The sequence below is a fragment of the Vipera berus genome (genome assembly GCF_964194415.1).
Source record: "Vipera berus genome assembly, chromosome: 4".
NCBI lineage: Eukaryota > Metazoa > Chordata > Lepidosauria > Squamata > Viperidae > Vipera > Vipera berus.
In genome coordinates this window covers 26061179-26122126 of record NC_138206.1, presented here as the reverse complement: position 1 = coordinate 26122126, position 60948 = coordinate 26061179, and the positions used below count along the sequence as shown (strand labels likewise).

At 37.7% G+C, this 60948-nt stretch overlaps 1 long non-coding RNA gene across 1 annotated transcript; it reads right to left on the bottom strand.

Annotated features, from left to right (window-relative positions):
• Positions 1–14496: 14496 nt before the first annotated feature.
• On the bottom strand, positions 14497–38946 carry LOC308667791. The gene is made up of 3 exons (XR_014026375.1): positions 38876–38946; positions 36818–36867; positions 14497–14758 (listed from the first exon to the last, which is right to left on the bottom strand). It is a non-coding gene; the product is annotated as an uncharacterized lncRNA (long non-coding RNA).
• Between the last annotated feature and the right edge of the window lie 22002 nt (positions 38947–60948).

Below are 60948 nucleotides of genomic sequence, written 5' to 3'. Positions count from 1 at the left end.
TTCCCAGCATTAGGCTTTTCTCCAGTGAGTCCTTCCTTCTCATTAGGTGGCCAAAGTATTTGAGTTTTAGCTTCAGGATCTGGCCTTCTAAAGATCAGTCAGGGTTGATCTCCTCTAGGACTGACCGGTTTGATCGCTTTGCAGTCCAAGGGACTCGCAGGAGTATTCTCCAGCACCATAGTTCAAAGGCCTCAATTCTTTGGCGCTCAGCCTTTTTTATGGTCCAGCTTTCACTGCCATACATTGCAGCTGGGAAGACCATATCCTTGACTATACACACTTTTGTTGACAGGGTGATGTCTCTGCTTTTTAGTGTGCTGTTTAGATTTGCCATGGCTTTCCTCCCGAGGAGCAAGCGTCTTTTAATTTCTTGGCTACAGTCCCCATCTGCAGTGACCTTGGAGCCCAGGAAAATAAAATCTGTCACTACCTCCATTTCTTCCCCATCTATTTGCCAGGAATTGAGAGGGTCCGGATGCCATGATCTTGGTTTTCTTAATGTTAAGTTTCAACCCAACTTTTGCACTCTCCTTCTTCACCCGCAACAAGAGGCTCTTTAGTTCCTCTTCACTTTCTGCCATTAGAGTGGTATCATCTGCATATCTTAGGTTGTTGATATTTCTTCCAGCAATCTTAATTCCAATTTTTGATTCATCTAGCCCTGCCTTTCTCATGATGTGCTCTGCATATAAGTTAAATAGGCAAGGCGACAGTATACAGCCTTGCCGGACTCCTTTCCCAATTTTGAACCAATCACTGGTTCCGTGTCCAGTTCTCACTGTTGCTTCTTGGCCCGCATATAGGTTTCTCAAGAGACAAATAAGATGTTCTGGTACTCCCATCTCCTTAAGAACTTGCCACAGTTTGTTATGATCCACACAATCAAAGGCTTTAGCATAGTCAATGAAGCAGAAGTAGATGTTTTTCTGGAACTCTCTAGCTTTCTCCATGATCCAGCGTATGTTGGCAATTTGATCTCTAGTTCCTCTGCCTCTTTGAAATCCTGCCTGTACTTTGGGTAGTTCTTGATCCACATACTGCTGGACTCTAGCTTGTAGGATTTTAAGCATAACTTTACTAGCATGAGAAATGAGTGCAATGGTGCGATAGTTTGAACATTCTTTGGCACTGCCTTTCTTTGGAATTGGAATGTAAACTGATCTTTTCCAATCCTGTGGCCACTGTTGAGTTTTCCAAATTTGCTGGCAAATTGAATGTAGCACTTTTACTGCATCGTCTTTTAAGATTTTGAATAGCTCAGCTGGAATACTGTCACCTCCACTAGCTTTGTTGTTGCTCAGCTTTTCTAAGGCCCACTTCACTTCACATTCTAGGATGTCTGGCTCGAGGTCAGTGACCACCTCATTGTGATTATCAGGGACGTTAAGCTCATTCTTGTATAGTTCTTCTGTGTAATTTTGCCACCTCTTCTTAATCTCTTCTGCCTCTGTTAGGTCCCTGCCATTTTGGTCCTTTATCATGCCCATTTTTGCATTAAACATTCCCTTCATCTCTCCAATTTTCTTGAAAAGATCTCTGGTCCTCCCTATTCTATTGTTTTCTTCTATTTCTTTGCACTGTTCATTTAAGAAGGCATTCTTATCTCTTCTAGCTATTCTCTGGAATTCTGCATTCAATTGGGCATATCTTTCTTTCTCTCCCTTGCCTTTCACTTCCCTCCTTTCCTCAGCTATTTGCAAAGCTTCCTCAGACAACCATTTTGCTTTCTTGCATTTCTTTTTCTTTGTGATGGTTTTGGTTGCTACCTGTTGTACAATGTTACGAACCTCTGTCCATAGTTCTTCAGGCACTCTGTCTATCAGATCGAATTCCTTAAATCTATTTGTCACCTCTACTGTATATTCAACAGGGATATGATTTAATTCATACCTGACTGGCCTAGTGCTTTTCCCTACTTTCTTCAGTTTAAGCCTAAACTTTGCAACGAGAAGTTGACTAAGCCCTCAATAGTCAATCTGATTTCTGTGTTGACCATCTGGTGATGTCCATGTGTAGAGCCGTCTCTTGGGTTGTTGGAAAAGAGTGTTTGCTATGACCATTGTATTCTCTTGACAAAATTCTATCAGCCTGTGCCCTGCTTCATTTTGTACTCCAAGGCCAAACTTGCCTGTTATTCCGGTTATCTTTTGGCTTCTTGCTTTAGCATTCCAATCCCCCATGATGATAAGGACATCATTTTTTGGTGTTAGTTCTATAAGGTGCTGTAGGGCTTCATAGAACCAATCAATTTCATCCTCTTCAGCACTGGTGGTTCGGGCATAGAATTGGACTACTGTGATATTGAATGGTTTGCCTTGGATTCGAACTGAGATCATTCTGTCTAAATAAATAAATAAATAAATAAATAAATAAATAAATAAATAAATAAATAAATAAATAAATAAACCTTTATTGTCAAAGTATAACATGTGTACATTGAGATTAGCTGAGCCTCATTTTGAGGATTGTGTCCCAGTATTGCTTTTCCTACTCTTTTATTGACTATGAAGGCTACTCCATTTCTTCTGAGGGATTCTTGCCCGCAGTTGTATACCTGATGGTCATCTGAATTAAATTCTCCCATTCCTGTCCATTTTAGTTCGCTGATACCTAAGATGTCGATGTTCAGTCTTGTCATCTCTTGTTTGACCACGTCCAGCTTGCCTTGATTCATGGATCTTACATTCCAGGTTCCTATGGAGAAAAAATCTTTACATCATCGGACTTTCCTTTCACCACCAGACACATCCACAGCTGAGCGTCCTTTCGCCTTTGGCCCAGTCGCTTCATTTTTTCTGGCGCTACTAGTAATAGCCCTCTGCTCTTCCCCAGTAGCATATTGGACGCCTTCCGACCTGAGGGGCTCATCTTCCAGCATCATATCATTTTGCCTTTTGGTACTGTCCATAGGGTTTTCATGGCAAAGATACTGGAGTGGGTTGCCATTTCCTTCTCCAGTGGATCACGTTTTGTCAGAACTCTCTGCTATGACCTTTCCGTCTTGGGTGGCCCTGCACGGCATAGCTCATAGCTTCATTGAATTACGCAAGCCCCTTCACAGCTGAGGAGAAATTTATTTTAATTGGGGGTTTTAATAGTACAGGGTTGATTTAATTCTTTTTAAATTGGTTTTTAACTTTTGTATGGTTGTTTTTTAACTCCCTGTAAACCGCCCTGAGTCCTCAGGGAAAGGGCGGTATATAAATGCAATAAATAATAATAATAATAAATAATGACAAAGCAGTAATCCATGAAGGGGAAATCCTTATTAGGAGAGCCAATTTATTTTCTGCTAAATTTATTTTCTGCTAATTGTATATTGGCAATCATTTGTTAATAGGCAAATCTTCTGTAGCAACCATTTTGTGAATCAAACCACTACATGCTCTCAAAATTCTAATAAGGCCAAGTGCATAACTCTTCTTTTGAATTTTCCTAGTTTTTGAAGTATAGACTATATTAGCCTCCAGGGTGGTTACTTTGTGATCACACCATCACTTTTCATTCCTTCCTTTTCTTTTGCAGTAAGAAACACATTTATATAACTTTCCTGGAACTTCATTCAGCAGATCTCTGATGAGTTCCATTGACTTAATATTTAAAGCTACTATAAATGATGACAGTGGGATAAAAGAACAATATCTTAAAGTCCTTTTGTATAGCTTCAGTTAATAAACTCAAAATCCTACGGATCTCATCTTCTGTAGAGGATTATTCAATCAATGAAGCTTAGTTTTTCTAAATGAATAATCAAATCTAGCTACAATTTCTGCATCTTGGATTTATGTCCCACTAAACATACAGATGATATCACTCTAATGGCAGAAAGTGAAGAGGAACTAAAGAGCCTCTTGTTGCGAGTGAAGAAGGAGAGTGCAAAGGTTGGGTTGAAACTAAACATTAAGAAAACCAAGATCATGGCATCCGGCCCTCTCAATTCCTGGCAAATCGATGGGGAAGAAATGGAGGTAGTGACAGATTTTATTTTACTGGGCTCCAAAATCACTGCAGATGGGGACTGCAGCCAAGAAATTAAAAGACACTTGTTTCTGGGGAGGAAAGCCATGGCAAATCTAGACAGCACACTAAAAAGCAGAGACATCACCCTGTCAACAAAAGTGCATATAGTCAAGGCTATGGTCTTTCCAGTTGCAATGTATGGCTGTGAAAGTTGGACCATAAGAGCCTTGGTGGAGCAGTGGGCTAATGCTTCCTTAAGTAACACCAGCTGCCTGCAATTAGTGCAGGTTCGCATCCCACCAGGCTCAAGGTTGACTCAGCCTTCCATCCTTCCGAGGTAGGTAAAATGAGGACCCAGATTGTTGGGGGCAATTAAGCTGACTTTGTAATAATGCCACTGGGGTGTGTGTGAAAGCCCTAATAAGCAGGCATATACATAGAATGAAGGCTACTGCTAAGCTTGTAAGCCGCCCTGAGTCTTTGGAGAAGGGCGGGATATAAATGGAATTAAAATAAAAAAATAAAAAAAAAATAAGAAAGGCTAAGCGCCAAAGAATTGAGGCCTTTGAACTATGGTGCTGGAGAAGACTCCTGCGAGTCCCTTGGACTGGAAGGCAATCAAACCAGTCAGTCCTAGAGGAGATCAACCCTGACTGCTCTTTAGAAGGCCAGATCCTGAAGTTGAAACTCAAATACTTTGGCCACCTAATGAGAAGGAAGGACTCACTGGAGAAGAGCCTAATGCTGGGAAAGATTGAGGGCAATAGAAGAAGGAGACAACAGAGAATGAGGTGGCTGGGTGGAGTCACTGAAGCAGTAGGTGTGAGCCTAAATGGACTCCAGGAGATGGTAGAGGACAGGAAGGCCTGGAGGAATGTTGTCCATGAGGTTGTGATGGGTCGGACACGACTTTGCAACTAACAACAACAAACTTACATTGACTTCCTTCTGAGTAGGCAAGTTTGCACTGCCAGTTATTGCGGATATGCATGTAAATATTCAAAAAGAAACCAAATTTATTCTGGGCCATTGGGCTAGATTTATTAAATAGTCTTTACTAATTTTTAAAGTAACTATTATAAAAATACAATAAAATATAACAGAACACAAGGATTTCAGGTTTTTAAAAATTAGAATTCAGTTTTCATTAAACACAGAGTTTAGCATAAAAAAGCCCAGCCAAAGATAAAGAACATTTATAATTTCTGTATGTCCTAACTTTCAGAAGTGAGGATCAACAGTAATTTGTTTTTATCATGTAGGTCAGCATATCAAGGATGTCAACATTAGAAGCAGAAAAGCTCCTACATATATGCAAGTGTATTACAGAATTAGAAAGAAGCCCTGAAGCTTCTTCATGTCATTGGATTTTTGATGAATGTGTAATTTCCCAGCTAATGTAATAAGCTCTACCCTTCAACAGTTTTATTATATCTCTGTTATTTTATGCATGACATTGACAGCAAATCAGTGGCAACCTGCTACAACATTCTATCAATTCTGTTTCCTTGCCACATCTTGAAATTTAAGGGATTTTTCCTCTTGCACTTCTTCATGTCATGTTTCTGGCTGGGAGCAGCAATAAAGCACTTAAAGGCCAAATGGGGAATAGAGCATCAGTCAAACTTAAGCAGGGGAAAGCTGGGTAAGCCAGTGGATTAGGTTATCAAGACAAGGTACCTGCACTGAAGATCCATTAACAAGTGAAGGTCACAGGGAGCAAATCTGGGTAAATATGGACAGCATCAAGTGGGAGACATCCACAGTTGAGCTAAGAAATACAGTTAATAGTAACAATAAGATTCATAAAAAGCATCTTTAAACATAGCCCAAAAGCTATCTTCCTAGAATACAGCTGTTTTTAATTGTCAAAAAATGTGTGAGCATTCCATACCCTGAAAGGCTCTGTTTTCATTGCTCACTTCAACTTGATTCTTGTACTTAAAATCATTGGTGTTCTCTAAAACTACTACCATGATAGTACTTAGTATCCAGCAATCGGTTTGTATCCCCAGTTTCTTTTAGCTATCACTGTTTGATCCAGTCTTGTTTTTATTTTCTAATTGTGAGACCATCTGGTCATCTGGACCCATCTAAAAAAAATTTACTTGAAGCATTATTCTGAATGAGCACAATATATGTGGTTGGGGAATTCTGGGAGCTGAAGTGTTGAGTAGCTGAGGCTGAGAAACACTGCCTCAGACAGAATTCTGGGAGCTGAACTCTACATTTCTCAAAGGGTCCAAGATTGAGAAACACTGCACTAGACATACTATCCAACTCCTGGTTCCATTTCATTAGGCCAAATAAGTTATGTCCATGAATGTAGCTTTGCAGAGCAAAGTGAGCTGAAAGATTGCATGTGTCTGTGGTTTTTTTTTAATGGAACACTGGAAGTTAAATATCATTGAGGGGGAAAAATCAGTGATAACAAGACAGATGCAGAGTGCAGTCTAATTGATTTGTGTTCTTCGAATTCAGTTATTGCTAGCTCAGGGTCAGTAATGATTACCTGACAATTGTCTCTAGTACTCAAACTATGTAAAATATTTGGAATCCATATTATATATAATAAGGGCAAAATAAGGGAATTACAAGCTGGTAGATAAAGCCTGTTTGAGTGATTTGTATATGTATCAGAAGCTGGGGTAACAAAACTTGTAGTATAGAGTAGTAGGATCCTTGGTGTTTTCTGATCTTGACTGTTTGCTTGCAGTTGTTTCATTATCCAGCTAAGTAACACTACTGTGCTTCATCAACTATAGAGCAGGGCTTCTCAACCTTGGCAATCTTGAGCAGTATGGATTAAAACTTTTAAGAATACTTGGAGCATGCCAAGGTTGAAAAATACTGGTACAGAGAGTGAGGCATAGTAGGCTTGCTTGAATCCATGCTTAGATATTTATAACAATTTGATTAATTGATCTATGATTATTCATTGGGTACTATATGGTTTTAACACTATAATAAGTTGTTAGATGCTGTCTGGATTATCTGGGAGTTGCCACTCCAACTTATCTAAAGACACATCTAAATGGAAAAAGTGTGTATATGTTTATATAATGGCAGATTTTAGAAAGGATGATTTTATACATTAGAAATGGCAGCTATTATACATTATCTTAAACAGTAAGGCTATTATTATCAGCCATTATATGATGTATCATCAAAGATAACTGCCTCTTATCATTCTGGTCATTGTGCAACAATGGACTGTAAAGGACAACTAACTACAAAGGTGACTGCAATATTATAATTATTCCTATCTTTGCCTGCCCTCTTCCTCTATCTAGAAGTTGTCATTACTAGAGAAATAATAGCAGTGAACATCCGAGCTAGTAATGAAACACTTAATTTCATTTAATGTTTGTGCTTCAGATGACCTCTCTTCCAATATTTGACTGCAAGAATCTAATGGTCACAACTGAGATACTTTAGCTTTGCAGTGTTAATAATAGAGGTAGAATTCCTGGATGGAGCTGCAAAATCAGGCATGCATGTACTTCATCCTTTGTTATAATAAAAAAGGAACAACTAGAGAATACACATGAAAAGGAATAAAATTGACAAGGAAAAAAGGAAACAACAACATGCTCTCCTTCCTGGATATTCAGCAGAGGAAACAATGGCAAATAAGAAACAAACAAACAAAAAACCAAACTAAATTGTTTCACTACCAAACAACCCAATCTTTCATTAGAGAAGCTGAATATGAACATTATTCAGACAAGTGCAAATGCACTGCAGTAAATCAGGAAACAGATTATCTATACAACATTTTCCAACAAATTTGATACCCACACAACTATCAAACAGTGCCTGTTGGCACAGCTCACTGCAGCACAACCAACACAGGCTACGAAAAAGATAACACTACTATAGATCAAAAACATCTCAGAAACAACCAATAAACTATTTCAGCTGCACCACATTACACAACAAACCAACTATACCACACAAACCAATTAAAGCCCTCAAAAACATCTTAACTAAACCAAAAGACTCAGTAGCACAAGGAGAAAAAATAAGAGTCATCTACAACATATAATGAAAGGACTGCAACAGCCATTATGAAGAATAGACAAGCAGAAGATTAGCAAAGCCCATCCATAAACACCAACTAGCAGTCAAAAGACATGATGAAAACTCAATCTCACAACACATGGACAAACTCAACCTTAGTTTCAACTGGGAACTGTGTGCATCATAGACCAAGCTAAATCCAAAACCACTACATAATTCCTGGAAGTGTGGTACTCAGACAAATCAGCCATCAACAGACAGATAAAGACAAATTGTATCTACACACTATTCAAAAGATGAAGAAGGAACTAAAAAGACCAGAACCTCTTTAACAGCCACCATCCTGATAAGAAGGAATTAACACCAGGCAAACAAGCAGAAATCAGTACCCTAATAAGGGAACTATTGAGGAGAAGAGCACACCCACACCAAAAAGTGAGGGCAAGCTACTATATATAAGCAAAGAGCAAGCACCACATTCATTCATACAGATCGTGTTACCTAATATGAAACATCTGCAAACAACCAAATTCAGGGAGCACCAAGGACTCTACAGTTCAGCATATTCTCTTCTACCAAAATATTTTAGCCTCATATTACATTTTGCATGTTTTATCTCAAAATTAAAATGGCAAGAGCTGACTGGCATTTTACAATAAAAATCTGCAAGTTAAAAGAAGGGCTTTACCTACTGAGAAATGAATAGTTCTTAGTCTGTAGTGATATAAAGGCAGGAGAAAGACCCAGAATTTGAACCTGGTACTTCCATATAGAGAGTTTGCATTTTAGGCAGTTTTGCTGCAGAGAGTAGAAAACGCCTTAAAAATGAAGAAAACTAGCTATTTCAGATGCTAACTAATTAAAATTGAAAAGAATATTCAAATAAAATCTGAACAAATGTTCATTGGGGTTAGACTACATTATCTCCAAAGATTTTCCAGTTTTACAATTCTCTGGAAACTTCAAAAACTATCTGTAGCAGAATGTTGGAATATGAACAAAAAAAAATCAGGCTAACCAACTAGCCATTAAATGATATAGCCCTTCTGTGAATGTAATTTTAAGCAAACCTGAGTTCAGTGAATGATGTGTAGAATTTCATATATTTTACGATCTGTTGTAATTAATCTATGAAGCCACGTTACTGTATCTCCTATAATTGACTCACAGATTCTTTCACAGCATGTCCTTGCAAAGGAATTCCTTTTCATTCTTTAAAGAAATGCCTGATTTATTAAAGTTTTGTTCTGAGTTGGCAATCAGTAATTTTGCTGGGCAACCCTAATACCAGTTTTAAATATAATTTGATTCCTATATTAAAATGGTTTTCTAGTTTGAAATATTGTATTATGTATTCATGAACTTGCCATTGGCTGATTGGGGCAGATTAGCCTTCCTAATATGGTGCCCTCCAGTTTTGTTTTTCCCAGTGGCACTAGGCAGAAATCTCAGATGCATTAGTTGCATTGACTAGAATGCCAGCAGCTCAACAATTTGGAGGGCTGATTAGAAAAGGCTTCCCCTTAATAGGTTACCAGCATAAAATTCATGGAAGAATGACTTTTCAGTACAAGAATTGCTTGATAGTGAGATGGGCAGCATATAAATCTAATAAATAATTAAATAAAAATTTTAAAAACAACTTTTACAATTTTTATATGATATCCAACTTTGCAATAATGCTTAGCTGTAGCAAATCTAAACTCCTTCTGGCCAGCAGACCTAAAGTAAGGAAGGCAGAGTAACACAGAAGTAACACAGCATATGACAAGTAGAAATGAATTAGATAAAATGAGCAAACTGGAAAGATCTGAGAAGGTTAGATGAATAAAGCCATTGCTTAATTTTTTGGATCTAATTCAGAATCAAACATGGCTTAACATTTACTTTTCCTAAAATGTCAAAAAGACCTTAATTACTTCTGAATCCAATTATAGGTCTTTTGAAGAAAATAATATGGTCCCAATTACGTTATTGTGAAAGTAACCAAAGCTGACTATTTCCTTTCCAGCTCCTTTGTAAGCTTCCATCATCCTGGCTTTCCTTTTATCTTTGGAAGATTGAATCCACTCGAAAGCACTTACAACAGCTCAGAAGCTGTAGCTACTGGATTGTATGTCCTCTAGTTTCTCCCCAAAGTTGCCATGAAATTATGTAATATGGGGGGGGACTGGGTGACATCTTTCTCAACTGAAGTCTCCACATTGTGGAATGATTTATCACATGAGGTTCAAAGGACTGCCAACCTGCTAACCTTTTGTAAGTGTTAAGATTACTGTTTCATGCAAATGGTAGTTATGAACTGGCTTTTTGATATGAGTTATCTTTACCCTTGTGGCAGTTTTATTAGAACTTTAATTTGTGGTCAGCAATGTCTCTTGTGTATGGCATAGTTATTATGGAGGTCTTAAGCCTCTGGAGTTGGCAGAACAAATACATGAATTATTATCTTATTTACTCAAAATAAAGATGATTCTGATTTAGAACATCAGAATTCCCTACCCAAAGTCGCTTCGCTGTTACAACGCCCTTCTTTGCTACCTTGTCAGTGTATGATTGAAAACTCTAAACACCACCCAGGAATAGTCCTAGATCCCTTCTATATCCCATAAATATACTTGTATATTTGCTTCTGTGTATTTGTGCCAGAAACCAGATTTGAAAGAGGGAAAGGACAAACCAAAAAAGGAAAGTAATTGTAACAGAATTAAAAACTATCGATTAAAATCATTGCCTTGATCTTCTATCTTCCCATGTCCATGCAAGTCATTTCATGCCTCACATGCATAAATCTTTCACTCATATATAAATTGATAATGGGCACTAAAAACCACATGCCACAGCCTGTATCCTACAAATGTTAAAAAAAATCCTCCTCTCTTCAAATGGAAAAACATTCAGGGAAAAATTTTCTTCTTTTTTGATAAATGTGATAAATACATATGGCAATAAACATATAACTATATCTAATGCAAATATACACTTGACAAGGTTAAACCCAGTATCCTTTAAGCAGGGTCTACATGAGAGTGTGGATTTTTCTTTTTCAGCTCCTGGCACTCTATCTGGAAGTCACCTGCAAGGTCCCTCTGGATCATGCAGATTTACTCATGAAGAGCTGCCTTCCAATGCATAGATGGGTGATCTCATGCTTTCTCCTTGTCAGGAAAAACTCTGCAGGTCCAGGTTCACTGCCTGGCTGCCTTTTTCCACCTCAGCATCTCTGTGATGCAAAGACATTTGACTTTGATGTGATATCAGAGATATGGTATCAGAGTAAATCTGATACCACAGTGAAATTCTGATAGAATGTTAGAAAAATGTTCCTAACAATTTGAGAATAAAGCTATGCTTCCTTTGGCTGGATGTATTCAAGCCAGAACATGAAAGCTATCTTCAGGGTGCTTCTTGTTGAATCTGATGGACTAATTTTTCAACAATATAGTTTTACTTTCTGGAGTAAAAGGAGAAAATGCCATATACTGCTAAATTGTAGGTCTTTCTTCCCCTCTTCCCTTACAAAACATTGTGCCATTTCCCATATTTTCCAAAGTGTCCTATAGTAGGATAAACGTGTTTAAGGGGTTGAGTAGGTGTAAATAAAAAGAAAAAAAATAGCTTCTCTTTTTAGGAAAACTATTGGCTAAATCATAGTGATATTTATTTACAGTCCTTATTTTCATTTATTCTTCTATAAAAATCTAAATGATTTCCTTTTGCATAAAATCCCAATCAATTTTTAATATGCAGTTTCACAGTGTTTGTATGTCACAGAGTTATTCCATGGTAAAGAAGTGATGTTAAAGAATGATTTTTTTTCTGTGTATCATAAATTATATCTGTTGCCTTTGTGCTATCACATTTTCACCACCCAGAAACCAAAGATTTGACACTTTCATTTGCAGAGTTATTTTCATTCTCTAAGTATATTTTTTTTAAAAAGGCAGTTTTTTATATTATTTTGTTATTATGTACTTGTCTGACATTATTGCCCTGTTATGACATTTTAAAAATTTGATGTAAATACTGAGTAGCATGATTAGTAAAACCATGAAGCTCCACAGTTCTTAGGTTCTTTTATTTATTTCATAATATAAAAATGTTCTGCTTATCTGGCTCAAAATAAATCAAATTTATAGCCTTTGGTTAGCAGCTGAACTCTGCACAGCATTACTATTGGCATTTCCATTTCTTACCAAACTACTTTTTCACTTAATCTGTGGATGGGTTCTTGTATAAGGCCCAACATATTTTCTGTACAAACTTGACATTAACTAACATTGGTAGCATCTTTATTTATGTAGTCATGTTGAGTTACTAAAACATTTAATACTTTTCCCTTTTTTAAGCAATGGAATCTGAAAGTGATTTATTCAGCTTTCAGGTTTTCAACATCACTAATGAAATCACTATGTGGTTTGATGTTAGTGACCAGCCATTTTTATTTTATTATTATTTACTTGTTACTAGTATTTACATAGGGGAAGCGGTGGCTCAGTGGGTTAGGACGCTGAGCTTGTCGATCAGAAGGTCGGCAGTTTGGCGGGTCGAATCCCGAGTGCCGCGTAACAGAGTGAGCGCCTGTTACTCGTCCCAGCTTCTGCCAACCTAGCAGTTCGAAAGCACGTAAAAATGCAAGTAGAAAAATAGGGACCACTCCGATGGGAAGGTAACAGCGTTCCGTGCGCCTTTGGCGTCTAGTCATGCCGGCCACATGACCATGGAGACGTCCTCGGACAAGCGCTGGCTCTTTGGCTTTGAAACGGAGATGAGCACCGGCCCCTAGAGTCGGAAACGACTAGCACGCATGTGCGGGGGAACCTTTACCTTTACCTTTACTAGTATTTACATACCACCTGGTTCCAGTGATTCCTGACAGGAAAAGAAGAGGTAGATTCCTGAAAACATGAGCAGAGAAAGAAAAAAAATGTGTCCTCTTTAGTACTTGTTTAACTGTAGTACAATTGTCTCTAAAGAATGATCCATCTCAGGGTATATATGGTGTAGCAAATTAAACAAAAAATAACCGTGTTATATTCCATTAGCCTTCCAGATTCTGGAATCTCCCAGGGTGGTTATATTGGTTGAAATGGGGAAATGCTGTTGTAGCTGTGTACAGCTGGAAAATATCATATTGAGGGTGGTTGACTAGATATAAATCTGAAACCATAGAATTGTTGCCAAGACAAGTATGATATTTAAGGGCTATAGTATGCAAAAAAAAAGCTGTTGCCATTGCATTTCACATTCTCTGATTAATATTAAGTCTTACATTGTTTATTATATTCTACCAGCAGCCTTTGAACAGGAAAAGTTCTAGAAAAGTAGAAGGTGAAGATATCAATCTTATTTTGATATTATTAAACAAAACAGTCCTCAGCTTTAGCTCCAGGCAGTGAACAATGAACTTTGAATGAGTGTGCATAGTATATATAAACAGGAATTAATGGTTACTAAAATTGGTAATAATCTGACATCAATATCGCTTAAACTGAATCTGTTTTCAGTTGACTACTTCCTTTTGGAGATTGATTTTATGCCTTTATATTTCCAGATTTATTCTTAGAATTCTTTTCCTTTCCTTCATTGCCTAATTTTTTTTGTAACATTTTGCCTGCTGAAGAGTTCAAAGCTCGCATATGCTTTTATGCTTATTTTGTAGATCCTGGTAAAAATCCTGTATCAACTAACCGGTATCTATATATTCTGGATGCATTTTACATTTCCCCTGCACAGATTTATGTAGTTATACTTTTTTTTAACATATGGAGTTCTACAATGGTAGAAAGTAAATAATAAATAGTAATTTGTAGTATATGAAACAAAAAAAAATTGTTTTAAAAATGTACGGCTAATGAAAAAATGGCTATTCAAGACAACAGAATGCAACTGTGATCAAAGTTGCTTTGTCAAAATAGAATATAATCCCAGAATGATATTTTGACTACTTTTTTTCTTGTATTTGGTGCTGCCCTTCTTCAGATTAAAATGGAAAGCATGTGTGTTTTGACTGGAGATATGGAAATTCCTTAATCATTAATTTGTGAGAACTACACATTTTGGCTTTCATCCAGACTGGCCATGTTCAAATGTCAGAGAAAGCAGAACTATAGAAAATAAGCAGAAAGTTGGTCTTCTACTTTCTTTGGTATCTAATTAGTATCGCCTTTCTAGAGGCATAACTAACAAATACAGATGGCTTTGCCCATCATTTATTTAGCTTTATGGGAAGTAGCTTAAGCATCTGGCACATTATAAAGGAAACAAGGCTAAATTTACTCGTATCCATAAACAAATCACAGATAGTATTGTTTAAATTTGCTGAACTACACCCGCTAACAGGCAGGATTAGAAGATATTTGTAAACTGTATGAGATTGAAATACTATCTTTTGAGATATGCAGATATTACCACTAAACAAAAAGTAAAAAAAGATTTTGAAGAATGTAATATATGTGAGTTTAAACACTGTTTAATGTAAGAAATGCAAGTGACAGCTCTTTTGACAGCTGACAGCCGTACACGCGGTTTCCGATGACAGCTCCACACGCGGCTACAGTTGACAGCTGAATCTGACAGCTGCGCACACGGTCCGCGCGGATTGGAGGAAACCGAAACGGCGGGAAAAATCCTAGGACTGGGATTGGATAGAGACTCGCCGGCGTCTCTATATAAGGGAGGTTCACACTTGCTTGTTCGTTCCTGTGAGGCAATAAACAGCTGATCGAGTTGAAGCCTTCTGTCCTCTTTCTTTACCGGGAACCAGCCACAGACACTACAAAGAACATATTATTAAACTAAAAATGAAAGATGAAAAGTTAAATATTAAGACAAAAAATAATCTCTACTTACATGCATAATTGACAGCTAAGAAGTAAAATAGTGAGGTTTATCTTCTAGAGTGTAAGAACATATAAAGATGGCCCAGATATTGGAAAGCTAGAAATGATATTAATTTTAGAGGAAAAAATTGATAAATTTAGATAACATCATGAAGGATAAGAATATTTCAATGTTCAGAATAATTTAAGCAAAAAACTTGATTTGTATGACTGCAATCTGGATATTGATTAATGACAGGAAGACAGATATTTTTGAATCACAGACCTGTAAATGGTTATTAAGAGTACATCAGCTGAAAGAACAGTCAATCAATCAATCAATCTAGATCAAATAAAGATTGACTATTCCCTTGAGGCAAAGAGCAGTAGCTGTGAACTAAGCTACTTTGAGTATATGATGTAAGCAGATGATGGAACAAAAAAAATATTATGCTTGACAAGATTAAGGAATTAGAAGGCAGAAAAGACAGCAGATAAGATTGGTGATAAAATAAAACAGGAAGACCTATGGTTTAATGATGAAGACAGATAAAGATGTAACAATATACTCGCAAGAATTGAGGTCCACTTTGATGCCATCTAATTAACATTAAAATCATCACATTGCTGAGAATAACCAAGTCTATTTTTCCAATGATTTCACAGATGTAATGAAAATAATAAATAAAACAAGCAGTCACATAATTAGAAATATCAAACACCTTCAGTCACCCACTATTGCAATCATTTCTAGGAATAACTATGAGTTATAGAAACTAGCACCTAAATACCCAAACCAAACCCTATCTGTCTGAATTCCTGAACTAAGAGAAAATATCCTGGCTTCTTACAACCCCACAAAATCTATTTTTATAGATCTATAATCTATAAAACAAATACTCCAAAAAAAGAAAAAAGAGGAAAATTAAAAAGGACACTCTGGATGGAGAGTAAAATATTAGTAAAAAACCAGAGAATTTACTATTCTCTTAAAATTTAAAATTATTTTATCGATTGTAAATGCTTAATTGAATACACAAAGCTAGGCTCACTATATTATCTTAAGAAATAACTGAAAAATCACTGTAAAATTCTAAACATTAATGTGCATATGGATGTTACTACTATTTATCATTCCATCTAAAATAAATGCATATTATAGTGGTATCTTAGTACCAGGGCTTTTTTTCTCATAGAATGCTCAGAACAGAGTTCCGGCACCTTTTTTGGATGGAACCTTGTAGGATAGGCAAGCCGGGTTGTATGACATGTGTGAGTTCCGGCACCTTTTTCTTTTACAAAAAAAGCACTGCTTAGTACTCATCATTAATTGGTTCCAGGAGGTGTGATGAGTACCAAATACATTTTTCCCTTAATGTAGTGAATCACAAGGCAGCTGACACTGACAAATACTAGCTTGTGCATTGAGTACCACACAAACAATGAGAAATGGGACAAAATGTTTGTGTCAAAATGCATCGAGTACCAAATTTGATGAGTTTCAAAGCAGTTAAATACTGGTACCACTGTATTTTATAGAAAAAATTAAAAGAAATAAAGATCAGAAAAACAATATTAAATATTCTAAATTCCCTTCCAACATACTTAAATGGTGATTACATCAAAATATTTATCTACCAGGATTTGTAACATATTTATGTAATGGATGATGCTATTCAAGTTTCAGGTTCTGAATCAGCTCTGATCAGTTCTGACTGATTTTCTAAATCTTTGTCTCCATTATGTTAATATGCCCCATTGCTGAAATATATAATGTCTACTTGGTATTAAGCTCATTCAGCTTCCAATGAAACCTATCTAAAGTAGTTTTTTCTTTTAAAAAAATCTAGATTTATTTCTACATGTTAAGTTATTCTAGGTCAGGGGTCGGCAACCTAAAAAAGGAAAAGAGCCACTGGGAACCGGTTCCATCACAAATTAAAAAAAGTGGGAGCCGCGTGCGTGTGTCCATGCACGCGCATGCGCAAAAAGGTTTTTTGCGCATGCGCGGACGCACGCGGCTGCCATTTTTAAAAAAATGAGATGGAACCGGTTCCCGGTTGCCCGACGGCGACGGCCCGTCTGCAAAGCTGCCGCTTTCGGCAGCTTTGCAGACGGGCCGCGGCAGCCTTCTCAAAGAGCGGCGCCCCTGCCCATTCCGGGAGGTGTGCGCGTACCTCCGCGCGAACGGGCAGCGGTGCCGCTCTTTGAGGAAGCTGCCACGGCCCGTCTGCGAAGCTGCCGCTTTCGGCAGCTTGGCAGACGGGCCGTGGCAGCTTCCTCAAAGAGCGGCGCCCCTGCCCATTCCGAGAGGTGCGCGCGCACCTCTCCGAACGACCGGAGTTGCGCGCGCACCTCCCCAAACCTTTGGGGAGGTGCGCGCGTACCTCCGTGCGAAGGGGCAGCGGCGCCGCTCTTTGAGGAAGCTGCCACGGCCCGTCTGCGAAGCTGCCGCTTTCGGCAGCTTGGCAGACGGGCCGTGGCAGCTTCCTCAAAGAGCGGCGCCCCTGCCCATTCCGAGAGGTGCGCGCGCACCTCTCCGAATGACCGGAGGTGCGCGCGCACCTCCCCAAACCTTTGGGGAGGTGCGCGCGTACCTCCGTGCGAAGGGGCAGCGGCGCCGCTCTTTGAGGAAGCTGCCACGGCCCATCTGCGAAGCTGCCGCTTTCGGCAGCTTGGCAGACGGGCCGTGGCAGCTTCCTCAAAGAGCGGCGCCCCTGCCCATTCCGAGAGGTGCGCGGGCACCTCTCCGAACGACCGGAGGTGCGCGCGCACCTCCCCAAACGTTTGGGGAGGTGCGCACGTACCTCCGTGCGAAGGGGCAGCGGCGCCGCTCTTTGAGGAAGCTGCCACGGCCCGTCTGCGAAGCTGCCGCTTTCGGCAGCTTGGCAGACGGGCCGTGGCAGCTTCCTCAAAGAGCGGCACCGCTGCCCGTTCGCGTGGAGGTACGCGCGCACCTCCCCAAAGGTTTGGGGAGGTGCGCGCGCAACTCCGGTCGTTCAGAGAGGTGCGTGCGCACCTCTCGGAATGGGCAGGGGCGCCGCTCTTTGAGGAAGCTGCCGCGGCCCGTCTGCGAAGCTGCCGCTTTCGGCAGCTTTGCAGACGGGCTGCGGCAGCTTCCTGAAAGAGCGGCACTGCTGCCCATTCGCGCGGAGGTACGCGTGCACCTCCCCAAAGGTTTGGGGAGGTGCGCGCGCACCTCCGGTCATTCGGAGAGGTGCGCGCGCTCCTCTTGGAATGGGCAGGGGCGCCGCTCTTTGAGGAAGCTGCCACGGCCCGTCTGCGAAGCTGCCGCTTTCGGCAGCTTCGCAGACGGGCCGCGGCAGCTTCCTCAAAGAGCGGCCCCGCTGCCCATTCGCGCGGAGGTACGCGCGCACCTCTCCAAAGGTTTGGGGAGGTGCGCGCGCACCTCCGCCCATTCGGGGAGGTGCGCGTGCACCTCTCCAAACGGGCGGTGCCACTCTCCATTTGGAGAGGTGCGCGCGCACCACTGCCCGTTGGAAGAGGTGCGCGCGCACCGGGCGGCTGGGAGCCGCAGGTTGCCGACCTGTGTTCTAGGTTTATTATGTTAATTTGATTCTTTCATGTTTAACTTCATATTAGGATCTCAGCATGCATTTGAAGTGGTATAGAAGGAAACCACTTGAATTCTTTTTTTTATTTAAAAAGTTTTACAATACATTTTGACTTTAATCCCCCCCTCCCCCACCCCTATCTAGCCCTCCCTATCCCTCTCCCCCATTCCCTCCTCCCCCCCCGACTTCCCAGAGCTAAATACAGGGTATAAAATCGAAAAACAAACATAAGCACCCCTATGTTATCAACAATAAACTATTAATTCTATCTCCCTCTAGCTCATATAAAATGAATACAAACAATATTAATATTACCAATAAAGTAAAAAAGAAAAAGAGGAAAACAGAAAAAGAGCTTTACTCAGAATAGATTTTCTTAATCCCAGTCCTTATTCATATTAATTTCAAAAAAAAAAGGAAAAAAAACTTTCACCTACTATTTACATTCTCCCACCTTTCTCTAATTTCTAAACAAATTCTCAGTTACGCGCCAAAAGCGCCTATCTCTGTTAACCTTAATAATCTCCAACCAAACTAAACTATGATCAAAAATAGTTCTTGCATGTATCACACCAAATATCTCGCAGTTCCAAATCATCCTTGAGTTCAAATAAAAAGAGTAAAAAAAGGTTTAGGCAGTCTCTAAGACAACTTGTTGTTAATTAGGAGCTTGCGTACCCATTCTTAGTTCAACACATACTTTTAGTCCATAACCCTAATATGCTTTTCTAGCAAGCAAATAACATCAATCTTAAATTGTGTTAAATATTAAAAAAAAACTTTCTTTCTCCTCTATGATAAATTTAATCCATTGACATTCTAATTTAAAAATTTAATCACCAATCTTGACGCTCCAAAGCTTTTGGAGCACGTCTGTCATGACCCCCATAACTTCTTTGGACCGCGCCCCTCCCACAGCTTCACTGTAAATACGCTTTGGAGATTCCATAACTTTCTGCTGGTCTTGCTCTTGCTCTCGTCTCGCTCTTCTTAGGGCGGCACGCGTCATCCTCTGGCTTCCTGCAACCGATGAGACTGTAACTTTATCCCCTCCAACACCATTGTCCTCTGTCTGTCTATCAGCAACATCTTGAAGCTTTCCCTCGCCGTATCCCTTTACAGCTTCCAAAAATGATAGGGGGGTTGCTTTTAACACATTGCTATAAAAATCACGTGCCTGGGCCACAGTAACCAGACGATGTCTTTTACCTTCGTGCGTCACCACCAGTCCAACTGGAATCTCCCATCTAAACTTAATATCACATTTCTTAAGTTCCTGTACTAGAAATGCAAAATCTTTCCTTCTCCTTAAAATCTTCGGAGGAATCTCTTTTAAAACCAAAACTTCTTGCTCAGCCACTACCAATTTAGTATCATAAGCAGCTTGAATGACTTCATCTCTAACTACTCTCTTTGTAAAATAGACCACCACATCTCTGGGTAACTTCCTCTGTCTTGCAATCCATGAATTTACACGAAAAATTTTGTCCATATTTCCCTCTATTTCAGATGCTGGCTGGCCCAATACCCCTTCCAGAGCCTCAGAAATCAGCTGCTTTAAATCTTCTTTACAATTCTCCTTTAAACCCCTGATTCTAATAGCATACTGCATCTGATGATACTGAACAAGGCTCAATTCTCCGTCCATTTTATCCCTTATATTTTCATTTTCTAATACCTTTGCTTCTAATATAGAGTTCTTTTGACTGAGATCCTTCACTTTTACATCCAGCTGTTGCACACATTCAGCTACAGATTCAATCATAGACAACATGTCCACCCTCATTGCTCTAAACTTCTCTTCCATCTTCTTCTCCAATTTCTCCATTTTCTCCTCCATTTTCTCCTCCAGCTTTTTCAACTTTTCATCCATCATGTCAGACATCAATTGTGAATGCTTTCCAAGAGCATCTTGTAAATCCTTAAGCGTCAATGCCGGAGGAGGTGCAGGAGGAAGCAAAGCTTGCAATGAGGTCTGTTGCACCAGGGAAGACCCCGCACTCCGAAGAGCTTTAGAAGTTTTAGCCGCCATCTTCCCCCACTTTCACTTATTGCGCACTTTCACTTTAAAGCTATAAAATCCATTGAGCTAGAGAGTAAAGATAAGAGTCCACATCACCTTGACCTCCTGTACCGCTCTGCCTGCATCTTGATAATCAAAAGTATTTCCTTTTGGCAGGGGTGGTTGCTAACGCCTGGTTCTGCTCCAAAAATCCCGGAGCAGGGGCGCTGCGCAGCTCGGAGCAACCCAGGCTTCGGGGGGGCTCAATCCTTCAGCCGCCCACACTCTCAGCTCAGGCAGCCCCGGAGAGCTCAACCCTTACCTGGGGCCTCACCCCCTCCTCTTCTCCCGAGGAGGGGGCTTCAAATCCATCTAAACAGCTGATCGGCGCTGTTTACGATGGAAAAACACAGCTGCGGAGCGGGCAGCCCGAAAACGGCTGTCTTCGGCGTCACGTCGCCACCGGAAGTCCAAAACCAGTCAGAATTCTAGAAACCACTAGAATTCTGACTGCTGAACGAGCATCTTCTTTAGTGTCCCTTGATTAGTATTTCTGCACCCACTTATCCAAGATTCATTAGAATATAAAATATCAAATCATTAGTCTGTTGACCATTACATAAATCCATAATGCCATGAAAGCCAACATCTCTCAGGTATCAGTTCTTATTAGCTGTTTATACTAGGGAGTGCAGTAGTTCACGTGGTTAGGATGCTGGTCTGACAACTGGCAGACTCACATTTGGGATCTGGTTGCTGCTGCTTGGCAGAGTGAGCTCCTGTCGCTTGCTTCAGCTCCTGCCGACACATCAGTTTGAAAGCAGGCAGCCAGGAGTAAATAAATGGGTATCATTTTGGTAGGCAGCTTAACAGAGTCACAAGAGGATCCCTCAACTGGGTGACCCCAGGCAACAGTGATGTCACTGGTTGATCCTTTCACTAAGGAAGTGCTTCGGTTCTTCTGTCATGGAAGTATAGTATAGGTTTTTATGTTTGTGGGTATTGTTTGTGGATATTAGTATAACTAATAATATATTAATATAATTAATTGATTATGTACCATCAATTAGGGTAACACCACATGATTCCACAGATAGATTTTTTCCAGGTGGATCTATCCCAAACAGGTGCTTCAGGTCTTCCAGTGGTGCACCAATCACAACTATAACTGTGTCCACTTACCATGCTGCTGGTCATCCTCTGTTTCATTTTCCTTGCACTTTCCCCAGCATTATAGCCTTCACCCAAAAGCTAGGTATTCACAAAATGTGTTGAAAATAGAATACTTTGAACCTGAACATTTATTTGTCTGATGATCCATTTGTTTGCTTTCTTGACTATCTAAGGCAGGGGTGTCAAACTCGCAGCATCATGTGACATGTCGCAACGTATCATGATTTTTTTTCCATTTCCGGCAATGGGGTGGGTGCAGTTTTGCTATGATGCATCCGGCCCGCAGGCCAGCAGTTTGACACCCCTGATCTAAGATGTCTTCCCAAATCACCCCAAATCTCACAGTTCAAAAGCTTCAATATTCTGTTTCTCCTACAAAGTTCAACTTTCAGTTCCATAGAACAAAGGGAAAACCATCGCCTGCCCCATTTTTATATTTGTACGTATAGACACATCCCAGCACCTGAATATCATCATAGTTACTGTACTAAGTACTGGTCTGTGCCATATTCTTCACTACTGGTTCCTTTATTGTTGATAGTTGATTCTAAAAAGAAGAAGCTGTCTATCACTTCACTATCTTCATTGACACTTCTAAGACTGCTTATTGTATCTCTTATTATTAGTTTGATCTTTTACATATATAATCTGTCTCCATTTTTTTCACTGTGCTCCTTGACTTTCATTACTAAAACTTTCAGATAATTCCATTTTCAGCTATCAGAGTAGTGACATAGTGGTCCATATGTCAAGCCCAGAGATCATCATCATAAGGTATGTTGCAGGGTCTCCTTGAATTAAGCACAAAACAGACATATAAAGAAAGTCTAATTTTCCATTATCTCTCATATGGTTCACAAACATATGAAGTTACATTTAGTTTTCCTTTCTATTCCTCCGTTGCTTAGAGGTGCCAGGTTTGCATATTTTGGCACTGGTCTGTTTTATTTAGAAAGGTCAACAATTATCCCAGGCTCTTTGTGATTACATTCTTAGTATAAAGTTATGTGGGTGTTTTTCTCCCAAAGGTATGACTAAATTCTGCTATAATGTCCCTAAATTCTTATCATTCAACAGAGGAGTACCTTAATATTATATTTCATAGTATTTAATTTAAACTTCCCATTCTTTAATTGTACTTAAGTTCTCTCGGTTTCGTGCTATTTTCCAAAAGTTTGAGAGAACAATCACAAACCCTTCAGGTTTGTCTTCTCTTTATTTATCTATTTGCATATGATAAATATCATTCATTCAAGCAAGATAAAGATATAATGTACACCACGCAGACCCCCTCTCTGAGTAGAATGGTTGGTTTAGAAATAGAAAGTATAAATAAATAAATAAATAAATAAATAAATAAATAAATAAATAAATAAATAAATAAATAAATAAAAGCTGGTTTTCAGCTAATCTCTTATTTAAGGATTTGCTTTGGGTTTAAAAAAAAATTCTAGAACACAAGTTCTAGAACATAAAATTCTAGAACACATCTGTTTGTCAAAAACAGAACATGCCAGACAAATCTTATTGCATTCTTTGACCAAGTGACAAAATTAGTGGACCAGAGGAATGCTGTGGATATAATTTACTTGGACTTCAATAAGGAATTTGATAAAGTAGATCACAACCTACTACTTGATAAGATAGAAAAATGTGGATTAGACAGCATCACCACCAGATGGATTCATAGCTGGCTGACCAGCCATACTCAGCATGTGGTCCTCAATGGAACTGCATTTACATGGAAGGAAGTGTGTAGTGGGGTGCCTCAGGGCTCTGTTCTGGGCCCAGTGCTCTTCAACATCTTCATTAACTATTTGGATGAGGGAATAGATGGGGAACTCATCAAATTTGCAGATGACACCAAGCTGGCAGGAATATCCAACACTCCAGAAGGTAGGCTTAAGATACAGGAGGATCTGGATGGACCTGAACACTGGGCACTATCTAACAAAATGAAATTCAATGGTGAAAAAAGTAAGGTTCTACATTTAGGGAAGAAAAACCAAATGTACAGGTATAGAATAGGTGGTACCTTTCTCAAATAGTAGTAACTGTGAGAGGGATCTTGGAGTCCTGGTGGACAATCACTTAAATATGAGCCAGCAGTTTGCTGCAGCTGCCAAAAAAGCCAACACAGTGCTAGGCTGCATTAACAGAGGGATAGAATCAAGATGACATGAAGTATTAATACCACTTTACAATGCTTTGATAAAGCATCCAGTTTTGGTCCACCACGATGTAAAAAAGATGTTGAGACTCTAGAAAGGGTACAGAGAAGAGCAACAAAGATGATCAGGGGACTGGAGGCTAATAAAAAGAAGGGTAAGGGGTGTTCCAATATCTCAGGGACTGCCACAAAGGCAGGACAAGAATCAACGGATGGAAACTAATCAAGGAGAGAACCAACCTAGAACTAAGGAGAAACTTCCTGACAGTTAGAACAATTAACCAGTGGAACAACCTGCCTCCAGAAGCGGTGAATGCTCCAACACTGGAAGTTTTTAAGAAGAGATTGGACAGCCATTTGTCTGAAATGGTATAGGGTTTCCTGCCTGAGCAGGTGGTTGGACTAGATGACTTCCAAGGTCCCTTCCAACTCTGTTATTCTGTTCTGTTCTTTTACAACAGATAAACTATACATTTACATTAAACTCCTACAATTATTATTATTATTATTATTATTATTATTATTATTATTATTATTATTATTATTATTATTATTATTATTATTATTATTATTATTATTATTATTTGTTTTATGTCCAAATGTAATAGCAGAGTCTTTTTAGCACTTCATGACTAATGACCACAATGAGGAGCATTTTTATTACTTTATTAGGTAAACCAAGGTGGCAAATATATCTTATACTCCTTCCTCCTCCTATTTTTCACATGACAGCCCTGTGATATGGGTTGGGCTGAGAGAGAATGACTAATCCAAAGTCACCCAGCTGGTTTTCATGCCTAAGGTGGGCCTAAAACTCACAGTCTCCTGGTTTCTACACCAGCACCAGGACAAGAAGTAATGGTTGGAAATTTATCAAAGAAAGATCCAATCTACAACTAAGGAGAAATTTCCTGACGCTGAGAACAATTAATCAATGGAATGGCTTGCCTCCAGAAATTGGGGTATTCTATCACTGGAGGTTTTTAATAAGAGATTGGACAGCTATGAGCCATTGTGGCACTGTGATTATAATACAGTATTGCAGGCTAATTCTGCTGACTGCCAGCAGTTCAATTCTGACCGGCTCAAGGTTGATTCAGTCTTCCATCCTTCCAAGGTCAGTAAAATGAGGACCCAGATTGTGTAGGCAATATGCTGACTCTGTAAATTGCTTAGAGAGGGCTGTAAAGCACTATGAAGCTGTATAGAAAAAGTATTGCTATTGTTATTCGTCCAGAATGGTACAGGGTCTCCTGTAGGGGGTTAGATTAAAAGACCCTTCAATTCTCTTGACTGTTACTGTACTTTTACCTTAACCACTTCTCCAAACTGGATCTCCTATATGGATTAAGGATTTTCTGTATCTGTCTAAGAAGTTGCTAAAATTAGGTAATTTCCTATGGCCATTCTGCCTAGGCTCATCGCTTATGAGCATATATTCTCCAGGTGTCCTAGGACCACACTTGAAGAAATACTGCTGTATGTTAATGATAGCCATGTTTTCCTTTCACAGTGTCTAATAATAATTCTTCCCCTTTGTGTATCAACACTCATACACAAATGCAGACATAAAACACACAGCAAGTGATTCAGACAAACTTAAAGAAACCAGCTAGACTACTTCCCCCGGCTTTCTATTTGGCAGCCCAGAATGTTAATCCAGGAATGTGTCAGAGCCAAAATTGCATTGTGTGCTTTCAAACTGCTCTCTGAATTTTAGCAAAACATGTCCAGTCAATGAAAACAGTCTCCTTTATAGCCAGCAACTGTCTTATAGCTGGAATCTGTCTTTTATATTTTTTTATTTTCTGGAAACACCATGATAGGTTATATTTATTTATATAAATGTCTTATTTATTATATGCAAACTGAAGAAAAAGGGAGCTATATTTAAATATTTCCTTCTTTAGGCAATTCTTGCAAAGTGTTCTGAGTAAGGAAATCATTGTACAGAAGAAGCAAAACATTATTGTACAGAAGAAACAAAAAAAATACTAGGATCCTTGGCTAGTGAATTTTATTTATTTATTTATTTATTAAATTTTTATACCGCCCTTCTCCCAAAGGACTCAGGGCAGTGTACAGGGCAATAAATATTAAAAACAAAGTACAAAAGTTAAAAACAATTAAATAATTTATGCCCGATATATACAATAGTTAAAACCATATTAAAAACCCAACCCCAAACCCATCAGACCAGGCCGGACTGCTCAAATAAATAGGTTTTTAGATCCCGCCGGAAGGAGCGAAGGTCGGGGGCCATCCAGAGCTCAACCGGCAAGCGGTTCCACAGGTCTGGCACGCCCACAGAGAATGCCCTCCCCCTGGGGGCCACCAGTCGACATTCTCTGATCGGAGGCACCCTGAGGAGGCCCTCTCTGTGGGAGCGCACTGGACGGAGGGAGGTTGACGCCGGCAGCAGGTGCTGCCGTAGGTAATCCGGACCCATGCCATGTAGGGCTTTGTAGGTCATTACCAGCACATTTTATGCCATAAAAGCAACACCTGAGAATTCAACACCTTAAAAATTACATAACCGGGGGTTTTTTTTAGAGAAACATTCCTTGCCTAAACCTTATAATTATCTCCATTCCAGTAACTGAAAGATTCAAAAGAGAAAAGCTTTCAAAATAAGAATGCAAAAGTAGTGTGTGCGGTTTCAGTTGTTCCCAATATCGTCATACCAAACTAAGTTGACAAGTAAACTTAGTATGTATCAGATTCTCTTAACACTTTGTCTACTTTCATATTATCATTTCAACAATAGCCATAAGCAATTAAAACATGTTTAAAATTAATAATCAAGACCGGGGGTGGGGATATGGGTGCAGTTCCCCTACATATAAGGCGTTGTGCTGAATTTAGTTTGTTTGACATACCTCATGTCACAAGCTAAGCCAAAGGTTTGTTGTGTGAAACTTGTCTAATTCAACCTATTCTTTAATATTTATTCTGAGCAAAAGTAAATATCCCAGATAATTTTTATGTGGCTATTCTGTGAAGGCAGCATTTCTGATGGTACTGGACCTCTTAAGCATTCCTGAAATATTAATATCAGGCACAAAGCTGATGCAGATGGTTTCGTTGTGGAGAATAGAGATCTAACAAAAGAAATTCTTTTCGGGGTTTATCAACTCTGAAAGAGACGTTTTTAAAAACGGCTGACATCTTTTGCCAGGGACTGCAAGATGCTGCTTCAATGTTGTCCAGATGGCTGCTTGTCATGCTGTTCTTCTATGTGATACTGCCTGAAGTCTTTTAATCCCTCTATTTACAATGACTACCAACCTCTGACCTTTGAAAGTGACAATTATTTCAGTGTAGGAAGATAGACTGGAAAGCAATTGTTATGTATTGGGCTCAATAGTAATACCACGTGGGTTGCTGGAGCAGCTAACGGCTCTCCAGCAACCCAGACTACAAGTCTCCAGTGCTGTTATTGGGTATCCCTAGACAGCAATGGTTGCTTCAAACCTATTGGCTGCCACCTAGGGGCTAGACTATATATTGTGGCTAGTTACAGCCCAATTCTCAGTTTAGATTCTGCAAGCAAATAAACATGAGCTTTCCTGAACTCACTTGCCTCATCTTCATTCCTGTGCCAAAGAACCCACTACACAACAGCAATATTTAAGGTATATTTTATGCAGATTGATTTTTTGCTATTCTGAATTTCCTTCCTTCCTTCCTTCCTTCCTTCCTTCCTTCCTTCCTTCCTTCCTTCCTTCCTTCCTTCCTTCTTTTCCCATTCAATATAGATCTTAGATCCAATTGCAAATGTAAACATAATCTAAATATTCATATTAAAATCTAATTTTATTAGGAATTATTTTCCTGGCTACTACCAAACTGATATCAACTCATGAACAGTCCCTGAAATTGAAATGGGCAGGTCACATAGCAAGAAGAACTGATGGCAGGTGGCCCAAAGCAGTCATAGAATGGATCCCGCTTGATAAAAAGCATACACAAAAGACCTAAAACAAGATGGATCAACGACATGAGCAAGTATTGCAGCCACAATTGGCAAAAGAAAGCTCAGGACTGTACTGGTTGGAAACATGCAGAAGAGACCTTCATCCTGCACTGGATAGACAATGGCTAAAATGATGATGATGATGATGATGATGATGATGATGATGATGATGATGACAGTCCCTGCATACATAGGTTGTGTACTTGCAGGGCAGCCTGTGATTCATTGCCCATCACAAAATGCAATCCTCAGCAGCCTTTCCTCCTGTTATTATTACTTGAATACTTTACATTATGTCACATATTTTTTGTGGCCTTATTTTCTTGGGGAAAAAAAATAAAGGACAAACCTGAAAAAGGGGGAAATCTTGAAGAGGTTCATAAGAACAAAAAAAGAATTAATTGTTTATCTTCATAGTCTTGATTTGCAATAGAAAATTCAAGAAGAAAACTGAAGAAAAACTTTACAAATATGCATATTCTAATAAAAATATCTTAAATGAAATATCTAAAAGATTTTAGACAAGCTAGAGAGCAGGTATGTAAGTTCATATGCTAAATGGTATCAATATTTTAAAAAAGCACAAGGAATGTCACATTATTTACACCCCTTACATCCTATTATGTGAGACAAGCCTCTACAGAACATCCTTCCAAACAATGCCAACAACTTACAGTATTTGGATGAAAGAGATAAAGGAGGAAACTGCACTCCATTTATACATTTGTAATAACTTACAGGTGGAAGATCTGAGTCTTATTTATTACATTGCAAACTCTATCAGGAAGTCATAACTAGATTTATCACATCTTTGTTGATCCAACTGAATCAATCTAATTTAGAAGAAAAAAATCCATTTTTGCTATCTGATGAAGACCAAAAGTAACAAAACAAATTCCATTGTTTGCAATGGCTATAAAGAAGATAGGAAAGTATATCCTGAAAAATAGTTCTCTTAATATGAAAGGAGATGTACTAAACTGCTACGATTGTTGTAATTTTATACATATTTTGTTAAAAACCTATGGTTGCAAATAAACATTTTACTAGTTGTAAACAGTATATGTAAAATTATTTTAAAATGACAATTCAGTTTCCATCATTTTCACATGAATGTTAGATACTGTGTATTAAATGATATTTTTCATATGGTAAAAGTTAGATGAGAGGAGGAGGAGGAGGAAAAAATGGGTTTCAAAATTAGAAAACCAAAACCAAAATTATATTACAATAACAGAATAAAAATCTTTATTAATAACAATTAATATTATTTATTAATAACAATAAAATGAAAATCTTTATTAAATCAGAAATTCAGTCATTGACAAATACTGTAAGAATGTTTAGCACACATGTAGCAATGAAATTTGATCTTGAGAAATGAGCTCCATTTCTCCACTGGGATAAAATCACAAACAGTTAAAGCAAAAAAATAGGCTTATTTTTGTTGGGCAATCTGTATAATATATCTTTAGTAACCCAGGAAGATTAACCTAAATTGTGCTGTTCTAGGAGTGCAGGGAATTATGTGTTCCTATGTCTGGGATTCATTTTAAGTACTTTTTTTATTGCAGTGTTGACTGTTTTCAGACAGGTCTGTAAAATTTTCAGCCTGAAAATAAAGGCACTTCATTTTGCTCACTATTTTATTTTTATTTTTGTAAATGCATACTGCTTTCTACAGTGCAATACACAAGGTTGGGGACATCTGTAGCCAGAAATGTTAACTTTCAGATTGCATTCAGATCTCACATTATTCACTTCAGTGCAACAGAGGGCATTTGGCCGAGATACAATAACAGTCAAGGCAACATTCCTGCATGGATTTTGTTCTGTGGGCATTCACAACACAAAGGAGTTGAAGGGAAAAACTTCCACAGAAAAGCAGAGGTTTCTTAGAAACCATGTGTCTTTGGTTTATTTATGAAGCCTTTGAAAGATTAATATTTAATATGCAGCTTGCTTTTTCTGAGGCTACTATTCTAGCACTCTGATCCCATTTATTTATAAGGGATTTATAAGGAGTTTTGAAGATTACGAGACAGCAAGAAAAGAAAAGTTTAACCTTATTCTTGTTTGAAATGGATCTTCAAAAGGGTAAAAAAAATTGCCTGGTAACATGCCTAATTCCTTCTACTACTGACTAAAGGTAAATTCTCTGATAACAGCTGCTCAGTTTAGCAACTCTTTGAAGTTACAACAGTGCTGAAAAAGTAGTTTGCAACCAATCCTCAAACTTAGCAACCTTTGCAGTGTTTTCTGTGATCACATGATCACCATTTACCTGCTTCACAATCAATAGGCAGTTGCAATGTCCCATGGCCATATATTTGTGTGCTTCACAGCTGGTTTCTGAAAAGCAAAGTCAATGTGGAAGCCTGCAGTAGGTCACAAGCTGCAGTCATACGTCATGCTTAATAACCATGGGTAATTTGCTTATCTAAGGGACTGCCACAAACAAGATATCTTTATATCTAAGGGCTGCTGCAAAGTGGTCAATTTATTCTATAAAATACCTGGAAGCCTCCTAAGACCACATTAAAAGAAATACTGCTCTATGTTAATGATAGCCACATTTTCCTTTCACTGTGTCTAATAATAATTCTTCTCTTTTGTGTAAGTAAGTCCTGATGTAAGTCCTGCATGGTGATGTAATATTTAACTTAACAACCATATCATTTAGCAACAATTAAATGAGTATATTGTATATTATACATTGTTCCACCCCTATTTCCAGCAGTAGAAAAATTCTCACTTTGGAGCTGTGTCTCATTAGAACATATTTCACAAAAATATGAAAATTGCTGCAGAATTAGAGGCACCAAACTTTCTTTAATACCCTGATTGACAAGATAAAAATAGCATTCATTCTGGAAAAATGGTGATTCTCTAAGCAGGAAATAATTTTACCAAGGAGAATGAGAGGTCTGGTAGGAACTTACTACCATTTTCAACATTGTTTCCTTCTCGACTTATTTTCCCTTCCCTTCGGAGTAGTACATCATAGGAAACTTTGAGATAAATCTTAGGCCATCGAGACAGGATTGTTAATTTTGAATGGCAGCAGTTCTGTAGCATTTCAAACCATACAATTGTAACCAACATCTGAGGACCTCCTAATGGAAAAGCAGGCCTGAAATCTGACTTGTACTGGTTCAGATTTTGCTGGCAGATATTTGAGCAGCATCTGAGGTATTTGAGTGGAATACAAATAAGTAGTTATTTAACATGGTCTGTGTTAGAACTATAGTTACAAGAAAGAGTATGACCTAATCAAGTTTCAATCTGTTTAAATGTTTCAGCTGATAAAGCCTACAGCATTGGTAAATAAAAGTAGAACCAGGTTTACCCTGTATTGGGTAATATAATTGTACACATAAACAATCATATTTTTAACAAAATTCTGTCTCTAAATATAGAGAGATGTCATTAGGTATGTATAAATAGACAGACATGCTGTTCAATATTATATACAACTGATTGTTCCCAGCAAGGAAGCAAACTGCGAACCTATTTGTCTTTGGTAATCTCTGCTTTTTGAGATCTTAAACAAAATAATCCCTTTCTTCCAACATTTTGTGGATTAGCTCTACTCCTAGAGCGTGACAGACTTTAAATAACCTAATGATTAGGTATCTACAAAATCCTTTTTCTTATAAATATTACATGACTTTTTCTGAATAGTAGGAATGTAAATCAGCTTTATTCTTGCTCTTCAGAACATCAGGGAAAAATACAATTGAATTATAGCCTTATGTTCAACCAGCCACCATGAAATTACTGTTAATACCAACACAGACCAGCTCATCATATGATTACAGGAGAAATGACTGGAATTTTACCCACCCCACATACCTGCTAAAATTGCCCTTTGCTGTCAGCTGAAATGTCAGTAATTGGCTTGTAAAAGCAAATGATGAAATCTGCTTGTCCTGCTTATTATCAAGTGTAAAGGACAGTTTGTAAAAGTGGTTTTATACAGTCGCTGATGCCTTTGCCCTATGGGATGTTCATTTCATGCTGGAAAATTCTTTCTCTCAGTCTTTCAGACTTACATTCTGCTCACTATAAATTAGTCCAATATTTACAAACAAGCCAGGTTTATTAGGTTTATAAATCTATTTTCCTTTAATTCCATCTCAAATGAAATAATAACATATTTTCAATATCTTTATTTATTTATTTGTTAAATTTATATGTCATTGTCCAGAATGACTCTTTGATATCAATCAATCAGAATAAAGTTGGAAGGGACCTTGGAGGTCTTCTAGTCCAACCCTCTGCTCAAGCAGGAGACTCAATACCATTTGAGACAGGTGGCTGTCCAGTCTCTTCTTAAAAACCTCCAGTGATGAAGCACCTACAACTTCTGAAGGCCAGCTGTTCCACTGATTAATTGTCCTCATAGTTAGGAAGTTTCTCCTTAATTCCAGGTTGCTTCTCTCCTTGATTAGTTTCCATCCATTATTTCTTGTACTTGGAAGTTGCAAAATTGTTTAAATGTTTTTTTAAAAGTATAATACTTTTTAAAGAAGTGCATCCAATCTTTAGTGATGTATAGGCCTTTTTTCATTCCTTCCTTGCTTTCAGTTTTAATTTCTATCATATTTTTTACTCTACAGTGTTGTGTAGAATAGAATACACAGAACGATAAAGGCAAGGGATCTATGATACAGATACATCAACTTTTATTTAGATAAAAAATAATGCAAGAGTCTATACTCTCTGAATCTATAAGCTTTGTGATTAGAAGATTGCAACTAGATGACCTCCAAGGTTCCTTCCGACTCTGTGATTCTATTCTTCTATAATCCCAGAACATTTAATCAGTGGAACAGCTTGCCTCCAGAAGTTGTGGGTGCTCCATCACTGAACGTTTTTACAGGATACTGGACAGCCATTTGTCTGAAATAATATAGGGTCTCCTGCTTGAGCAGAGGGTTGGACTAGATGTCATCAAAGGTCCCTTCCAAGATAATTCTGTATCACCATTGACAGTGAGAACAATTAATCAATGGAACGGCTTGTGGCCAGAAGTTGTGGGTCCCCAGTACTGGAGGCTTTTAAGAAGAATTGGAAAGCCCTTTGTCCAAAATGGTCTAGGGTCTCCTGCTAAAGCAGGCAGTTGGACTACATGACCTCTAAGGTCCCTTCCAACTGTATTCTGTATATATGCAGGATATGGTTTTTTCCTGCTATTTTATTGTGAACAAAATTGAACATAACCTTTATGGATATATAATGTATATTTTTCTTTTTCTTTTATTATCTGCAGTTTTGACAGCTTAACTTGGATGGCTGGTGGCAGTGATGTCAATGGATGACTTCAGGAGTGAAGGTAAATATATGACTCCCAGGATAATGTTGCAGGATCCAATCTGCATTTGTCACCTGGACCAGAGGTTTAATCTTCCAAGCTTTCAGACTCAGGGAACTTTTCTCTCACCAGAATGTGTACTTTGGGCTATTTTATGCATAGTATTTATGTGGTGCTTGATTGTGTATGGCTTTTTAGTCATTGATTGGGGTGTTGATGGCCAATTATTAAGTTGTTGGCTGTTGTTTCCTTGTGCTGCAAGGTGAATGCCCAAGTACCTGATAAGCTTGTGGTACTCCAGTCAACAGCACTCTTGTTGACTGACCAGTGGCCCATTTCCCAGGGTTCAATCATTTCCTGGCTATTTTTGTACCTACTCAGCCAACAATTTTAGTAGCAGCAAAATTGAACTCCTCTACCAAGGGGTCATTTAGCACCTCACGGGTCTAGCCCATTTGCCCCTTCTCCAGAGAGACATGAATCCAGGTAACAGCTGGTACAACATGATACCAGTAACAGCTCCAAGGGCCCTACCTACTTTTTCAGAATTAACAGACTGAAACTCAAACCAGATAACATCACAAAACTGCCTCAGCTATTTCCGTGGGACACATTTAGTGCTTTAATACAGAGTTACCCAACCTTTCCAGCTTTGTAGACTGGGGGGGGCAGGGAAGGAAGGTTCTGTGTGAGCAGCGGGCAAGAACACACATAGCTCCATTTGTGCAAGTGTTGGACATGTGCACCTGCTGCTTGCACAAATGGAGCTGTGTGTGCACAATCGCCCACCTCTTCCATGGCCCAGTTCCAAACAGAATGAGGCCCAGTACCGGGTCACGATCTGGATTTTGGGTTAGTTTAATCTTTTTTAACATTTGTATTATTGTGTTTTATTGTTGTTAGCCTCCCTGAGTCCTTCGCGAGATAGGGCGGCATATAAGCCCCAAAAATTAAATAAATAAATAAATAAATAAATAAATAAATAAATAAATAAATAAATAAATAAATAAATAATAAACAAGGGTGGGAAGGAGAGAAAAGAACTAACCCCCCCCCCTCAAACCACAAACTCAAATATGAAGAAAAAAAGGAAAAACCTATCACATATATTAGATCATTGTGTTAAATGTGGCTTTATTGGATGATATTGCTCAATCTTTGTCATATATACAAACACACATACACATGCGTGCAGGGGCGTGCACACAAACACATAAACCCACACAAACACATTGCCTTAGAACAGCTCCATGAATTAATACTTCTGTCAAATGATCTCTTTCATTTTATTTTATTTTTATTTATCAAATTACTACACTACCCATCTCATCTAAGTGACTCTGGGCAGTTTATAAACAGCGTACCATTTACCCTGATGTTAAGTTCCTTACCTTCCTTACCAATTATATTGTCTGTGCCTTTTCTCAAAACACTGAAATAAAATTAGAAATTCTTTTTTCTAATCTTGGTTGCTTTTATTCTTTTTTTATGTTATTTGTGGCTGAATCCCTTCCATGGGTGTTTTCAGTTTTTTTTAATAGCCTTTTACACTGCGAAGAGTAAGTTTGTGGCAGGAAGAAAAAAAGAAAGAAAAAAAAGAAAAATTTGAAAGCTTACTGATGCTTTCTACCATATTCCATATTCCACCATATTACTGTACAAAAGTCCTAAATAAATTCCACTTCTACTCTGAGTGTCCCTCAGAATTGGTTTAGATCAGACATGTCAAACACAAGGCCTGGGGGCCGGATCCGGCCCGTGAAGTGGTTTCATGTGGCCCGCGAAGCCATCCTGGAAACAGTGAGGGAACGGCCCCCACTGCCTTGGCCCTGGCCCAGAGACCCTCCTTCTGCCAGAGACCCTCAGATCTGTCCCACTCCTGCCTAGGCCCCCATAGGCACCCTTGATGTGAACGATGTAGAGCTGGCCACGCCCACCCAGTAGGCCATACACACTCTAGCCACGCCCACCCAGTAGGCCACACCCACCCTGGCCATACCCACCCAGCCCCTTGAGGGCAACCGCAATACTGATGCGGCCCTGAATGAAATTGAGTTTGACACCCCTGGTTTAGATGCTACTTATTTTCATATGTGGTGGACTTGTAGAAATATAAAAGCTTTTTGGATTAAAATTTGGTGGAACATTCAAAAGATTTTTAAGAGAAAGATAAAGTTTTCTCCGCAATTGTTTTTATTGGGTATTGTTATAGATTGTGATACTAAAGAAACTAATCTGATGTTGAACTTGATAACAGCAGCACGGTTACTGGTGGGACAATATTGGAAGAAGGATAGTTTGCCTACTATAGAAGAATGGGTACTTAAGGTATCGAATCTTGCAGAAATGTCTAAGATTTCTGCTTATTTGAAGGATCATTCGCAAGAAAGATATATTTCAGTTTGGAGGAGATGGATAGATTATATTCAGAATAAATATGGGACTAAAAAGTTCCATTTAGCTTATGAGTAGATCTTAGATTTTTATTAATTTCAGTATTAGTATTGATTATATTTTGTTTAAGTTATTATTATTATGTTTCTAATAATTTGAATGTATCAATGTTAGAGTTAAAGCACATTATGAATTTGGTTAATTTTATAATGGATAATTTTAGTTAGAATATGATTATTATATCTATGACCCTGTATTCAGCTCTGGGAAGTGGGGGGAGGGGGGGTTTGGGGTGGGTGGGTTTTGGGGATGTTTTGTAAAAAAATTTATTTGTAAAACTCTTTAATAAAAAAAAGAATTGGTTATACATTTAAGTTTCATAACGACTTACTTACTGATGCTTATATGTGCCACATATCTAACTTTTTATTAAACCCTGTAGTGAAATGAGCATATTGCATAAAACAAAGCAGGTGTTATATGGTTATTCTTGCTAAAGAAGAAGCTTGTTTATTATGTAAAGGGACATACGAAAAAAAATAACATCTAGAGCTGTGTAAATCTTCAAAAGAGTCCTTTGCATTCCTTTTAATTATGAGCCATCAAGTCACTGTCAACTATTAGCAACCATACATATAGATTTTCTCCATAATTAGCCGTTCCCAGGCTGTTCATTCAGGTCTTCCAATGGTGCACCATTACTGCTGTACCTGAGTTCATCTACCTAGTTGTCGGTCATCTTTTTCTTCTCTTACTACTTTTCTGACCTTTAGAGTCTTCTCCAAAGAGTTAGGATTTTGTATTATAGTAGGACAATTTGAGTCTGGTCATTTTTACCTTAAGTAAGAACTCTGAGTTGATTTGTTTCATGATCCATTTGTTTGTTTTCTTGGCTGTCCACATTATTTTCAGGAATCTTTCCCAAAGTTTGAAAGTGTCAATACACTTTCTATCTTGCTTCTTTTCACTTCAACCTTTGCTCACATAGAACATCAAAGGGAAACCATTACCTGCTCTATTCTGATCTTTATAACTGTAGATACATCCTGGCATTTGAAACTATTTATCTGTAATTGTAATTCAAACACAACAACCATACATATTGCTTAAAAAGTTATGTAATATGAGAAATGTACTTACATCCATAATTTAATTAAACAGTTATTAATCTAGGAACCAAAAACATTAATAAAAACTAAGATGGAGGAAATACACCCAATGCTGACTAATCACATAAAAAGTTTAAATCATTTAAGAAGCTATCAGATTTTCACAGACACAAATGGAAGGAAAGAGATTATATCAGAGACATGGTGCTTAGACCCTGGAAATAATAATAAGAAGAAAAGGGAGTGAATTAGAGAATTTTAGGAATCAATAAGGGTTGTGGCTCTAACCATAAGTACCTTCAGTTTAAATTGTTTCACTCAGATAGGTAGTAGTGAAGAACCATAACCTGTAAGGAGACATAAAACTCAGAACAGTTTGAATGGCACTATTTTAAAGTAAGAACAGAGGACATACAGAAAAAATGGAAACATTTGTCTGGAAAATGATGTAATGAACAACCATGGCATGCATGTTTAAAGCTATAGAGCAGGGGTATCAAACTCAATTTCATTGAGGGCCGCATCAGCATTGCGGTTGCCCTCAGGGGGCCGGGTGGGTATGGCCAGGTTGGGCGTGGCCTACTGGGTGGGTGTGGCTAGAGTGCATATGGCCTACTGGGTGGGCATGGCCAGCTGTACATCGTTCGCATCAAGGGTGCCTATGGGGGCCTGGGCAGGAGTGGGACAGATCTGAGGGTCTCTGGCAGAAGGAGGGTCTCTGGGCCAGGGCCAAGGCAGAGGGGGCCGTTCCCTCACTGTTTCCAGGATGGCTTCATGGGCCACATGAAACCACTTCGCAGGCTGGATCCGGCCCCCGGGACTTGTGTTTGACATGTCTGCTATAGAGTAATCTCCTTCATCGGAAACTCTGGATACCACGAATATTCATCAAATGAAAACTTCACTTTGTGTTAAGCAAAAAGTCAGCCAACCAGGACTCCAAGGCTGAGAGCAGGGAAAACTGAGGTGATGCAGGAGCCCTGGAGACAATTAAAAGGGAGATGTAACAGGATGGGAATCAGAACTATCTTTGTCCTGTCATATTCAGCTTAATGGTATGGGAGGAACCCAAGAGGAATCTCTAATAAAATATTACATCACAGTTGTCCACCTATCATCATCAACAGCATGAAAGGCAATAGACTTGAGCATCATAATTGTAGGAACATTATTAAGAAATTTATACCTGATAGAAGTTTACAAAACAGACAAGAGAAGCCCCAGGACCATAATAATAAAAAATAAAAATAAAAGTGCTATTGCAAAGACAGAAACATACTATTTCCAGAGAATTTACATAGGGAATGAGACACTGTTAGGCTTGTAGATCTTTTTGAATGCTATAAACAACAGTATAATGAAACTCGCAGCCTCTATATTAAAATTAGTAGACTGAAATTTCACCTGAAAACATGTAATTATACATGAAAAGTGCTGAGAATAAGGACTATTATTATACTACTAAATACAATGTTGTTTGGATGTGGGAAATAAACATTTGAGGTAAATGAACACTCATCTGGGCCTAATTAAATGCAATTAATTTAATTTCTTTTTTCCCATAGATACATTACGGTAGGAACAAAGTATTGTTTCCTAGTTTATATAGCAGTTGATTAATATAGTTAACTTTTATAATGCCTGAAATGTAGTTTTAATAAGAGAATAAAACCCAACCTTGGAAATATACTGTACATAACTGAACTATTTTTTAAAAAATGGAAGTACTGGAAAAACCACTTTGCCCCAAAAGGAGGAAGTATTAAGGACTATTTTTTTCCAGGGCACCTTCACAATGTATTTAGATTTCACTGTATAAATTAGGCTCTTTCCCCCCCCCCCCAGAGATCTTGTTTTTGTATAGAATGCAAAAATAATAATACCAAGTTTTTGCTGGAACTTTGTACCAAAATAAATGACAGGATAAGTATTAGCCAGGATAAGTATTAGTCTGGTTAACATTTGTCTTCCCTGAAAATTGTCTGTGCTTGGAATAGAGGCTGTACTTGTTTTCTAAAATAGCCACTTAGATGGCATGGGGAAAGAATCATGGCATTCTATAAATACATCTCACTTTTTAAAAGTTAAAAAGAATAAGGAAAAGTTAAAGTGTTAAATAAAGGAACAAAAGTTGCCTCATGCTTAATCAGTGCAGCTCTTGTCTGCATTACCTCCTGTCTGACCTGCTTTTTGTTTTGGGTTTTAGTTTTCACAAATTTTTAAATAATAAAAGTTTAAAAAAATGCCTTAGTATTCTCATACTTATTCATGCATATAGACTCCATTTATGTTTGTTTGTTATAAACTAAAATCTATACAGTACACTAAATATAAGTAAAGAGAGAAAAAACAAACCTTTGAGTTTTGGTTCACTTTGTTAGTGAACCAAAGGACAAGCGATAATTGTGAGCTTAGGCACAGTTGGGGAGTGCAACAAAGAAGCTTTGTATAGAATTTCATGTGCTAAGCAACCTGAAGAGATCAAGTAACACCTCCGTCATATGGCTTGCTGCCATAATCCATTTCCCTTCCATGCACCATCACTGCATACACTTTTAAGAGATGCAAAGGGCTAACAAAAGGGAGCCTCTGCTACTTCCTGAACAATAGAAATTATGACACTGTACAGCTTCAAGCTAACTAATGAAACAAAAAGTATATGGGACATTGGTGGTAATTTAATTATAAATACTTAAGCAAAATGTATTAGAAATTCTCAGTTTTATAAAGCAGGTATCAAAACTTGTGTCAGATTCTCAACAAAAAGTCATAATTGAAAACCACATTGGAATTCAACATTGGATCCATGTTAGCTCATACCACAATTATTTTTTTTCTTAATTGCTGCTATTTTGTGGGTGATGGTGGTTATACATATAGACCTGCATAAGGGCAAAACATTGATTTCAGATCCTCAACTCTCTCCTGAGGCAGTCTGCTCACTACATTCTCCATCCTCATTCTTTTAAATTCTAGTAAGAAAATATAACATGGAGAGTCTTGGCCATAAGCAAGCTATCAAGCAGAGACTTCATCATTGTCTGAAATACTGGACTTAAAATATAGAACAACAACTAAAGTAGCCCCAGAGTTTTTGTTCCAACCATCTTAGTGTGAAATCACAAAACACAGTATATGTCTATGCAATAGGATATACTCATTAACAGTGCTTGTTCCTAATACTAACTTAATTTTTCTTTGATTTGCTTGTTGAAAACATTCCTCAGGCATTTGCTTCTCAATGCACATTTCCCTGTAAATTACTACATTTGCCTCAACTGTCAAATGAATGTATATTTGGCATTTTTCTAGTCTTCTTTTACTTATCTCAGTATGTCTGCTCTAACAAAGAGAAGGACTAGGGATGACATGATTGCAGTCTTCCTATATTTGAGGAGCTGTCACTAAAAAGAGGGGAGTCAACCTATTATCCAAAGCTCCTGAAGGCTGGATAAGAAGTAACAGATGAAAATTAATCAAGGAGAGATCTAACTTAGAACTAAGGAGAAATTTCCTGACAGTGAGATCACTGGAATAGCTTGTCTCCAGAAATTGTGGGTGCTCCATCAGTGGAGGTTTTTAAGAAGAGATTGGACAGTCATTTGTCTGGAATGGTCTAGGGCAGGGATCCCCAACCCCCAGTTCATGGACCGGCACCAGTCCACAGCATGCCAGAAACTGGGTCGCACAAACAAGCAAAAGCCCCATCTGCACATGCATGGGATGCAGACAGCATGAGAAACCACACATACCCTCCAGTCCACAGAAAAGCCTCTCCCCACAGAACCAGTCCCTGGAACCCAAAAGGTTGGGGGCCACTGGTGTAGGGTCTCCTGCTTGAGCAGGGATTGGACTAAACCAGGCACATCAAGCTGCTGGCCTGCGGGCCGAATGCATAATACCAAAACTGCACCCACCCCATTGCCAGCAATGGGGAAAAAGTCGCGATATGTTGCACGACGTCACATGATGTTGTGAATTTGACATGCCTGGACTAGACGAACTCCAAGTCTCATCTAACTCTGTTATTCTGTTATCTATTATACTATACAGTAGTGTAAAGCAGACTGAGGTTGAAAGAGAAAATAATATTTTAAATGTCTTCATAGAGTTATGAATCATTCCTGAACAATTCACCTCCAAGTACTGTATAATGAATGGTTGCTCTTAGTAACATATATTAGGGTAATGTGTTATTTTGCTAAGAAATCTTCTAGGACAGAACAGTCTTTGCTGAGTAAAATCCATTCACTTTTAGGGGTAAGCAGATGCTCTGTGAAACATGACTGCTCACCTATATCTTACAAGAAGTTTCCCTTATACTGTCTAAATACAATAGTGTAATAATATGGTGTAATAACAGCCATAGCCACCCTATAATTCTTCCAGATAGTTGGGTACTATCTGCTAGGTTCAGGCAATTTAGAGTAACTTTCTGCTTAAAAGAATTCACAGCAGTGCATAAAACAATAAGTGTAATTAGCATACAGCAATTAAGAACATCATTAAAATAAAGGCAAATTCTTCACTCCTATGTAATACAGGTTCTTAGTGTAACTGGGTACAAATGTCAAGCCTATGTACTCTATGTATAGGCATATGGAAAAAGGTTTTTCTAATAATATAATGGTATGATGGCTCACTGTAATTGCAAAAGCTGGATGGGACTTGGATCTGCTTTCAATATTTGTTCAAAGGACTGCAAAGGATTTAAGATATATTGCACCCAAAGCATTGTTGGTCCTTATTCCTAGTTTCTCTTTTCTCCTAAAATGGTCTTCCCATTGTGCTTAACGTTAGGGTCAACCTAACATTTAATAATTCCAGATTATTAAAACTTGTAAAAGAGGACAGACACTGCCTCCCAGTCTATGGCATATGAGCTTTTACATGCTTCAGGATGGAATATTAGTTATTTATGAGATTTTATGCCTTGAATTAAATGTTAAACTAAAAATGTTCCCTTTTCAGATTTTATTCCTGCTTTTGACTGTTAGGGAATTACTCCAACAATTAGAACTCTGTGACTAGCTCAGCAAGTCCAGGCATCTTTATAGAATACTTAATAATTATAATTAGGTGCATGTGTCAGGCACTCTGTATTGTAGCCTCAGCAAGACTGGGCCAGATAAAATAATGAATAGCAAGTGAAGCAGATGGCAGGCAGGAAGCAAGAAGCAAAGGGTGTTGACAGGCCAAGAGGTGTTGCCAGTGGTGGGATTCAGCCAGTTTGCACCAGTTCAACAGAACCACTAGCTAATTTTTTGTTGCCCAGGCCCAGAATGGACTTCCAGAAGCAGCATCCACACAGAGAACTGGTTGTTCACATATTTGAATCCCACCACTGGATGATGCATAACATCTTGATTTAAATGATGCAGTAAATGATGCAGTGGGAAATGGCTAGAACAATGTTGCCCAGGACACGCTGACTAGTTTGAAAGGTCCACCATTCTCTCTGTATTCTATTTTATGGTAAGGAACCAGGAGTAGGAAGGACTCAGCAGCATGCAAATTTAATTAAATAATAACATACTATGTACAGGGTAATCTTTCCTGTGATGTTTATATCAGACAAGTCAGTTTAAAATAGGTGATCCTGGTAGTACCCCAGCAAGTAAAAAGTAAATGTCAAAGCCAACACTTGAAATTGAAAATTGAATGAATTTTTCACTTGGGAACCTAGTTTATGGTAAGTTCATCATTATAGACTTCCACCTCCAATTTCAAACTGTGTTAACATTAATAAACAAGGTATTGCAGGTAAGGTTGTCCTCAGGGGCAGAGCAATTCAAAGTGTCCAAAAAGCCAAGAGAGTAGCTATAACCGTGTAGGATCAGAGAGTATGAATAATAATCCTGACAAATTCTAAGTTGTTAGCTATACCCCATCCTTTAAGAGAAGCTGAGTCCCAGAGAGAGCTGAGGGGAATAAACTAAAGCAGTTATTTCTGCACCCTACCAAAAGAGGTTGGGGAATGAGGAAGGGGAAGTGGTATACTCCAGATATAATTAGAAGCCTGACCCTGGCTATCCTGACTATGTCATGCAATCTAATTAATTAATTAATTAATTAATTAGTAGGTTGGTTGGTTGGTTGATTAATTCAATTTGTACACCATCTGATTCCCAACTATTCTAGTACTTTTTACAATTTCAACATGCACTAAATATGCATTAATGTGGTACTATCAACGAAGAGAATGGGGATGACATTTTCAGCTTTTTTTTTGCTTTGTTTAGGGATTGGTAGCATACAGTATGTAGGTTCATGAGGTCTACCAAAGATTCATGTCACATGTTATTTCCACAGAAGAAATGAATATTAATCTGTGGGTAGCTTGCAGTCAACCTAGCTAGTTAACAGTCTCCGTGCAAGTGAGTGTGGGGTTTGCTCCGTTTATGTACAGAAGCTTGTCCTGCAATTTTGATGAGTGTATGGTTTACACCTTAGTAGTTTCTTGATCGGGATATTGGTTTCTACTTGATAGCTTGTCTGGTGTTAATCCCCATTTATCTGGGTGTTGATGCTTAGACAGGATGCATCTGATCATTTTGTTTCTTTCTAAGCTTTTTAATGTCTCTTTTGAATGCTGTGTAATTATGGTTTATCCCTGTTTGTCTATTGATGGCTGATTTTTCTAAATGTCAAGCTTCCAGGAATTCCCTAGCATTTTTGGATTTAGTTGAAATTATGGTTGAGTCTAATCATGTATTGTGAGATTAAGGATTTTTTCATTGTATCTTCTGTTCGTGTTCAGGGATGCACTTTGCCAGGCTTCTGCCTGTCCATCTTTCATAGTAGAAATTACAGTCCTTATATTGTATGTTGCAGATAAAGGCAAAGATAAAGGTTTCCTCTGTCCAACTCTAGGAGGAAGTGCTCATCTCATCTCATCTCTTAGCTGAGGGAGCCAGCTGTGGTCATGTGGCCAACATGGTCATGTGGTCATGTGGCCAACACCAAGGCACACAAAACTCTGTTACCTTCCCACCAAAGGAAGCTTTCATTGGCAGGCTTTTGAACTGCTAGGTGGGCAGGAGCTGGGGCAAGGATGGGAGCTCACCCCATCATATGGCACTTGGGTTTCCAGCTGACAAGCTCAGTGTCTTTAACCGCGCCTCTCCCCAGATTGTAAATAACTTCAGGCACACACATAGAAAAGAATCTTACCTGGAAAGTCAATATAACCCAGGTGGCCAAAAAGACCCAACAGAGACTCCACTTCCTCAGGGTCTTGCAGAAGAACAGAGTAGAACAACGACTAATAACCTTATTTTACCGGTCTACTATAGAGAGCACTGTATTGTGGTGTGGTATGCTGGCCTGACAGCCATGGATAGGAAGATATTACAGAGGTTGGTGAGCACAGCACAAAACATTGTAGACTGTCCCTGACACCACTGGATGACATCGCCAGGGCTTGCTGCCTTGGAAGAGTGAGGAAAATTCTCAGGAACATCTCACACCCTGGTCGGTACCTCTTTACTCTCCTACCATTGGGTAGGAGATATAGAAGTATAGCCAGCCATACCAACAGGCTGAAGAACAGCTTCTATCCATGGACTGTCAGGCTCCTGAATGGGAAATAACTGTATGTATGATTGACTTGCGAGGCCGGTGTGTTGTGCAATTAGCTTACATGGTGTAACAAGATGGTGGGTTTGTTGTCATTGTGAGTTGGGGGGGCATGAAGGGAGGCTCAGCCAATCTCACTGTATACATGTTGTACTTTAATAATAAAGGTTCATTCATTCAATACCTTAATTAAGGAACTACCAAGGAAAAAGCCACACCCCACAAGAACTGATAGAATAAGCTACTGAGCAGTATATAAAGAGCAAGCAAACCCCACACTGATTCTAACTTGTGATACTACCTAGTTGGGTAATGAAATATCTGCTCCGTGTTACCCAGTTGGATAGTGAAATGTTTGCAAGCAAACAGAGAGCATCATAAACAACACAGTTCAATCTTGAGCTACATATTTCCTCTTCTATTAGTAATAGAGCTTTGGAGCTATATGGTGATCCAGGGTTCATGATTCCTTACCTGTACCCTAAATTATAAATACTGACGATGATAACATGTGGCTGCTCCTTTTCTAAAAGAAAGAGATTGAATGTGGTAAAATCATGTTCAATTTGTAGAAATGGTTGTATTTTCTGAACAACTGATGAATAAAAAAAATGATTCATCATGCTGAGAGATATTTCTAGATTGACAGTTTTACCAAGCCCTGATAGTTTAAGACATAAGTTATGTTATTCTATTCCTTGCCCAACCACATTTAGGAAGTCTAATGTCATTTGTTTGTTCACTAAGTCTGAGGAATAAACTTTGCAATTTAAATAGCAGTTTTAATTTATAATTTCAGCTTATAATTACATGCAGAAGCTTAATAAAAGCCAGGCCATTGAGTGCATTGCTTTTACTTAAATGAGGAGTGAATTTGGCTTCAGGACTTTTTGAATAATAATGGTAATGCATAATGCAGATTTATTTTCACTGGTTTTCTTCCACAGTTTTCTGTGGCTTTGATATATTTGTCTGCCAGATCTATTGTGCAAAGCTGAATACCTAATTGTGACTAATACGCTTTTAATCGTCCTCCTCTATCAAATATATTCTTTTAAACCAAAGTGTGTGAAATGTAGAATTATGCATTAAGCAAATTTATTTAAAAATTGCAAATAAAGAACAACCTTTTTAGGTATGCAATAGTGTTTTCCTTTAGTATTTTTAAAGGGACACTTTGTCTTATTAATTCATAATATGAAAAGCAAGTGAAACATTTATTTGTCCCAAAATTTGAAACAAAATGAGGGTTTTTTCCCCCCATTGTAACTGCCATAGTTTTATGTCCACCTTCCAGTTGGATTTAAATTAAAGACTCCAAGTCCATTATATAAAGGAAAGAGTGCAAGGACCTTGCAGTAGTCCATCCAAATTTTGTGCCTGAATAGTGAATTAAGCAGGGCCAAAGAACTCTTGCTAATATTCTCTCTCCCCATCTCACACCAAGTCTATGTATGTAAAAAATGGTATGTTTTTCTGTTTAAATTGCAATTGTTAGATTTACATTTCAATATTAATGCAAAAAGCATAGAGACATCTTATGCAAATCCATGCTTAAGGTGGGAGAGCATATCCTTTTGTTTTTGATTATACATTTCCTGCCTTTCAATTACCCTAATCCGCTTTTTAAAAATTCAACTAGGAATTGAAATAAGTATAAGAGTACCATATAATTGGTTAGCATTGAAAGTGTGTCTCCTTGAAGGACACTGATCACTCTATTCAACAAGGAGGTATATTGGATATGCTTTACATCAGGGGTCTTCAAACTTGGCCCTTTTATGACTTCTGGACTTCAATGCCCAGAATTCCTCAGCCAGGCATGCTGGCTCAGGAATTATGGGAGTTGAAGTCCACAAGTCATAAAAGGGCCAAGTTTGAAAACCCCTGGTTTAAATTAATGTTCTCTATCATTTCTAGGTGGGCTGGGCTACAGTATGATAATTTCCATAGTTGCATAGGCAGTTAGTGTTATGTATGCAGGCACCTGCATAGCAACAGCCACCAGGGGGCGTTGGCCTGAACGGTTTTGGCGGGAAACCCAGTTTCGGCGGGAAACCTAGGGCCAACCCCATTGGCTGTCCGCTTACCTGGCTATGTATTTAAGGAGGCCAGGTAACCCTCATCCCTCAGTTTGCTACCCCCCATCCAATAAAGAGCTGAACTCACAAACCGGCTGGCGTCTCTTCCTTGCGTCGGACCAACTACACAACAGTTAGAATTATTAGTTACATGACAGTTGTGTTTTTTAGGAGTCACCAGACATTGCAGTATGAAAAAAATATATGAATTTCAAATATACACTGACCTGGAACATATCATATTCAAGCTTAAATCCTTAACATGTGCAGTGCTACCATTTCAATGTTCTCTAGACCAAAAAGCAATACAGACAATGCAAAAACTTCAAAAATGCCATCACTCCTATATAAGTAGTCCTTGTCTTATGATGACAATTGGACTAGACGTTGTTGCAGTTATAAGTCAAGGCATCATGTGATGGGGCCAAATTTTTCAATGTTTTTTATAGTAGATCTCATGGTCATAAGTCAAATTTATTCTCCTGAGCATTTTTTGCTGTTAAATGACTGATCATAAGTTGAAGATTATCTGTATTTTTATATTAATTGTTAAAACAAGAGGGCTTTTTTTGTTCTTGTCTTCTGGTAAATTAGTTTTTTAGGCCATGGCAAGCATTGCAATCACTTTACGAATAGATGATCCATACATGATAAGCATTTTCTAAACATAGATGTACTTTTCAAATTCAAATATGCTTGCCAACTTTTATTTTGTGAGTTGCTAGGTCAAAGTCTGGCTGCAAAAGCTATAAGAAAATAAAATAGGGATGGAAGTTTCTCATCTTTGTTTAGCTCTATGGTCTATTTGGATAAATTATTGTTTCTACATTTGATCTATGCATATTTTATGCATTAATTTTTCTTTATTTTGTGTTCTCTTTTTTGGTGATGTATTTCCTCCTTTTTTAAGACATGTCATTAGCCTATAAATTTTCTGTCTCCTATGACCCACTGAAATTATTTGATCAGGAAGTTCATGAAAAAAACCTCCAAAATCTTTGCAAACAAGTATAACATCCCCTGCATGAAATATAATTTGGCCAGGCTGTTTTTCAAACTCTTCTATTATTCAGTATTATTCCTTCCTGGCTTTAGTCTGGGGTACAAACTTACATATATCACTACTTAAAGGTAACTGTAGACACCAACAATGATGCTACTTTAATTCCTTCTTCAGCCCAAGCAACAATGACAACCCATTTTTTTGGATTTAGATGTAAATTATTCTAAAATGCAATTTCTTCTCTTTAAGGTTGATACTTGTTAACAAGTTGCATTGCACAATTACTGAAAGTCAACCCAACAACTATCAGTTGCTGCATGGAGATTTATAACAGGGTATCATCAACATACTTGTGGCACTCCATAACAAAAGGATTATTTGCTGTACATCTTGCTCCCTATCAAAATCAACTGGGACCAGCTTCAGAGGAAGGAGGTAAACCAGCACAAATATAGTCTTTTCAAACCTCCAAAATCTTTGCAAACAAGAATTTAACAATCTTGGAAGAGAAGATCTGCAAGTACTGTATCTTTCTTGGTTGATTTGTATACTGTTTGTGTATATAATACATAATCCATTAGTTTCAATGAATCAAATGAGAGAAAGGGCAACAAAATTAATATACCACTTTTGATTTGCTAATTAACTTACATGACAATGTTCCTCTATTTTTTTGTATGAAATATTTACTAGTTTTCTATGTATGTGCTATGTGGGCTGGACCAAATTACCAATAGAGATGCATTAATTCATGCTAATTTTCACTTGGAAAGTTTGTGTATTTGACTTTTAGTTTATGTTGGTGTTAACAAACTTGGTTTATAATCAACAGTGTACATAATATATGAATAGTGTAATAACAATATGTATATTCAGTTGGCTCTAGGAAAAATTATTTGCTGGACTTAACAACAATTACCCTTAGTCCTGATTGCAGTGCAGTGTAGTGGGTTTTTTTTTTGAAAAGTGTCTGGAAATTGCACTGCAAATTGATAAAAGCTACGGAGAACATATGCAGTGACCATCAATTCCTATTAAGTACATTTCAGTTCTCTAGAAATCACTACCATTGACTGTTTCATCTAGATTGTACCATTTGCTCATTTATAAAGTCCTACATGGATAGTTGCAGGATTGTCTCTTTTGGCAAATCTTAATCCATACAACATATGACTGCCCAGAGGAAATGTTGAGGGACCTACTCTGTTAGTGAACAGGTTGAAGGCCTCATGAAAAACCTTCTCAGTAGCTGTGCCCATACTTTTATTCCCTGAAATATGTAATGCTCTAAGCCTACTAACTTTTAAGAAGGCTTTTAAGACTGTTTTGTTCCAATACTAAAATCTCGCCACAAAGCTCTGAAGAGGCTAGTTCAGCCTCTGAAATAAGCTATATCCAATATTTTATAAAAGCAAACAAATAATATAATAATAAACGTTTCTGATCGATTTCCATTCATATACATTTTATTTGATGTCCCACCTTCCTCCATCCTCAAATCAAGCATTCATCTTAATCACATTTCCACTGTGGCTTCTGAGAAGAACTATTGCTGTCTAAATCTAATATGCACAAAGAGGCAAATGTAAATCAATATCTATCATTCCTTCAAGATGTGTAATGGTTTTAAAACTATTGCTCCTTCTTTTTCTCTCTCAGTCTCTCTCTTTCTGTCTTCAGCTTTATGTGTTTTCTCTTTTTCTGGGACTGATATGGCAGGAAAGCCAGCAAAAAAGTATGCAAGCAAAGAATATATGGCAGTGCACTGTGAATAAAATAGATAAAACAGTGAACAATAATAGATACTATATAAAATGTGAACATACTGATCAATAGTTTTAATTATAAAACAGTGACTTTGCTTTCTGCTGGAAAGAAACAAGTAAACTGGCACAATCCATTTGCACAGGCAAATTAAAGACAGTATACTAAAAACTTTTGACTAGAACTGCACTTTTATTTAGCTTTTGGATCATGCTCGATATATTACACTATCCAAATATCCAAATACACATATAAATCACATACTATCTCCTATCTTCCACTTCATTTACACTTTATTTATAAATAAATGCACTCAACTTGGGTCATTTTTTAAACATTGATCCACTACAACTAGCTGCAGTAATTCAAGATGCTGGATGTAAGGATCTTCTAAAGTGCCTTAATTAGACTTGGGAATAAATAACATTCATTGCATTAAAATTATATTTTCAAATATGCGTAATAAAAACATATAACTAACTGTAGCCCATTTGTTAGGCCTGTTGTTCACCATCTCCATCATCTGAAATATAATTTGAATGGGCTTAAGTTTCAAGGCCCTGAATTTGGTCCAGTCCTTGATGCACCACTAGAAGCTATTGTTGGTACAGAATATGGTGTCACTGTTGTAAAATGAAAGAAAATTCAAAAACTTTGCTAGCTCATTAGCACTAATACCCTACCTGCCTTAGCCCAAGCTACTTATTATAATAGTTTAAAAGTCCCTTTCCCAACATACAGCATTGTTGGGTTGTTTAATTTTGTAAGGATTTCTGTTTTCCTGAGCAGGAACTGTGAAGGATCTCCTTGATTTGATTGAAAAATAGGAGACACTTCAGTTAGATATTCTTAATAAAAAATTCAAAGATTTAAAAATAGCTGCTCAGGAAGTCCTTTAGTTACTTTATTCAGAGAATGTAGGTTTATGAAATATTTTTAGTATTTTCTTGAGTTTTTGACATCACAGTAATAAGGAAACTCTTTGTATTTCAGAGGCATTTTATTGCCTCTGTAATTTCTTTTATAGTTTTGTTTTTTGCATATAACATATGTTTATTTGCCTTATATATCTTGGTGGCACCTGATAATTTACAACCAGTCAGTGTAAAAATAATGTAAGTAATACGTATGTCCCATTATTCATCCCCATTTTCTTTGATTAACCCCACTAAAACAACTATTAATCCTGTCTGATTTTTACAATTATTCTATCTTTGTAGTTCAATCCATTTTAAACTTGTTTAACTTTATGTACAGTTCTCTGGAAGACTGCATATAAATGCTGGGCAGTATGCTTATATAAACAGAAGGAAGAATGAAAACAAATGTTTTGGTATTAAAGAAGCAAAAGTGACATTAGGACTGAAGGTCGGTAGCATTGTGTGATTTTATTTTTTGGAAAAGCATGAGAGAAAAGTTTTTAAGCTACAAGATCATGTACCATAAAGGCAGTTTGGAGATATTTTTGTCAGTTTACATTGTATCACTTGATCCTCATCTTATCTGTTGGTACATATCTGCCAGCAGATTTTTGTTTCTGCTTTCTTAGTAGTAGTAACTAACTGTTTATTGGTTATTTTTCCTGTTGGTGCTTGTGGCCTCATACTACAGAGAAGTAAATCATTTTGGAGCATACTTTTTTCTGGATGCATAGAAAACGGAACTGCTCTATCTACTAGCACTTTGTGTGACAACACAAAAAGTTGACTACAACTTATTTTAGCTTCTTGGCACTGTGTTTTTGTATCATTTTCTTAAACATTAAATGCTCTTTTAATTGCAGATGTGAAACAGAGGTAGTCAAAGAGCTTACTCAGAAGTAATTAGTGGACTGACATATAGAACTATGCTTCTTGAGAATAAAAATGGCTCAGGAACATACTCTATAGTTGCTTAATGGGCAAGGAACAAGGTTGGGATCCTAAAATGGAGACTAGTCTAGGAATTGCATATTTATTTTCTCCAAAAAGGGCTTCTGAGAGATGTCTTGCCTTCCACTTATTGCCAATTCTGTCAGTTGCCAGCACTTTGGGAGGGCAAACATGACTGCCAAGAAGCCACAGTATTGCAAATTACAGGCTAATGAAGAAAGAGAATTAGACTGTATTAGTAGCTCTTGGATAGCTATGTTTGTGTTACCTGACAAGCTGTCCCTCTGCGATGGAGAAAGGAACTTATTATAAATGGGATAAAGAAATTAAGAAGAGTTGGGGAGTGAATTGCAAAATAAAAGAAGGCATGCTGTTCACTGAAGCAATGACTATAGGCAGTTAATATGTTTGTCATGACCTATCCTTAAAAACAAGTGAAGGGGTTTGGACCAGTAGCAATTAGTTCAGCAAAGAAGAAACTCAGGGCTATAGAAAACAAATTAAAGTCATATTAATGAAGTAAAATGACATATAAAAACTAGCTTTTATAATTTTGGTGGTGTTTTGGTCACCACAATGTGTTTTGGTCACCACAATATAAAAAAGATGTTGAGACTCTAGAACAGGGGTGTCAAACTGCCGGTCTGCAGGCCAGTTTCATCATACCGAAGCCACCCCCATCCTATTGCCAGCAATGCAAAAAGAGTCACAATACATCGCAACGTGTGGCATGGCATGGCGAGCTTGACACCTGTGCTCTAGAAAGAGAACAGAGAAGAGCAACAAAGAAGATTAGGGGACTGGAGGCTAAAACATATAAGGAATGGTTGCTGGATTTGGGTATGTTTAGTTTAATGAAGACAAGGACTTGGATGACATGATAGCAATGTTCCAATATCTCAGGGGTTGCCACAAAGAAGGGGGAGTCAAGCTATTCTCCAAAGCACCTGAAAGCAAGACAAGAAGCAATGGATGGAAACTAATCAAGGAGAGAAGCAACCTAGAACTAAGGAGAAATTTCCTGACAGAACAATTAATCAGTGGAACAAAGTGACTCCAGAGGTTGTGACTGCTCCAACACTGGACAACCATTTGTCTGAAATGGTATAGTGTTTCCTGCCTGAGCAGAGGGTTGGACTAGAAGACTTTCAAGGTTCTTTCCAACTCTATTATTATTATTATTATTATTATTATTATTATTATTATTATTATTAATTATTATTATTATTATTATTATTATTGTTGTTGTTGTTGTTGTTGTTGTTGTTAATTTAAATTTAGTAGCAAACAAAAGGAGCATAGGTTGAAGCTGAATATTTTAAGAGCCATGAAGCTGCCACTAAATCAGGAATTCTCTATCTCTTTTTCTCTTTCCCTACAACATGGAATAACCAAACTACATTCTGTGTCATCAGTATACTAGAGTTTTCATGTACTTATAAATATTTATAAGTGTCCATTTACAATTTTGACTGAAGGTACATAATTCAATAGGATGATGGCATAATTTGTGATGCATTTTATAATATAAGAGATAAAAAGGAGAAATATAGAACTTCTTTGTTCAAAAAATTTCTATCTATCCAACTTTGATATAATTGAGTACCTTGGAAATGTGATAAGCCAACCTTTCTGAAACCAATTCTCTATGAATAGCCCATGAAAAATTCAGAAAGTTACAAATTACAGGTAAATACTGAAAATAAAAACTGCTATCCTCTGGCCTTTGAGGAAAGAAAAGCATAAAAGCAATCCAAATCTTTGTGATAAATGTGATTTCTATGGAGTTCATTTACGTAAAATAGCAACAAAGTAGATTGTGGAAAAATGTTGTAATTTCCCAGAAGAGCTGGGCTATGAAATTAATCACTCAGGGAAATAATAACATTTAACTTTTCTTTAAAAAGTTTGAAAGAAAATAACTATGCCATGAAGGCTACATTTAAGGCTTTTCTTCCTTTGTCTGACTCTCAGGCTATGTCTTGCCTGTTATGTGTGCTACCATCAGTGGTGGAATTCAGCCAGTTTGCACCAGTTTGGCAGAACCAGTAGCTACATTTTTGTTGCCCAGGCCCAGAATGGACTTCCAGAAGCAGCATCCACACAGACAACCGGTTGTTCATATATTTCAATCCCACCACTGGCTACCATTAATGTCAACTATAAGATTCAACATATTATAACACTTGGAAATTCTGGGACCTATGCAAGCATAAAGAGTAATTTATATTCACCTAGTGCCATTTGTAATACTGGATATCCAGATTCTTCTTGAAGGGGATTGTGTCACCTAAAAGTCCTCTATATGTTACTGTATAATCCCAGAATCATAGATAGGTTTATCTTCAATAATATTTGAAAGGGTATTTACCCACCCATGCTCTACAAGCAGAGAATTAATAAATTGGAGAAATGAGCGGAGTAAATCTGTATTTATTTATCAAATTTCTGCACCATCCATCTCACCTTAGTGAGTCCTAGGTTTCAATATTGTAAACTTGACATGAGCGATGTCCGAAATAATTGTTGTTCATACAAAAACTTTCTGAATTGTATTTATTTATCTAATTTGTATCCTGCCTTTATTATTTTTTACAAATAACTCAGGCAGGAAACATATTCAAAAAATCTTCCCCTTCCTAATGACAACTCTGTGAGGTAGGTTGGGCTGAGAGAGTGCAACTGGCCCAAAGTCACCCAGCTGACTTTCATCGCTAAGGCAGGACTTGAACTCACAGTGTCCTACTTTCTAACCTGGTGCCTTAACTACTACACCAAACTGGAATGGAAGTATTAATGCAACCACTGAAAGTGTAGGCAACTGAAGTCTTTCACTGAACTCCTGGGAAGTTGTTGTGTTAGCTTCCTGTTTGTTATTTCTCAACCAAAGTAGTGGTGCTAGACAGGCATGTAGATAATTAAGAATCAGCAAAACTAAATTGTAATAGAAAATTAATACAAACATCACTTTGCTAATCTCCCTACCTAGATATCTTATACTATGAGGTTCTCACAGTATTATAGCTGAAATTTTAAACTCTAAAATAAAACATAGTAAAGGTAAAGGTAAAGGTTCCCCCGCACATGCGTGCTAGTCATTTCCGACTCTAGGGGCCGGTGCTCATCTCCGTTTCAAAGCCAAAGAGCCAGTGGTTGTCTGAGGATGTCTCCGTGGTCATGTGGCCGGCATGACTAGACGCCAAAGGTGCACGGAACGCTGTTACCTTCCCACCATAAAAATAAAATAAAAAATAAAATATACCAAGCTATGAAAGGACTAATAACATCATTATAAGAATATTTTTATAGTCATAAAATTCCACATTAATGAATTGATATGGAAATGTAGTAATTTCCAGTTAATCAAGATTTAGGCTGCTTCATCTTTATTTAAGTGGTTACTTGTAGATAGTGATACAATATCCAGTCAACAGTCCTTGATAATTGGCTAATGAAATGAACGAATGAGTTCACTGGTGTAGACAAAAGTAGGCACTTTTAATTCTTACATAATTCCATCACAGAATTCTATCAGGGAAATATTGTTGAAAGAAATTCATATTTTAAGATATTCAACATAGATATGCAGCACTCATACCTAACATTTAATATAATATGTAAATTTGACTGTATGAGGGTGCATAGTTCAAAGGTAGATGAAAAAATAATACCCAAAAATGTTATATTGGGGAAGTTTAAGTTTTAAACACTTTTCTAAATACTATTCTTTTTTCCCCATTCCAAACTCCACCTGAGGGCTGTCATTTGTATGCATATTCAGCTTACTTGCACAAGCTTTCTTTCTCTCTTTCTACATCATCCTATTAAGAAATATTGCAAAAATAATGGTTTTTTTAAAGAGATCTATTTAAAAAGGTAAAAAACCAACCTTTGAGATATTAGAAGACTGCCCCACTATCACACAGTGAAAATTCAATGACTCTGTTTGTCCACATGTGTAAGATTATTATTGAAAATCTTCCATATGGTTCTGTTTTGGGCCATTGAAGCTACAATGTATATCAAAATAACGGAGGAACCTGTGATCAAGAGTCAATGGGAATTGTGTATTTAATTTACTAATTTACTTATTGCTAATGAAAAATTGGGGATATTATTCCGTTGCCAACTTAAACCTATTAGAATACCATGAGCACCTGTCTGGATTACAAATGTGCAAAATCCTCCATCTTCTCTATGGATATTTCTTATTAAAAATGCAATCATACATATTTGGAGGTATTTACCACTATAGTGAGAACTAAACAAGATACTGTTCTGGCAGGTAATTACTGAGTCATTTGAAAAACAAATTTAGGAAAATCTACTATGTACCAGTGAGTTGTTGTCAATCTTATATAATGTTGCAACAATTAAACCTTTTCCCTAAATCTTTATTTTCTATAGGAAATTATTTTTGCATAGGATAAATATTCATCATGTGAACATCTACCCATAGTTTAAATTACTATAATTCAGTTTATCCCCTTTCATTGCTGGTGAAAATGAAGCCGATAAGTCAATGATTTATGAGAATGGGAAAGCTGTAAGATCTACATTAAACAAATCTTACATTAAGGAAAATATAAGTGTTCTGGCCATCCAGTGAAGTCACAGAAAGTTAAGCTGCCACTCCACATCCCAATGTGTGGATCTGTAAACTTAAGCAGCTGTGAACTTTTCTAGTCTTGCATGCGTATAATATCTCTCTGTGTGTGTGTGTGTCTCTCTCTCTCACACACACACACACACACAAACACATACACATATAAAAATCACTGACATTTACATTGTCCCTAGTTAGAGCATGGGTGAGAAAGGGGAGTAATTGAGGCTTTTCAATTTTGCAATTCTGAACAGCAGCAGGTGGGAAGTGATAGAGAAAGAATATTACATATAACTCGCTTCTCCGAATGAGCACATGCAGTTATGTACATCTAAATAACTGTGCCTTCTTAGACCTTTGTAATTTTCTGCCTGATCAACTCATGGCTTGGTAAAGCAAGATCATTCATGTCCTTTATTCTATTGCGTTTGGCTTTCGCTGTATAGCACTGGGCATTTGCAAAGGATGGCAAGAAATGTTGGCCAAATAGAACATCTCAAATACTTTACAAGATATCATTTGGCCAGTGCAATTGCATCACAATTGCATCTTTGGCTTTCTGTCATTAATTCCACCTTCAGCCAGATGTTCAGGCTTGATTTGGCATTTTTATCCACCTATTGAGCCTCTTCCCCTGGGATAGGCAGTTGTTGATGTTTGATGGTGTTAGAGGCATCATTGCAGGATGTAAACTGTTCTTAGTAAACCTGCTTTTTGCAATTGGTGTTCAATAGTGCTCCAGTAGTTTTGGGATTCCACCCAATGCATCTATTACTATTGGTACTACCTTTGCTTTCTTTTGCCATAGTCACTCTATTTGTATTTACAGACCTTTGTATTTTGTTATCTTCTTTAGTTCTTTCTCTTCTATTTTGCTGTCTCCAGGGACTACCACATCCACTATCCAGATTTTTTGTATTCCTTATGGACAATTATTAAGTCTAGGATGTTATATAGCAGGTGTCTGTATTATTTCTCCTTCTCCTTCTCCATATTCTATGAGTTCCTTTGATTTGTAAGTTGGTTTGCATTTACTTTTTAGCAGACTTTCAGCTAGAATACTCACAGAGAGAAAAAGAGACATCCAAAAATATCTAATTGAATTTAAGCATGTTTTTTTAAGGAAAAAAAATCTCTGAAAATATGAAGGATCCCTTTATTTATGTTTCTGGATATCACTGTTTGGATTATTATTCCTCCAAGTAAACCAGAAGCAGGACCTCATGTACAAAGGGCAATGCAGAGAGTTTTTATCAATGTAACATGCCGTTTGGCACATAATGCTTGCCAGATTATTTTATGTGGTTGGAGAGTGCCCGCTTCATCTCTCAATGAAATTTGGTGTTCACTTTAGCTATCATCATATCATAGTGAAATACTAAAATAATAGAAAAAAGCAAATAGTGAACTAATAGGAAATAGTGACAATTCTATTCAAATTAACTATTTCCACCCACCCTCCAGCAAACACTGTCTACTTTTACAGAATAACAAAGTTGGAAGAGAGTTTTTGAGGTGCTCTAGTCTAACCCCCTGCTCAAACAGGAAACCCTATATCATTTCAGACAAATGGCTGTCCAGTCTCTTTTTAAAAGCCTCCATTTGTGGAGCACCCACAACTTCTGAAGGCAAGCTGTTCCACTGGTTTATTGTTCTCACTGTCAGGAAATTTCTCCTTAGTTCTAGATTGCTTCTCTCCTTGACTTGTTTCCATTCATTGCTTCTTGTCTTGTCTTCTGGCAACCAAAACTGGATGCAGTATTCCAAATGTGGTCTTAACACGGCTTATTAAAGCGGTACTAACACTTCACATGGTCTTGAGTCTATCCCTGTGTTAATGCATTGGCTTTTTATGTCATGACTCTAATATCCATAGATGAAGAAGCATGCTTAATCCTTTGTGTACTGATCTAGGATTTATTTATTATTTAAATTAATTTTAAATCACTTTTTAATGTACGTCAGCATAGACTGGTATATATTTAATAGAGAATACTATATTGTAGAAGTAAATATAGTAAGATTGATTAATAATGTGCCATCAAGTCAGAGTTGACTCTTAGTGACCACATAGATAGAATTTTTCCAGGATATGTCACTAGAGAGGGGAGGAGAGAAGGAGGAAGAGAGGGATTATTCAACTGGAAAAATATAAGGAAGTCTGTGAAATTAATGGAAAGTTGAAAAAAGAACTGAAGGAAGACAATGAGAGACTATTTGCATATTGCTGCCAAGAGAACAACATAGGAGAGTATCTGTGAAATCTTCAGGACTCAGTTTTGACTGGAAGAATTTGGGCTCATACTAGAATAAGAGGCATTATGTACTGTAATATGAAATAAGCATTGTATTATGAAACAGAAGTGAAGAAAAACGTAGATGAAAGTACAGAAAAATATAGACAGAAAAATAAAGAAAGTAAAAGTATAGCAAAGTCAAAGAAAAAGAAATATATAAGAAAGTTCTTTCCTCCTTCGTCACAACAAACAAACTAATTTAACTATTTATCACCTTCTCTTAAAATGCAACAAAAAATATCATCCCGTATCTCATCTTAAAACAGAATCTTAAAACCTTGCCATTCAGTCATAATCAACAAAATCCATTAAGGGTTATTAGAATAACTTATCTATTTTTTAATTTTGATCAAATAAACTTTTCTTATATTGCTTCCTATATTCCTTCCTTTTACTTTTAGCAGTCTTGACCTGTAATCCCTTCAAATAATGTCATAAAGCTTCTTTTATTTTCATTTTTTCCTTATCTATTCTCACAAAATAATTTAGAACTTTTAACAAATCTCTTGTATCAATTCAGTATAACGAAGTTATACATGTCACTCTTCTGGTTTACTAGCTGTATATCCCTTTTCATTATTAAAACATCAGCCAGTTTCATTTGTATATTCAATGTAAAAGCTTTTTCCATATCATTCTTGTAGTCTGTCATTTTTAAATCTACTTTCAGATTAGTTTCAGTCTTCTCTGGTGAAATATGTTCCTATTCCATAACATTTTAAAAGTAGTCTACCTATAATTGCAAACATTTTTAAAATTAACCTCTGGATCTATTGTATGTAAATATCCTTGAATGCATCCAGTGTTAAAACATTTTGCTCCATTCTATTAGTAAGTCAAATTTAAATATTCTAGTGTCCAACATTAAATTTCCCATTCTATCAAGTTTTCTTTTAAGAATACAAAATAACAAACGTTTTCTTCAATAAATTTTCCTATGATTAATTTCAGAATCTTTTCATATCCATCTGGTTGCTTAATGTAACTTTTCAAAATCAACATTTTTATCAGCCTCTTACTGTTTATTCCAAAATAAGTGTGCTTTTTTAAAGTCCTTAAACTTATGTTTAAATCTTTTTCATTAAGGATTAAAGGAAACTTACCCATAACATCTCACAAAACTTGATGATCAAAAGGTTCTTAACAGTTAAAAAGCAGCTAATAAGCAATGTTGAGATAGACTACGTTTGCTATGTTCAGCCCCTTCATGGATTACTGCCTTGTCGTGGCGAAGGGGCTTGCGTAATTCAATGAAGCTATGAGCTAAGCCATGCAGGGCCACCCAAGATGGAAAGGTCATAGCAGAGAGTTCTGACAAAACGTGATCCACTGGAGAAGGAAATGGCAACCCACTCCAGTATCTTTGCCATGAAAACCCTATGGACAGAACCAAAAGGCAAAACGATATGATGCTGGAAGATGAGCCCCTCAGGTCGGAAGGCGTCCAATATGCTACTGGGGAAGAGCAGAGGGCTAGCACAAGTAGCACCAGAAAGCATGAAGCGACTGGGCCAAAGCTGAAAGGACGCTCAGCTGTGGATGTGTCTGGTGGTGAAAGGAGTCTGATGCTGTAAAGATTTTTTTTCTCCATAGGAACCTGGAATGTAAGATCCATGAATCAAGGAAAGCTGGACGTGGTCAAACAAGAGATGACAAAACTGAACATCGACATCTTAGGTATCAGCGAACTAAAATGGACAGGAATGGGTGAATTTAATTCAGATGACCATCAGGTATACTACTGTGGGCAAGAATCCCTCAGAAGAAATGGAGTAGCCTTCAGAGTCAATAAAAGAGTAGGAAAAGCAATACTGGGATACAATCCTCAAAATGACAGAATGGTCTCAGTTCGAATACAAGGCAAACCATTCAATATCACAGTAGTCTAAGTCTATGCCCCAACCACCAGTGCTGAAGAGGATGAAATTGACCGGTTCTATGAAACTCTACAGCACCTTATAGAACTAACACCCAAAAATGATGTCCTTATCATCATGGGGGATTGGAATGCTAAAGTAGGAAGCCAAAAGATAACCGGAATAACAGGCAAGTTTGGCCTTGGAGTACAAAATGAAGCAGGGCACAGGCTGATAGAATTTTGTCAAGAGAATACGATGGTCATAGCAAACACTCTTTTCCAACAACCGAAGAGACGGCTCTACACATGGACATCACCAGACGGTCAACACAGAAATCAGATTGACTATGTGCTCTGCAGCCAAAGATGGAGAAGCTCTATACTCAGTAAAAACAAGACCAGGAGCTGACTTTGGCTCAGACCATGAGCTTCTTATTGCAAAGTTTAGGCTTAAACTGAAGAAAGTAGGGAAAAGCACTAGGCCACTCAGGTATGAATTAAATCATATCCCTGTTGAATATACAGTAGAGGTGACAAATAGATTTAAGGAATTAGATCTGATAGACAGTGTGCCTGAAGAACTATGGACAGAGGTTCACAACATTGTAGAACAGGTAGCAACCAAAACCATCCCAAAGAAAAAGAAATGCAGGAAAGCAAAATGGCTGTCTGAGGAAGCTTTGCAAATAGCTGAGGAAAGGAGGGAAGCGAAAGGCAAGGAAGAAAAAGAAAGATACACCCAATTGAATGCAGAATTCCAGCGAATAGCTAGAAGAGATAAGAATGCCTTCTTAAATGAACAGTGCAAAGAAATAGAAGAAAACAATAGAATAGGGAGGACCAGAGATCTTTTCAAGAAAATTGGAGAGATGAAGGAAACGTTTAATGCAAAAATGGGCATGATAAAGGACCAAAATGGCAGGGACCTAACAGAGGCAGAAGAGATTAAGAAGAGGTGGCAAAAATTACACAGAAGAACTATACAAGAATGAGCTTAACGTCCCTGATAATCACAATCAGGTGGTCACTGACCTCGAGCCAGACATTCTAGAATGTGAAGTGAAGTGGGCCTTAGAAAAGCTGAGCAACAACAAAGCTAGTAGAGGTGACAGTATTCCAGCTGAGCTATTCAAAATCTTAAAAGACGATGCAGTAAAAGTGCTACACTCAATTTGCGAGCAAATTTGGAAAACTCAACAGTGGCCACAGGATTGGAAAAGATCAGTTTACATTCCAATTCCAAAGAAAGGCAGTGCCAAAGAATGTTCAAACTATCGCACCATTGCATTCATTTCTCATGCTAGAAAGGTTATGCTTAAAATCCTACAAGCTAGACTCCAGCACTATCTTTATCTTTATCTTTATTATAT